Here is a 59,540-nt window from a genome sequence, read left to right on the forward strand (position 1 = left end):
ACTTTGGTTAAAGTGTCAAGCTGTGGTTCAAGATAGAGAATGCAAATACAGACAATGAGGTGATAAACAAAAATAACCTATGGCAGGTAACACGAATATAACAGAAGTTGGCTGGGAAGGTCCAGGCAAAACAAACTAAGACCATAAATCCAGGAGAGGTCTGATGAACAGAAGTCCAAAAAAACAGAATCCATAACAGAGAATATGAGGATACAGAAGACACGATGAAGGAGAGAACTACAAAATAAAACAAATAAAACCATAAACCCAGTGTTGTAGTCAAGACCATCTAAGCTGAGACTAAGTCAAGAACAAGACCAGAGTGTATCAAGATCGAGACAAGACCAAGACTTTGAAGGGTTAAGACCAAGTCAAGACCAAGACCAGACGATATATAGTCATACTAACATGTAGCTAATATTTGCCGAATATGCCCACGTCTCCCAGCCTTCACAGTAAGTTCCACAGATTTCCTTACATACATTTCTAAATATAAAATAGTATGTACACTATGGCCTGGCTGAATACTTGACGGTTAATATTAAAGGCGCCCCGATCAAGATTTCTGGGCTCAATCACTGATCACTGGCAGCTATATCAGCCACAGGTCACAGGGTTCACTGTCCCAAAACTAACTAGTTCAGATTCATTTCTTTTTTCTATGACCTGCTTCATAAAATACTGAGTTTGATTTGTTGGAGGAACATTGCAGCTGTTGGCTCGTGGTATTGTGGTTAAACCTCGACCTGAACTTTTCTTCTGTGCCATGTGGGTGTTTGCTCTTTAACAACTTTTTGAACTCTTACTCAGCCACTCTCACCGCCATTTGTTTGACTCCCTTCAGCGATGTGCCAACGTCGGTTCACCATAAAGGAAACTTTTGTTCCATCTGAAGTGTAAAAGTATTTTCAGTGAATTATGATTGTTGGGAAAGGTTAGACATTATTGGGTGATTAATGGGTGATAACTAGTCATATCCCCACAAAACAAATAGTTTTGAGATAAAATCCTGAGTCCTCTTTGTCCAAGGCCAAGAAAAGACTTCTGAGACGAGACTAAGACTTTCAAAATGTGGCCTGATCATGAGTACTACAACACTGCATGAACCTAAAACCATGACATAAGGTTTGGTTAGCTTTAGGCACAAAAGCATGTTGTTAGAGTAAGTTCATGAATTGTCACATATACTCTAAATAATCACGAAAGTGAAATGTTACAAATGTATGTGGACTATATTATTGTTTTATTTATAGAAAATATAATGGCTAATTTTTATGGAAGCTGGCTTATTTATTTTTAAATGTTATCTTATCTCAACAAGGTAATCAGCCCATGTAGTTCAATAAATAATTGGAGAAAACAAAAGTATACAACATAGCAATCTTGCTGATATTATTAACTACAACTACAAATGAGATATGGATTAGCTGGATGACATGACATGAGCTCAAATGTCCTGATTTAAGAAGTGTTGGTGTGTAGTGAGGGCATTTCTCCAGCTGGTGGTTGAGCAGTGCCCCATCAGCGTGCATGAAAACAAGGCTTTGAGAGGATTGATTGTCATATTGGACATTATTGGGCGTGTTAATTATTGGTATGGGTCCTGTAGCAGTCACAGCCAACATCGGCTATTCTCGTCAACTCAAACGACTGTATGCTTTATCCACCTGGACATTTTAAATAGGCAGAGGGTCCAGACTAACTCCTTATCAGAGGGAGCTATCATTGTTGCCAAAGATATGCAGAGTTGCTGGTATAAATATGAGGGAAACAAATATAGTTGATCGGTCAATGCTAGAGATAGAAAGAATGTGTGAGATGTACAATAGATGGCATGTTTCTCAAGCAGGCTAGTGCTAATTGTGCAAATCTTTAATCAAGGTTAGCACAGCTCAGTCAGCAGCCTGCAGGTGGGCGGAGGGGCTGGAGAACAGGCGATGCTGGTGCAGGGTAGCAATAGCACTGACAGAGCAAAGTGGGAGATGGAAAATTTCTGCAGCTTGAATAATTAGATAAATCGTGTGTTTGGATTTGGATGATTGTAGAGTGTGAGGCATGTTTTATGTGTATATGGAGTGCAGCTCGAACTCAATGCCTGCAAGCGTCGCTCCATTAAATCTAGTGTATGTAAACAAGGATAAGGGTTTTAAAATTGCAACCATGGCCGTTCCCAGAACAGAGAGCAATCATGAACTGTAATTTCAACATCAGCTGTTATTATATGTAGTTATATTGTTTTCATATAATTTCATTTAGTGTATTTAACTGCAATATCCTACTCTTTATTAGAAATTCTTCAAGAAACAGGCAGAAACACTGCTCGGGGACAAATCCTGGAGCCCATCCTAGCAGAATAATAACAGCCCTGTCTGCCAAGGTAAGCAAACACTGATATAATTAGGCTGGTTTGCGCGAATCTGAGCTAAAACTATTTGACTGACACTTTAAACAGAGTTTATTAGAGCATTCAGAGACATGACTTGTAAACGCTGTGTCTATGACTTACAACGCAATAAACCAGAAGACAAAGAGCCCATTTGTTAATACCATTTATTTTGCTCTTTAAAACACTTTGACATGTTTAGCGTTTGCTTACATGAACACTGCAGATGATTTTCACATCGCAATCTGCACATAATTCACTGAACACAGCAAAAATTAGAGTGTTGAAATTTCAGGGTTACTCGTTTCAGAGTTGATTTCAACTCCCAAAGTGTAATTTTAACACTTTCTGATTTAAATGGTGTCCAGTGTTGGGGTTATTTGACAGAGCTGATCAGGTTGCCCTCACCAGTGTTAACCTGGTGTTCAACTCTAATCAACTCTACAGAGACAGAATTAAGCTCCGCCTCCGCCCGCACCCTTCATTTCTTTGGTTGGAAACAGGCACAAGGCAGCGCCATTTTCTCCTCTAACACAGTAAGTGCAATTAGGTTCAAACTTACTCAAACAAATATTAATTGTGAGAGAGATTAGATTAGTTAACAGTGAACAAGTGTCCTAATCATCTCCCCTTACACTGCTCACCTGAGCCCTCTCCACACCTCTCTCCTGCAGCTGATGCACCACACCCCTCCACAAGGCCATATTGTGAAATCGATGAATCGTGCAACCCTACGAGATCTATTTAACGATTATACAGCGGTGGATAACTGTATTTTCCATGAGCAGTGACTGTGTGTGTGTGTGCTGACTTAAAAAGCACATCTTGCTATCTTTTTCAGCCACCTAATGTCCAAGTTATATACAAGGATGCAACAGGGATAGAAGTTGATGCAGAAATATTTAGCGACCTCGTTGGAAAAGGTAAGAAGTTGATGCAGAAATATTTAGCGACCTCGTTGGAAAAGGTAATGTGTATAAAGGTAGTAAAATGATGCTCTTTACAGCCAATAGAATAAAATCATTAATGTTTTTTTTATTATTCCTTTAGAATTTTCAGAGTCGTCCCTGTCTTCTGCTTCTGAGACGTCTGATTCAAGCTTCAGCTCAAGTTCATAAACTATAATCATGGATAAGGTCTCTTGCAAGAGACAAAGACTTACAAGACTGACTCCACTTATATCCACATAGAAACTTGATACCGAAGCATCATTTGATGATCCATTACCCATCTTCCATCAGAAAAATTTCCCCCTTATTACATATGTGGTCCATGAGGTTTGAAGCCAAACACGTGTTTAAAGATTCTTTTAAAAATGTCAAAACCATAACCAAATCACTTGCTATCAGATAGAATTAGATAGCACTTGCCTATCACAGGGAAAAGGTGTTTTCTCAGCTACTTGAGTTAAAAGTTAAAGCTGATGGTGTAAAGTACAGAGTTGGACTTGTTGTCTGCAGTGCAATGGAAGAAGAAATGCCGATCATGGGTCAAATAAGTGATATATTTTTAGTTGAAAAACGCGTTTATTTTTTTACAAACAAGCTATTCACAGAGAATTTTGATGACCATCATCATGCATTCAGAGTATTACAAAGTGAGGAAAGGTGTATATTGAAAATATCTAAGGTTAAAATCTTATAAAAATGATTTGATATTCAAAGTTCATACAATGTTTCAGATAAAAGTATGTATATTATACCTTCAGTCATGCGACTTCATTTTATTTTTTTAGTGTTGATACCTTGACACTTTTGGAAGTGAAATTAACACTTCCCAAATAGTAAAAATGTAACTCAGTGTTATTTGTCTAATCCCTTAGTGTTACTTTTACTCTGTTTTGGGAGTTAAAGAAGTAACTCTGGCATAGTGTTAAAAGTTTAACTATTTTGAAAGTGTTAATTTGACTCTGGAAAGTGTGGAGCTATATAAACCCTCACTCTGTGGGACTTTTTGACTTTTTGCTGTGAATGTGTGTATTTGTGGGGGAATTTTCTGTTCTAGCATGCGGTTACACAGGGTCAAGCATACCTCTAGAGGTGTTATGAGAGACATTGCTTTCTTCTCCTTGAGATACAGAGCTGCTGTATGTTTGTGTTTAGGACAGGCGCCATTGTGATTGGTACTATGGCAACTAAAGTCAGAGAATAGGGCTGTCACTACAGAGACAAAGCCTCTACAGGGTCAGACAACAACGTCGGACCCCTAAGGGTATACTGTAGATGCACTGAGTATGAACATTTACAGACATAGTGTGTGTCATTGTCCAGTTGATTGTTGGTGGTAAGTTACTGAAATACTTTGGGATCAGTGACAGCATCACGGTGGGCTTACTGTGGAGAAACATTCAGGACTGCCCGGATGCTGTGGACCAAATATGTGAGAAATGAAGTGAGCAGACCTGCATCTATTAATCTCTATTGTTGTTGAGTCATGAATGTGGAGAGAAAGTATAGAAGTGTAAACCTACCATTTACCATGCTTCATCATTTCAATGGCATCATTGATCTGGTCCAAAGGCATGGTGTGAGTGATGAACTCATCCAACTTCAACTTCTTGTCCAGGTAGGCTTTGACCATCGGAGGCACACCATTCTTACCCTTAAAGCCTAAACCACAAAATAAGTCTTATCCAGAATGCAACTGGCTAGAGAACTGCAGAACATAAGCCCACAGGCCTTCAATTACCAGTTGGTGGTAATGGTCATATTTGTCTCACCTCCAAATATAGAGCCCTTCCATGTGCGTCCACAGATGAGCTGAACGGGTCGAACAGAAACGTCATGCATGTCCGTCCAGCCAACAATCACAGCGACACCCCAACCTGGCACACAAGACTCCAAAGCACTGCGCTGGAAAGAGAAACACCACAAAGTCTGATCTGGACCAGGTGAGGAAATGCTGGAACACTTGGCTCTTTTTCAATAACTACTGTTTGAAGACCACAAGTGAACCCAGTTGAGCTGCTGTTTTAATATTAAGGTAACACATCTTCATTTTTGAATCAGATTAAATGAAATCTCCCTACCATGACTTCGACATTCCCGACACATTCCAGGGAGAAGTCCACTCCTCCATTGGTCATCTCAGACAGCACTTCGCTGATGGGTTTATTGTGATCCTTGGGGTTCACAAAGTCAGTTGCGCCAAACACCTTGGCTTTCTCAAACTTCTCTGGATTGATGTCAACAGCGATGATCTTCTTGGCTCCTGCAGCCTTGCAGCCCATGACTGCAGCCAAACCCACAGCTCCCATTCCAAACACAGCACATGTGGAGCCCGGTTCCACCTAATGTAAAATAGACTCTTCAGGCTGGACTTCTTAATGCTGCATACAGTAATAATCAATAGAAAGGCTTTGTGTCCCATAATGAGTTGCTTCAGTAATAATAATGATGTAAGTCAAACATACACACCTTAGTTTGTTCTTTAATAATGTATATTATGAAAATATCCTCAGATGACACATTTGTGTTTAAAAGGTGCAGCATGATGGACCATGCCATTAAATAAAACTGCATATATTTACCATGGGTTTGTGTCACTGCACAAAGCTGTTTTCTTTTGTGAAAGTGAATGATATTTGGCTTCACTCAAGATAAGTAATCTTGCATTTCTAACCACAGAACTATATGCAGTGCAAGTATTAGCCTTCAACAATATATGCTGGACCATCCCCAACAATCAAACATACACACCTTTGCAGTATTGACTGCTGCTCCATATCCAGTGCAGACACCACACCCAAGGAGACAGACTTTGTCAAGAGGGGCAGCAGGGTCGATCTTAGCCACAGCGAACTTTTTAACCACAGTGTACTGAGAGAAGGTGCTGGTTCCTGTAAACTGCAGCACCTTCTTGCCCTTACAGGTAAACCTGGATTCTGTTGGTGCCATCATACGGGGATCAGAAGTGGACCTGAAATTACATTTTTTTTTTATGTGACAAACCTGAAGCAAAGTTCGAGTGCTACAGCATACAAACATATAAACTATCTATCCTCTGTCAGTGTGGCATGTTTAGGTGCCAACACTGTCTAACAACACCAGAGACATGTTAAATATGTTCAAATATGTCCAATAAAACTTTAAACGTATCCAAGAGGACAGACAAAAGGACTGAAGTAAAATGTTGGGGATAAAGAGCAAATGGAGTGGTGATTAGTGCTTATTGTTCTCACCATGCTTTCTCACACTGGTTGGTCCTTGGGCTCTTACAGAAGCGACATTCTCCACACTGGGAGAAGAACACAGGGATAACCTTGTCTCCTGAAAGACAGTCAAATGTGCATTCAGTCAAATGCTGGACTGATGATATGCAACCCATAGCTTTGCAGCATGGCTTTGCTTGCTAGTGTGCTCCTCCACAAGGAAAACTACTGTACATTTTATTTTAACAGTTCATTGCAGTTAGTATATTAGGTAGCACTTCATTTGGGTAATCTGCCTACAGAGTCTACAAAATATTTGTTTCAGCTGCTTGGTAAATGCTTAACATAACAGATGATTTCTAAAATTTGTGCAGTTCACTAACCTGGCTGAAATTCAGTGACTCCAGGCCCGATGCTTTCTACGATCCCGGCTGCCTCATGGCCAAGCACGGTTGGGAAGCCGGCTTCATACATATTTTCCAAAAGGTGGTATAGGTCTGTATGGCACACTGCGGTCGCCACAATCTGCACCAAAGACAGTATCCAAACAATAAAAACATGAAGACGATGTGGTGAGGAAGATGAGACTAATAAGAGTTCACTCACTAATAAGGGTTCGGCAGTAATAGCTACAGTACACATTATATTGACAGCAGTGAGACAAGACCTTGACTTAGAGGGGTCGAGACCAAGTCAAAACAAAGACTAGACAGTATATAACCTACTTAGGTAGCTAACAAGTAGCCAATATTCACCATATCTCTTTGGGTGGGGTCTATGCCTCGCCTTGTGTGTATGTGTGTGTTCTGATTGTGGACTCTCACCTTCATGCGGATCTCATTGGCTTGGGGTGGGGCTACCTCAATCTCTTCAATCACCAGTGGCTTGTTGGGCTCCCAGGCCACTGCTGCCTTGCACTTGATGACCTAGAAGACAGTCACACCACGACCCAGCGTGAGGTATGACAAATACTACTGCCACTGTGATGGGAAGGGTTTCCATGAAAGGGGTTAAATAAAAAGCCTTGGCTTTCTTCTCTCTCAAATAGAAATAATGCCAATTGGATAGTTGCCAAGAGGACACAAGAACCTTTCACCTCTGTCAAGCAAATAAAGCAACAGCAAGATATGAAGAGTATAAATTAACTAGAGATCAAACATGTCCATCTTCTCTTCCTTTCATGAATTGTTGTTGTATGACCATAGTAATTTTTCACACAGAACTTACATTAAATGTATTATTGGCAAAAGATAGACACTGCCACTTCCTTTATCCACACTATGTGTGTCTTAGGATAAAGAAATAGAAGTTCTCCGTCTGTTTGCCTAGTGAAGAAAACAACTTTCCACAAGGACTTTCCACTTGAGCTGGTCTTCAAACCTTGAGGTGAAGATGTTTGCATCTTTCTTTAAGTCGATCGTCGTGTTTGCATACCATTCACTGCCTCAGTATTGAACCTTTGAATTGTTATGCTTTTCATCTGGTCAACTGAATTACACAGGCCTAGCTGAAGAGGTTAGTGTAAGTCAGCTTCATTTTATTCAACATTCAGCAACCACACCAGAAGGAGTGTATTGTCAATTTGGACCCTGGAGATTCACTTGCTTTCTCTGGGTGTAACAAAGTTGTGTCTGATCTGCACAGAATGTATAAGAGTATAAACGCCACAGCTTTCGTTGAGTTCATGTCAAGTTAATTGCTTTACATCACTGTTGCCACTGAGTTAAGGTTAATCTTTATCTTTATGTCTTTGAAACAGAAGGCAGCTATCGGCTTGACATTACACCCCTACACACTCCAGCCACTGAATTTAGCTTTGCATACAAGACAGAAGTGCAGTCAAAAGCTAAACAGTTTCATTGTTTCCTTTCATTATCATGTACAGAACTCAAACTAATAAGTTTGAAGACCACTTTCTAGGTTAATAAAAACGTCATACTAATTTGATTTGTTGAACTCTACATACCTTACCAGCTGTGGCCATTTTTGCTGCAAAGATAGAGTAAACAAGCGAGAGAGGAGTTAAGAGAGGAATGCAGAAGTGGGGAGGAGGCAAAGGATCCTGGACTTTAACTCTCTTGCAGCAATACATTACAGTTCGGTAGAGACTTGAAATCAGTTCCTTGAATTTCTAGTGATCCAAATAGGTAACAGATGTGGAGAACAAACAACCACCACTTGGTAAAATCATTTTCAAATCACTACCGGAGTTTCATTAGCCTTGAGCCTTATTTAAATTGAAGTTGGACAGGCTTTAAAAGAAAGGTTTGACATTTTGGCAAATACACTTATTCCTTTTCTGACTGACTTACATCCCTACTATGTACATTAAACATTGGAACTGGAAACATTGGGAAAGCTGCCTGTTTGCCTGTCCTTTTTCGGTAGGTTTGCTTGCTTTGATGTGCCAGCCATGAGTAAACATTAAGTATTATATAACCTGTTGTGGAGGGGGCAAGGTGCATCAGCTGTAGGGAAGAGATGTGAGGATAGCTTAGGAGAGCAGCGCCAGGTGATTAGCACCTGAACCCAGTTAACTAATCATTCTCCCCTTTAACAGTAGTGTGCTGGACCAGGTGAGCGACTGGAAAAGAACACACACCCAGATAACAGCAAGAAGGGAGACAAAGAAGCCTGGAGTGTTAGCGTGTTTTACCTGCCGTACCAAGAATATTTATATGTATAATAAGACTCAGATGCAGCACCTGTATAGCCGCCATCCTTTGGGTCCAGTATCCAAATCTTATAATACATCCATGGTGTGGACTCGTAACCAGGTAACAGCTCATGCAACAAACATCTTGGTTACTTGATATAAAAGAATGAATACATTTGAAATGAATGCATTATTAAATGAGTTGAGTACATTTCTTTAACATAGTACTCATACTAGTAATTTAGCATGCTATACCCACATGTGCCTACATAACTCAATCACAGAGGCCTAACTCCACAACAAGGACTAGAAATATAACGTGCCGGCAGCATGGGCTGTTTGCGGTCTGTTAATTATTACATTAGTAATTATATTTAAATATGCTTAGGAAGATTGTAGCCTACTAGGGCATGGGTTAGCACCGTGTAACAGCTATAAATAGGCTACATTCTGACTTGAAATTACCTACAGGATTTCAAAGTCAAATCCGAGTAGCAGTTATAGATTTCACAATTTGATATTGCTACCATAGCTTTTTGTGTCCTTTGTGCTCTGATCATGTTGTGGATATCCCATTTTTTTAAATAACTACTGAAAGTAAATGACACAACTTGTGCTATTCTCAGGGGGCAAATTATTATAAAATCACATTGTCACATCTCAGCAGCAGTGATGTACAAGACTTGTGATAAAACCCAGAGGGACACCAGAGCACTACCCACATTACCATAACAAAGGACTTCAAACTGTATCTTAAGTCAAGGCTTGCTATTTTCCAGTATTCATGAGATCAAAACCATTGTTGCATCTTTTCAAAGGGCAGAGTTTGAGTTATATATTTATCCACTCTCAGCTTCTTTCTTATGTACTTTACGGCTCCACCAGTTTAAAAACACTGTCACCACTCTTGTACCCTGAGAAAAGTGTGAATGAGCTCATTTATTTCATAGAGAGAAGTAGTGGTGTGCAGGTGGCCTGCTCCTTGAGCTTGAAGCTTCTCTCTTTGTGTGTGGGTGTCAGGCAGGAAAACTGTAATCATAGTTAATCAACTACGCTTTTTGTGTAACTCAACTCCAGCATGCTGCCAGATCGTAGGTTCTGCTACCCAGTAAGTCTTGTTCAGCAAAAAAAAAAAAGAAATGGTGGGCGTGCCAGCTTGGAAAGAGAACATAGAGAAAGGAAGAATAGTAACCAGGTGAGAAATTGTTGGAAAAAATACCATGCAGTGCAGTGAAGACAAATATCTGTAATACCAGAACAAAAGCTCAAAGGTACTCAATGCCATCTGTAATCTTGCTACTACTGTTTTACTTCTGTTGTGCTTTGTGCAACACCTTCTATTAGTAATATCTCCATTAAAATGTATAGGTATAGTTATCATTATTATTGCTGCTGTGCATTTGCCTACCAACCTTCCTTCCTTCCTTCCTCTCTTTAACTTCAGATGGCCACCCACCATGAGTTGGGTTCTGTTTGAGATTTCTCCCTCTTGAAGGAAGTTCAAGTTACTTGTGAATAATATTATAAAGATAAGGTTTTTGGTGTATACACACCTGAAGAGAAATGTGTATTACATTTAATAGCCACCATCTTTGGGTCAAGTATCCAGATCTTATAAATACTGTTCATCCATGACCAAGAGGTAACTGGTCATGGATGGTATGGATGAGTGCTCATTGCTCATGGAACAAATATTTTGGTTACTTCATCTCAAATATAACAATTTTTTTTTCAAATAATTGTATTTATAAATGAACTGAGTGGTTATTTCTTTAACAATGTACTTATGTTAGCAGGTTAGTGTAGAACAGGTAGCACCAAGAGAAAAAATCCTGAATGGAACCAGTTCAAGAACCAGAGCAAAATTTGGTGGGAAGTCACTGTTAGTGTCAGTGGGACAGATTCCTGTGGTAACAGTCTGAATTAAACCACTGTCACCTGATCCGTGTGGTATCCATTTAACTACTAAGGATGGATAGGGGGGATTCAAGCACAGCCTCTTTTGCATTACTGCAGAGCTAAGGGCCATCATAAAAACAAAAAATATAAAATCTCTTTTGGTTGAACACAAAACAAGACAGAGCAGATATGTGTGCTGTACCAATTTAATTTCAGTTGATCATGATAAAGAACACGATAACATGACACAGACATTGTTGTAGACACTTTTAGTGACATGCCACACAACAAAACCAGAACACCAAGTTGCAGATCCCATCTGCTTATGTGAATCCTCCAGATGATTCTCAGAATCTGCACATAAGTGTTGATTGTTCCAGGTCAGTCATGTATACTGTGCATAATTTGATAGATATTTTCATTATGTGCCTTGCATTGTGTGTATGAATGTTGATTCAGTACAACATAACTCCAAGTTGTTCAATGATTTTGGCATCTTTGAAAGCAACCCTGAGCTTATTGTGGAGAAACACTCAGGACTGTCCGGATGCTGTGGAACAAAAACAACAGAAATTAGAGGACTTGCACTCACAAATCTGTGAAACTAGTTAGTGAATCCTGAATGGTGGAGACAGTATAAGAGTGTAAATATACCATTTGCCATGCTTCATGAGTTCAATGGCATCATTGACCTGGTCCAAAGTCATGTTATGAGTGATGAACTCATCCAGCTTCACCTTCTTGTTCAGGTAGGCTGTGACCATCTCAGGCACCCCATCCTTACTCTTGAATCCTGAATGAAGAGATCACAAACATAAATAACAATACAATTCTCTTTTAATAATAGTTGTTGAATGATTACAGAGGTCTAGACTTATGGTTAATGTCACAGCACAGGTAGTACTATTAATGCTTTTAGGCTACTTCCTTTTTCACTAAACATCAAGAAAGTAATGCAGGCCTTAACAGACATTGGCTGAACAGCTAATTGCAAATAGGACTTGGGTGCCTTTCCCAGTCCAACACAGAGTTAACTCATATGCCGCTCTAAAGCTAATTAGTCATATTACCTAAGAAAACCTGAAACAAATAAAAACATTGTTTCATTATCCGAAACCCAGGTGAGCTCGACCCACATGTCCTCCGTCACTCAACTGTGACAAGTCCTGTCCAGCCCTTTTCTTGTGTTCAGTTGTGCATTGAGCTTGGTTGGCTTCAAGAGAATCACCCTCTTGACACTGACAACCAATCAAAAATTGCAAATGACAACCTGTGACTGTGACAGTTACAGTGATGTCACTAGTTAATAGGGATGGTCCTGCACTATAACTGTCTCACCTCCAAACAGGGAACCCTTCCATGTGCGGCCAGCAATAAGCTGAATGGGTCGGGCACTAAAGTCATACATGTCGGTCCAGCCTACCAGCACGCTGACACCCCAGCCTTTAATAGAAGACTCCAAGGCACTCCGCTAGACAGGGAAACAATGCAAAGTCAATGGGTTTGCAACTTGGTTGGTTGGTGCTTTAATATATAGATAACACTTCTTGGGAAAGAATCATACACAAAATGCACCATCTTGAAGCAAATCATGTCAAACTTTAATGCAAACCTCTATCTGCCTTACCATGACTGCTACATTTCCAACACATTCCAGGGAGAAGTCCACTCCTCCATTGGTCATCTCAGACAGCACTTCGCTGATGGGTTTATTGTGATCCTTGGGGTTCACAAAGTCAGTTGCGCCAAACACCTTGGCTTTCTCAAACTTCTCTGGATTGATGTCAACAGCGATGATCTTCTTGGCTCCTGCAGCCTTGCAGCCCATGACTGCAGCCAAACCCACAGCTCCCATTCCAAACACAGCACATGTGGAGCCCGGTTCCACCTAATGTAAAATAGACTCTTCAGGCTGGACTTCTTAATGCTGCATACAGTAATAATCAATAGAAAGGCTTTGTGTCCCATAATGAGTTGCTTCAGTAATAATAATGATGTAAGTCAAACATACACACCTTAGTTTGTTCTTTAATAATGTATATTATGAAAATATCCTCAGATGACACATTTGTGTTTAAAAGGTGCAGCATGATGGACCATGCCATTAAATAAAACTGCATATATTTACCATGGGTTTGTGTCACTGCACAAAGCTGTTTTCTTTTGTGAAAGTGAATGATATTTGGCTTCACTCAAGATAAGTAATCTTGCATTTCTAACCACAGAACTATATGCAGTGCAAATATTAGCCTTCAACAATATATGCTGGACCATCCCCAACAATCAAACATACACACCTTTGCAGTATTGACTGCTGCTCCATATCCAGTGCAGACACCACACCCAAGGAGACAGACTTTGTCAAGAGGGGCAGCAGGGTCGATCTTAGCCACAGCCATCTGGTGAACCACAGTGTACTGAGAGAAGGTGCTGGTTCCCATAAAGTGCAGCAACTTCTTGCCCTTACAGGTAAACCTGGATTCTGCTGCAGCCATCGCAGCAGCATTATCAGCGGCCCTGACCGTAGAATTTATTAAAATAAATAATTAATTTCAATTAGAGAGTGCAACAAATATTTGTTAACAGGAGCATTAAGAATTATTATGAAAAAAGAAATCAAATCAAGACATAGGGCATAAAATTGCACCCTCCAATGGGAATGTAACCTTATGAACACTGAAAATTTGAGATGAGAAAGAAAAAGATGAGCTCACCATCCGTTCTCACATTGGTTGGTCTTAGGACTCTTACAGAAGCGACATTCTTTACACTGAGAGATGAACAGAGGAATCACCTTATCTCCTGAAATTCAGAAGTTTGGTAAGTTACAAAATAGCATTCCATTTTCCATAACAATACAACTATAACAATACATAGAGACAAACAACCATTTTAGGATCGCATTCACACCTATGGGCAATTTAGAGTCACCAATTATCCATGTAGACTCGGGGAGAACACGCAAACACCACACAGAATGGCCCCAACCAGGGTTCCAACCAGAAACCTTCTTGCTGTGAGATGACAGTGCCAACCACCACTGTGCTTCCCCAAGTTACAAAACATATGGCACAAATACAAATGAAACTGATGTAATCTTTAACTGACCTGGTTGAAATTCAGTGACTCCAGGCCCGACGCTTTCTACAATGCCAGCTCCCTCATGGCCAAGGACTGCTGGGAAGCCGTCTTTATGCATACCCTCAAACAGATGATAAAGATCCGTGTGGCACACCCCGGTTGCCACAATCTGCACCAAAGACAACAACCACACGATGAAAACACTGATGCTTGTTTCTAACAGTTGGGTATTGTGCTTTCTTTAAAGTTGCATTGGCAAATGACAATGCACTAAACCCTTTCCCTGAACAGCAATTTACATTTACTTTTATGGGTAACATAAAGTTTATGGGTGTTTAACAAAAAGTTGCATACTTCAGTAACATTTTTCAGTACTACACTCATTCACTAACCCTTAGTAAGACATCTTTGTGTATGTACTGCACATGTGTAAGTCTTGAAAAATGGAGGGCTCTCACCTTAATGCGGATCTCATTGGCCTGTGGTGGGGCTACCTCAATCTCCTCAATCACCAGAGGCTTGTTGGGCTCCCATGCCACTGCTGCCTTGCACTTGATGACCTACAGGACAGTCACACCACATGAAGTTTCACATTACTTGGTGCTTCTACAGTTAAAATATATTCACAGGGGCTTCCGGAAAGGTGCCATTGTAGTTTAATGAAACTGTTCGACCATCCACTGAAGGACCCTAGCAAAACTGTGAGTATATTGTTGCATTTTACTATGTAACGAGGATTGGGAGTAAAAGTAACGAGGATTGGGAAAGATTTAAAGGACTGAAATGAGTGATTTCCATGTCTCTGATACAGCCACACAACTCCCATCACAACAGTTTACAGTCCATACAAACATAACTTTTATAGGAACATTATAATTTAATGTGTGGTTAGGAAGTTTAGTGAGTAAACAGTTGATAAATTAGGTGGTTTGAAATGAAGGTCTTGGTCATTTCTTTTTTATTCCATGTGGAATTAACAGTGAATTCTTGGACTTCCACCATTATCTTTTTTGGCCTGCTACCACCACATCTCTGCCAATATCCACATTTGTGCAACTGTGTGCCAAGTGAAAACAAGACATACGATATTTCTCTGCAGCAGGAGGAACATAATGAGAAAGAGATTATCTTACTTTATTATTATACAGCAGTATTATGCAGTAAAAATAATCATTCTAAGCTGATTTGAGCATACTAACATTAAAACACAGTCAGGCAACAGTTTGATGTATATAAAAATGCACTTAAATTTGATTATGATCACTTAAGAATTGTACTGTACTTTTCAATCAAAATGTATTATTTATTGCTTTGTTTTCTGATAAGTTTTACTACCTCCTATGCATGCCCTGAAAAATTATTTTACTAAATGAAAACTAAATTAAGACATCTTGGGCTTAAGAGTACTCCCATATTGAATTATGCACCTACCTTTCCAGCTGTGGCCATTTTTGCAGCAAAGATGAGCGTCGGAAAACTTGGGTGAGTTGGTGAGTTGAGAAAGGAGGGTTGCAGGATCGGAGAGTGAAGAGCGGAGAACTTGAGGTTTAAATACTGCTGCATGCAAGAATAATCAGTAATGTTACATAACACTCGGATGGGAGGTGAAAAAAAAGCAGAGCAACAGATGTGGAGGCTGGGTGGAGCTGGGCTGGCGCAAACATAAATCATATCCTCATCTTTTGACAATCATCAAGTGGTGAGAATACTTACCTTTAGCCTGGAACATGCAGCCTTTGTCTCAGTCTTTGCTGAAAAAAAGAGTTGCAACACTTCCAACCGACTCAACTCAACAGAGTGAGCTCTTTCTTTATCCCGAATTCAAGTTTTTTCAGTTTCTTCTATTGTTTTATTATGCAGTTACTGCTGGCTGTACAACAAATTGTCCTTTGGGGAAGGAAGGAAGTAATGTTAGTTCCATTCATTAGTTTAAGCAATGAACGTGTGAAGTTTTTGGATGTCAAAAAATCTTATGTTGCCAGCTTGAGTTAATGTTTAACGTAAGATAATAATAGCTAGTGTGCCTAAGTGGACCTAACTATACCATTAATCACCTTAATGTATTGTGTAACTGTTAACACAGTAATGAGCCAGGAATGTCTGGGTGCTCAAACAAGCCGCCTGTAACAGCACTTACCGAAGTGGCCACGCTGTTAATTGTGCATAACTAATTTTAACATGTGAGTTAAATATAAGAACAAGAATATGAACAGATTAAATAACTATAGAGCCCAATAAATGTTCTTGTGCCAGACTCTACACATGTTTATTTCTGCTGTGAAGTACATTACATTTTTACATTTAATGAGGGTGCTTATGGAGATTGACTTGTTCTGTAGTCAGCCTCAAGTGGACATTTGAGGAACTGCAGCTTTTGGCTTCACTTCACAGCCATAACCATTTCTCTCAGATATTGTTCATAAATCTGTCTGAATCTGTGATAGTGAGCACTTCTCCTTTGCTGAGATAATCCATCCCACCTCACAGGTGTGGCATATCAAGATGCTGATTATACAGCATGACTATTGCACAGGTGTGCCTTAGGCTGGCCACAATAAAAGGCCACTCTAAAATGTTCAGTTTTATCACAGCACAATGTTACAGATATTGCAAGTTTTGAGGGAGTGTGCAATTGGCATGCTGACAGCAGGAATGTCCACCAGAGCTGTTGCCCATGAATTGAATGTTCATTTCTCTACCATAAGCCGTCTCCAAAGGCATTTCAGAGAATTTGGCAGTACATCCAACCGGCCTCACAACCGCAGACCACGTGTAACCACACCAGCCCAGGACCTCCACATCCAGCATGTTCACCTCCAAGATCGTCTGAGACCAGCCACTCGGACAGCTGCTGCAACAATTGATTTGCATAACCAAAGAATTTCTGCACAAACTGTCAGAAACCGTCTCAGGGAAGCTCATCTGCATACTCGCCATCCTCATGGGGGTCTCGACCTGACTCCAGTTCGTCGTCGTAACCGACTTGAGTGGGCAAATGCTCACATTCAATGGTGTCTGGCATGTTGGAGAGGTGTTCTCTTCACGGATGAATCCCGGTTTTCACTGTTCAGGGCAGACAGTGTGTGTGGGTGAGCGGTTTTCTGATGTCAATGTTGTGGATCGAGTGGCCCGTGGTGGCGGTGGAGTTATGGTAGGGGCACTCGTATGTTCTGGACAATGAACACAGGTGCATTTTATTGATGGCATTGTGAATGCACAGAGAAACCGTGACAAGATCCTGAGGCCCATTGTTGTGCCATTCATCCACGACCATCACCTCATGTTGTAGCATGATAATGCATGGCCCCATGTTGCAAGGATCTGTACACAATTCCTGGAAGCTGAAAACATCCCAGTTCTTGCATCGCCAGCATACTCACCGGCAACTTCGCACAGCCATTGAAGAGGAGTGGACCAACATTCCACAGGCCACAATCAACAACCTGATCAACTCTATGGAAAGAAGATGAGTTGCACTGCGTGAGGCAAATAGTGGTCACACCAGATACTGACTGGTTTTCTGACCTCCACAGACCGCACCAGTAAAACAAAACTGAACATTTAGGAATGGCCTTTTATTGTGGCCAGCCTAAGGCACAGCTGTGCAATGATCATGCTGTCTAATCAGCATCTTGATATGCCACACTGTGAGGTGGGATGGATTATGGAGAAATGTATATAGAAAATGTTTGATCTTCAGCTAATGAAAACTGGGAGCAAAAACAAAAGTGTTGCATTTATATTTTTGTTCAGTGTATAAAAAAGTGCCTATGAGGTGAAACATCGATTTTAAATTGTCATTCAATATGCCCTTAGAGGGCTGAGTCAACAATGATGGTGTATAGCACCCACAATGCACTGCATTTATGCATTTGGTGCAGTGTTTAGGTGGTAGTAGTGTACACAAAACTATAATTATTTCATTTATTCACTAGGGATTCACCGATGCACATTAATCAACATTTCAGTGTATACATTAATGTAAATGTGCCAGTTAATGAACTAATTTTCAGCTGTATGAAAATTACTGAAGAAATTGCCTTTCGGTTTCTCATTAAAATGAGTCTGCAGGTTGTTTTTGATTGTTTGTAAAAAAGCAGTATATCTCTACAACTGGAGCTTGATCCATAATTGTTTGGACTGAAAGGGTACAAGTGCCTTTCATTTAGTTACCCCACTCACTTTCCCTCTGCTCTCTAAGTGGCATCCATGTGATGGATGTTGTTGCGTCATACAAAGGGCTAAAGGCTGAGCGTAAGTGGTATTACTAATGCAACAGTGCTCGTCTGAATGGTAGGCAGGTAGACGAGAGAAGGCAGTATGGGAGGTCTGAGCAGCTGCATTCAAGGAATTAAAGACGAGTCTTCACAAAATTGAAGGCAATTTAAAATATTTGTTTTTATTGTTTTAATGACCTACTGATACTTTTGACAGGGGTGACAATTTACATATTATTCATTTGCTGATATGTTGCAAATAGTGCATGTTTTATGATCAAATGCATGGCAATTAGTCAACACAGAAAACACACCCGGTGCTAATTATAAGTATCGAAGACAAAGTAGTAAAAGAAGTCAAACAAGGCTGTAAAAATGAACGAGTCATAACATTTACTGTGGTCAGAACTCTTTAGAAAATCATTTGCTTCAAAAGGCACTATATCAGAAAATAATTATCTCTGATGTGTGGTAACTTGCACTCAACCACTGAAATGATTGCCTCTATTATTGGCACACTCGAGCACTTTAAGCTGCCAGTAATAGTGATAACCATAGTTCCCAGGTTACCCTATAGTAAACAAAATATTCTCAGTAGCTCCTTTTCAATGAAACAATATAAACTTTGTACAAAATGTTGGGACCGTCTTTCATCTTACGCCAACAAAGCTCTTTTTCTGCCGTTGTGCATCTCGTAATTAATATTGTTGGGGGAACATACTGTAGTTTTCATGGATGGAACATCCAGGATTACATTTGGTTATTGTTCAACTAACAAAGATATCATTTACATCGAGAATAGCATCATCGAGACATTGAGGACATTTGGTGTTGGGGCAAAAATATTCTCTTTAAATGCCTGGTTTTTAATCATTCGCTGACTTTCTTGTGTGCAAACGTATATATATGTGTGTATATATATATATATAGACATTCTGTATCTATGAATAACATTGTAGCTTGTAGCTCATGGACAATAATTTTCAAGATTCAGGTTTTGAGACCTTTTCTACAGTAAATCAAGGATCAAAAACATCTTTCATCTACAGTTACAGACAAACATTAATATAAAAGAAAGAAAAAAATAAACTCCCTGGAGCCCACACGTTAACTTTCTCTGGAAAGAATTTTTAAGACAATATTCAAAAAAAGAAAAAAAAAAAAGAAAAAGTCACATCTAGCAGAACAGTGTATATCATTGAGCACCACTGGTTGTGGCGCAGAGCAGCTTCGATGGCTAATTCTTACTCTACATGCATTAGTATGAGGAAGGAGTCGTTACACAATACTCGTCAGTGTCCATACATGCAAGACTGAATGTATGTATGTATGCATGTGGGATTTTACAGCTGCCCTTATTTGGGAGCGTTGTCCCAAAGCTCAGTAGCACAAAGTAAAAATTAACCGAGAATTCTTAAGACAAGGTGTGTACATGGAAAGAAAGAGTGAGGTGAAAGTGCAGTAACGCACACTTAAATACCCGAAAGCATGCGAGCACACAATCTTGTTCCCAGTCAAGCTGATTAAAGTTGTTAAAGACTTTAGATCACTGCACAGAGATAGCACTTGGTTTTACAAGTCATTAAAACAATGTTATCACACACAAAGCAATGAGGTTATTATTAATAGGCGCCCAAGAGACGGGCTGGAAATGTATAATGATATTACAAACATCCAGACTAGTTTAGTCTTCATAGTTTATGTTCTCCTTTTCTGCCTAGAGACATGAGTATCTAAATATAATTTTACACTTCTTGAATTGACCCAACTGATCCTCTAGACAGCTTTTTAACCAGACTTCATATCGACTGTCACAACTTAGACCTTGAAACTTGATTGATGAGGTCGTTTGTGATACGTTGAACTGTACAAACACGCATGAAGCAAATGCATTGAAGCACGCCAGTGATGGTGACATGTCACGTACTGTGGCTGTAAGAACAAGAAGCCTGACAAATCCACATGTAACAGACTTTGGGAATTGAAAATCGACCCATTCAAGGTTTTAAAAGACATTTCTGAATTATAATCTTGCTTTCTTAAGTTATAGTCATGAAAACTGATGTTGTTGACAGCTGATAGATACAGTGGGATTTAATTAAGATATAATTCAGTGGAATTTAATCATATGCTTAACTTATGTCACAGGAAAAATAAATAGCTAAATATTATACAGTATTGCAACGTCAATGTAGATGCGACAAAAAATATCCAAATGGATTATTCGATTAGTCAACAAACGATACGATTTAGTTTGGAACTAACTGATTTGTGAGTTTTTCCACTACAGATTGTGTTTTTCTTCTAGGTACAGACATGCCTGAAAGGTTGGATGGATTCTACCGATGCCATGATATCAACCTCTGATTGTTGGAGCTATGCAGCGTTGGGGTTTTCTTCTGTGTGTCGGCTGTTTACACAAACGATACCACGGCTAAAGACATTTTCTCACTAGCACTTTGGATCCATTACCATTATGGCACGGTTGTACTAACCTGGAGCTGGTGTTAGTTGTTAAATAAAGTTCTCAAGCTGTAATTCATGAAAAATGGCATGTTATTAAAAAGCTACTTATGGTAGGTAAATGAGCGTAATGTAGAAAGCAGGCAGACATCCCAAAAACTGAAATTTAAAAAGGAATAGTGTGACATCTTGGGTTTTGATTTCAGTTTAGATGAGAAAAATGGATACCACTCTCGTGTCTGTTGTGAAATAAAGCCAAATCAATATTATTTTTTATCATTTATTCACCCTGTGCTTTTGCTATTTAAGAGGTGTAGTGCTGAGCTTCCTGAATGAGGCTTTCTTTGTGTCAAGTGAAGTCAGATATCCAAGGTTGTACAATGTAATTGTATAACAACAAACAAGCAGAGTTATGTCAGTGTATGAAGAATAAAAAAATAATAATAATTTGTAGTTTTCTGAATAGTTACGAGCGGTCTGTAGCTTCATATTGAAGTTTTTAAATAATTATTTCCACAATATTTTTTCCCAAAATATCAAACTGTCTTTGCATTGTTCAGGGTAAAGATCTGCTCTTCAACACCATCTCACTCTGTAGCGCTTCTGCCATGCTTAATTCTGATGTTAAACTTCAGTTGGTTTAGAAATGGGTGGTCAAGCTCAAGGAGGAGTACGGCCTCTTGGTGCCATTAGATCTACCCTAACATACAAAAATCAAACTATATGCCGCCTTGCCGCACACTGCCACCAAAAAGTCTCAAAAGAATGTCAGGTGAGGGTTATAATGTTTAGGCTAACTAGTGCAATGGCAGAAGTCAAGTCCAGATAACATAAACAGACAGTCAGGGATGAAATTTGGTGACTCGCGTGGTCTTGTGAAAACAATGGAAAAACCGGCGCTTTCTGTATTTGGCCTATGACAATAGTCACAGATCTGATCCTAATGGATAATGTCTTTCTCTTTTTTTATTTTTTATTTTATATTTAAAAGTAATCTATTTTTTTACCGCATTAAAGTTCAATTCAGATCCATATTATGAAAGACAATCTGAGCAGCTCACAATTTCAGAGACATTTAGAAAGTTGACATTTGTCCACTTTACATACACAACCACAAGGCTTAACACGAGGAATGCTACAAGCACTGCAGACATACACACGTACAAATCAACCAAAAAAAAAAAAATCTTAAGACACAAAGTGAAACAAAAAGTAATAAAAGTATGCAGGAAAAAAGCAGAGGTGCCATTTGTCTGTTCACCACACGTTCAGCATGTTTAGGTAAGGCAAAGTAGAATTAGATGATAGTTTTAAGTGTTTTTCCTTTTGTTTGGGGGGGGGTTAGGGTTACATTATGGCAAGCTAGTGACAACGGGGGCACCTGTGCACGTCTCTGTCCTTGTGGAAGACTTGTGATCCATCTTCTTGACCTGGTCTGTATTTTCTGGGGTTGTTCAGGTTCATGCCCACTTCAGGCGACGAGTGGTTCATCAGTCGTCAATGTCCTCATACATGTTATCGTCAAAGGGTCGCGCCATAGACGGCTGTATTCTGTGTCGGGAATACTTGAGCTGAAGAAGGTCTCCTACCTCACTGATGACACTCAGCGCCTGTGGAGACAAGAAAAAAGAAAAAGCTGTCAATATGTGGCGCAGGGAGTTTTTTTTCATGTAAACACGGCCCTGGAAGATTAAATCAAACGTACGCCGAGACATAAAACACTGACTTTAATTCTACCAATTCTTTCCAATTTTTCATTCCTATTACTCGGGTGAGCGGTGTCAGCAGAATAATATCTTGTTGTTGGAGCACAGGAGGCGATGAGTTTGTACATACGTCCTCTAATGTAATTAAAACTTTTTTAGTAGTTATATAGTCAAATAATTACACATTTCTGAAGGCAACGTGATAAATTGGCCAGATTAGAATGGAGGAATGAATGAATCAAAACTAAAAAACTAACTAAAAATCTGTTTTAGTTTTAACTAGGGCTGTCAATCGATTAAAAAAAATTAACTAATCGCAAAAAATTCTGTAATTAATCGCGATTAATCGTGATTAATCTATCAATAATCAATAATCTATCAATGTCCGCCATATTGGATGTGGCAGATCTGCCCGTAAAATAATACAAGCAGGGCCGGTTTTAGCTATGGGCAATGTGGGCGATCGCCCAGGGCGCAGTCTCCGTGAGGGCTTTAAGTTAATGCCTCTTATACACCCATTCACATACACACTAATATATCTGGGAAACAAAGCTCTACTTTGCCACATCCAAAATGGCGGCCGCCACCGGAAGTAAACAAAACCGCATTAATTGCGTTAATTTTTTTTTTAACGCGTTAATTCTTTAAAATTAATCGACAAAATTAACGCGTTAATTTTGACAGCACTAGTTTTAACTTAAAGCTGCGTTTTTAATTATTTCCGCAAACTGTGCTCTCAACATTTTAAAAAAAAAAAAGCTATGGTGAGTGTGTTAGTAAAAAGTTTAGGTGACGCGACATTATCCATTTGGAGTTGCATTTTACAAATGTTAGTCGAACGTTCGCTCTCATCTTTTAGCTGCTAAATTTGATGCTGCTATGCTCACAGCTGGTCTCCAACTGTCAGTCTGATGTTTGGTGCTACAGGTTAGCTCACTGTTGGTTTTTAGACCATTGTATTTTAGCCCACTAGGTCTGAAAACAAGGTTAATAAGAGCGGTGTAAAAGTGTGGGCCAGAAAACTAAAACAATCAGCTCTTTAGAGCTTTTTAGCAATTAAACTGAGGGGAAATGCGGTCAGCGCTCAATCATTTTACATGTACTCAAAGATTTTAGTGCAGCTTTGACCTGATGTGTCTTTATATATGTAGTAAATGCATCTATTTATCTCTACTCTCATCTTTTCATTCACTTTGTGTGCATGAGTCCTTTTGTTGCCATGGCAGTGTGCCTGAATGGCATCATTGGAGCACTTTGGCCACAGAGTGCCCAGACAAAGTCTTCTCCGTGTATTCCATGTTGATTAGTGTGATATAACATTTGCTTAAGGCTTCGGGGTCGAGATATCAATGAAAGGTCCTCGGAAGGACAGTGATACAATCATTTAAGCTTCTGTGTGTCTGTGTGGGCGTGTTTGAATGAGAAGGGGTGGGGGGGGGGACTGAGAAAGCTCACCAGCAGATAAAAGAATCGTACAAATCGACATGACACATCAAAGTACGAGAGAATGATACAGAGAAGAAGGCCTAACAAAGAGAGATTTGAACAACATGGCAGATAAAAGCACTACAGCACTCCCACTCCCTGTCTTTGCTTTAGTTTTTTTTTTTTTTTTTTTTTTTTTGATGGGCGAGAAGAAGAATAGGTATGGATAACATGCCCCCGCTACAGCAGCATTTCCTGGAGACGGGGTATTCATCTGAGCCAACTGAGCCACAAGAACACCCCAATTAGACAGGAGATGGTTCACCCGCTGCATGAAATGATCTACATTTAAAAGACTGATGTTTAAGACGAGCAGGCAGGTCTGAGCTCAGCATAGTAGAAGAGCCCTTGTTGACAGGAGTGGGCGGCTTTCTGATGCGTTGCCAAGAGCAATCAATGCCGCACTTACGCAGAGCAACATGATGAGTAAAGAGGTGAGGTCTGAACTCTAAACCCAGGGAATATACTGTATGTTGACCTTCAGGGTGATCCGACTGACACTTTACTGTAGTTTTTGAGTGGAGTCACAGCAACTGAACTTTTGTTGATACTCCCAAAAGAGTGACAGACTCATCTTTTTAGTGGCATCGGCTGCAGGGATGTTAAATGTTAGGCATGTCAGTGTGTTTGAATCAACTCAAACATATGTCCAGAAGCAGACATTTTGGGGTCACGGGAGATCGCACCTGTGTCCTTCCAATTACACACTTTCCCCCCCGTTAGACTGCCCTTCTTTACTTCATGGCTTAGTTGCAAACAACCTAGAGGTCATTACACCAACTTGGTAACAGGAGGGCTCTACTTTTTAAAAAACAAACATCAGCCTCAGCTGGCACCAGCCTGCACCACTGAGATAAGCCTGCCAGTGATGGAATATTAGCAACTTTTTCTTTTTCCTTTTTAAAAATCTACGGTGCTAACAAGCTATGCCCTTGCCAAAGACTTGATTTGTGCACACGTCTTTGTCAATAAATCATACCCCTCTGGAACTATATTCAACCAAAGCACCAGCGAGTGTAGCTCAGTGAAGCCTGGAGACTGAGAAATTTGACTAATTCTAACAACCCGAAGTGTTTTTCACTGAACAATTATGGCTTCAGCTAGACCCTTCTCCTGTGTGGGCAGAGCACGGTGAGATCTGGCTACGCAAGACTAGTCAACACATCAATACACTTGCAGTCTAAGAAAGGTACTAGAAAAACAAAACGGGCTTTGCACACTGAATACAAGGTGGTGAGTTTGTAGCAGCTGGAGAAGATTGTAGGTTAGCACTAGTTTATTGTCTGTCTAAAGAAAATGATAAATTACCCTGTTGATTTGTTGAATTTATAAAATTTATCAAATTAAAGTCCTTGTAAAGTAAGAATAAATGTGTTCTGAATTTGTCAGACCAAAGAATAACCTGTTGATATTTTTAAACATTCAAATTTGGCTGGGTGGTTAATAACAAGTTTATTAAACATTCAAATTTGGCTGGGTGGTTAATAACAAGTTTATGAAATTATGTGTCAAAATCTGGTAAAAATGAGTACTCTCAGCTCCAGGACTGTGGGGGCGTGTCTGCTGAATGCGCTGAAGCCACGCCCACTCATGGGAGCAGTCAAGAAGCAATTTTGAAGCGACCAAAACGTGTCAGATGAGTTCAGAAAATGACATGACTAACTTTGAAACACTCTGAGAGAGATGAATTAAACTCTATCTCTCTGCTAGAGGTGCAAGGGTATGCTCAGGATGGCCTCAGTGTGTCATCGAGCCACCCTTTAGGACCGCCTACAAAATCCTGGACTGAAAAACTGTTTTAACCTCTAACACCACATTTCAGTAATATATCGTCACATGTTTTCACCAACTATTTTCCCAACATGTTTAATGTATTTTGAAAGAATCGTCTTTACACCGACTTAGGCAGTGTCCTGTTCTGCCAAACGTTTAAAATAAAAAAAGCAATTTTAAAGTGACAAATCTCGTTTCTTACCCTGTCGAGCATCTCTTTTGTGTGGGCGGCTGAGATGCAGAAGCGTGCGCGCGACTCAATGATGGGTGTAGCCGGGAATCCCACGACAACCACGCCGATGTCCCTCTTCAACATCTCCCTGCCGAACGCTCTGGTGGGACAAAGATGAGGAGACAAAAAAAAATTACACAAGATATAGGTTGTATAAGGAAAGTCCACCAAAAGTATCAGCATGTATCAAATCATCAAATTCTCCTCTCAAAAGATTAGGTAGTTTAAATAAAACACCACATTTAAAGCAATCATTGTGGCTTTTATACACTTAAAGTTTGAGACAAATAAATTAACCATGATACTGTCAGAGCGATAAACGAACATCATCTGATATCAATAATAGTATTCACCACACTGTATTGATTTAAATACTCCAGCAGTTAGAGGAGCTCCAGTCTCACCCTATCTTGGCAGGCATGTAAAGCATCATGGGTACAACGGGTGAGTCTTCGTTGCCGTAGATGATGAAGCCCATTTCTCGAAGCCTCTTGCGGAAATACACTGTGTTCTCTGCCAGCTGTCGCACACGGTCACAGCCTTGGGATGATAAGAAATATGAGCCGACAGCAGTTGACCACGCTTCTGTCAAGTGTTTGCAAAGGATGTATTTTTAATGATCATCTAGTTTATTTACAGTGCGCTGAGCATGTTGGTCATTTAGACAGGAACATGGTACACATCATGTCATGTTATTAATGTATAGTTTGTGGATATTTATAGAGCTGTACTGAATGTTCCTCTGTCACAAAAACTCTCTCGTTCCAAACATGTTTGTTCTTTATTAGATTTGAGGTTGGAAAATAAATTATTTAGAGTTACTGTAAGTTTATGATGCTTTGAAAAACAGAAAAAAGAAGGTTGATGAGCAGCTGAATACATTCTTGAGCGAGTGTGAAACAATATCCGACTGTTGCAGCATCCAGGCACCACGGGGAGCAAGTTTTTAGTTTTTCTGTAATGTTTTCCTCCCACAGGAGATCAGGAGATTCACTGTGTTCTTTGAAATGCTAGGCTTGCATCAAACACAAGACTCTGTTTGTTCGTTGACACATTTGCTTCACAGCTTGTCAGAAAAAAAATAACACATGCAGATTGTTGCAGAGACACAGGTCTGTGTGTTTTTCTGACCGTTTAATTAGGTGACTGTGCCAGCAACAGAAATGAGAACAAAAACAAAACGAAGGCAAAAATCGTACCCAAATGAGATTCATCTTTTCTAGCTCATATTAACTTCACAGCCATAAAAATAATGAAAAATTGCTGTACAGGAAGAAAAAGGGAGGTCTGGACCAACTAAAGAAAGTGGAGGACAGATATAGATTACCATATTTTGAACTCATGCAGCTTCAGTGCTCTTTCAGAGCGGCTATGCTGCCGAGTCTGTCCTTGATTTTGTGAGTGTGCACTGACACCTGGTGACAACTGAAGGCAATTACAACAAATCAAAGAGGAGCAGCGGAGCAGTTGTCATGGTCGTCACTCTTAATGAATCACATCAAACACCTTCATAGCTAAAGACTTCAAATTAACTCTTTGTTGGCGTCAGCCGCTTCATCCATCTGAAGCGTGACACGTCTGATCTACTGTGTGACAAGTCATAATAAATAAATCCTTCAGTGCTACAGTTTGAGTCTGTACACATTGTGCTGAATACATTTCCTTCCTCACAGAACAATTACAATGCCACATTTTGAAGCCTGCATTGTTTACTTGCTAGCAGTCTTCTTCCCTTCCTTTTGTTGGTGCATTGCTGCCACCTGCAGCAGAAAAGTGGCAAATCCTTTGCAGCGCCGTTTATCGTGTTATCATGCACACAGGTGCATCAGAAAAACAAATCAGCCTCTAGGTTTCCACAGAGTTCCTTTAATACTGTTGTAAAACTCACCGATAGTTGTGCCATCCTCTCCCATAATGCACTTCATAGAAGTGATGATTTGCTCCACCACAGGAGGAGACATGGAGGTGGCGTAGACCGCACTGTGGGAATGGGAGCGCAGGTACTCAATAAGCTCCTAAACACAGCAGATACACAGGAGATGTAAGAAGATATGCATGAGGAGATTTAATCACTCTACAGTATCTACAGTCATGGAGAGATCGGGACTCTTTGTAACTGATATAAACTGAACTAATATGCAGTAAAGTTGAGAAGAAAACACCTTAATTCTGATTAAAAACTGATTTAAAACTTGACATTTACATTTTATTGTAAGCTACATCCTGTGACTTCAAGACACATTCAAAACAGAGATCACAGAGAGAATGCAGCTTCATTCCTTTTAAACATTGTCACGCGTCTGCCCGAGACTCGTCTTTGTTTAGGATTCTCAACAGTCTCCGTCTTTTCATGCACTTCACGGAGACAGAAAGTTGTTTATGTCTTTCTGTCTGCGGTTCTGTAAACCTGTCATGTAGTTTTGATAAGGTCGATGGCATCGCAGTGATGCGTCAGGTGGAACAGGGCTAATATGTCAGGAATGCAGCGTACATGCACTGCAAGGCTGTATGTCCACATAGCTGAGGTTAGTTTTTAAAATCACACTTAAAACTTTGTCACCTGACACTGCGTGAACTCTGATTTCTGATCAGTGACTCCTGACAATAAAAAGGGGATTCCCCTTTTCTGGTAGGAAACGAGGACAAAATACACTTGAGGACCGAGCTCTTCAGAGAGTATCTTCTCTCCTAACACTACCAACAACTAGTAGTCTAAACTTGATATGGATATATGCAAAACTAAAACGCCACTTAAATAAACCTACAGTCCTCCACCCTCACCCTTTTCCCTGCGATGTATCCCCCGGCAGCACCGAAGCTCTTGGTAAATGTGCCCATCATGACGTCCACATCACGGGGGTCAAGGCCAAAGTAATCGACCACGCCTCTCCCCCTCGGCCCCAGGGCCCCTATGCTGTGGGCCTCGTCTAGGTAAAGGTAGGCCCGGTAGCGCTTCTTCAGGGCAATCACTTCTGGCAGGCGGACTATACTGCCCTCCATGCTGCAGGGAGGAAAAGTGAAAGTACAAGTTATTAGAACAAGTGTCAAGAAAACATCCTAATGTTTTCATGTTCATTTTTTTCCCTTGACAACCCAGGAAATATGATCTCAAGGGAGTACTAGCTGTTCCCCACTTAAGGTCTATGTACCAAACTGCTGGGACCTGTCAACTGCTGAACAGACTTTATCTGACTGACAACTGGAAGTCTCAAATATTCTAATAACAGGTATGTCAGCTTGTAAAAATAATGTCAGAGGACACATCAAGGTGTGCAATTTGCTTGCGTGTGTTGTAGCTGCAGATCAGTGCAGCTTCTTGAAGCACCCTGTCTGGGAGAATAAAGTAACTTGTCAAAGTTGCTCACTGTGTGTTTAACCAGTAAAAGCCAACCAAGCACTGAATCAGCTCTGTCAACCTGCAATCCAGTCCCAGGAGGGTTGATACTGCTGAACCTACGGGAACCACACAAGCCATTAAAAGACGATAAGTGCTGCTCCTGGAAGCTTTTTTTTTCCCTTGCATGTGTTTGTGGAAGACTCCTACTGACATACATGCTTTGCCCAATTTTAAAGCTAATACAGAGAACTACCTGGAGTGTTATTCACATTTTAAGTCTGTCACACAATTTGATGAAACCACCGCTTGTGCAATAAAGGCAGCGTTCATATTGAGACTAGGAAGGAAATCTAGGGGATTTTAAAATTAGTAACTCCCATTGTTCAACTGCTTTTCCACCCATTTTTATTGTGTTCTGGACCAACTCCAAGCTGAGAAGCCCATTAAAAGCCTTACTGTGTCCTCAAAGTTTTATTCAAACATCTGTCTAATTAAGCAGGTGAATAAGCTACCTGTAAATGCCCTCTACCACTATGAGGATCTTCTTCCACGGCCTGTGAGTCCTGGGCTGCCCGTGAACTATGGCTTCTCTCAGCAGTTTCTCAAGGCTCTGCATGTCTGACAGGAAAGATCAAGAGAGTGTTACAGTAAAAATGAAAGTTGTCAATAGCGGTGGCAGAAAAAAAAGAAAACACACAGAAACTCATTAGAGGAAAGTAAGACAGTTTCAATGCAACCACCAAAGACACATTAGCGACAGTTCAACTGTTCAGTGACTCACTAGGCTGTAACAGGCGACGTAAGAGACATTGAACAAGAAAACTGACTCAGAACCAGTTGCTTGACCTTTTCTACTTCTAAGTTGTGAGCTGATAAGTTTCGGATAGTTAGTTGGCAGCTAGTAGGTGTGAAAAGCTTGTTTGCCAACCATTAGCTGCTAATCACACAGACATGGGTAATTGGCATCAAGCAGAAAGCTTATTACATCAGCATTATCAGTATTGGACAATAGAAAACTCAGCTAGATTATCCACTAAATATTACACAAACTAATCCAACCTGGTTATTGTCAACAAACAATGCTAATATATGGGTTTAGCAGGAGCCAAGTGTGGCTAGTTAGCCACATGGCTATTAAAAAATACTATAACTACAAACACAAATAAAATACAGCTAACTACAAACACAAATTATTACATATTATATTTTTTTTGTTTCTTATATTCTATAAAAACAAGAAGTGTTATGAGCCACACTCCTATAGCTACTTGTTTATACTTATACTAGCTAGCATTAGCACCTAGCACAGAAACATTTACTGTATGAACATAATGAAGTTTGTGTTAAAGTAGATGCAGTGTACTGAATGCCAATATGGCTTTTTAACCAGCAGACATTTTGAAACAACGTAACATTAACAAAAGCTATTCTGTTCCATTCAAAAGATCCAGAGAGCCCTGACAGGGCATGACGGTGCACAATAGACCCTGAAACCTGAGCAGCTAAATGGAATTTAGTGATCATTCGTTTTATTGTTTAACACCTGTGCTTTTCCTACTGTGAAAAGTCTTCAATAAAAAAGGGCTATTACTTAAAAATAAAAGCAAAAAAAAATCACACGGTAGCTCTTTTTTATTTAAATCTTGTGTGTACATGTTGGCTGGCATCTAAAATGAAACACATATATATGCTTTGGTCAGGCTATTAAAAATATATAATTATTATTGATTATTAATTACGATACACCTGAGACCAAATGCAGAACTAACTCTTCAGTAGTGGGTGTAATGCATGTCTTCTGCTGCATGAATGACAGTGATGAGATCAAATAAACACACAGCGGTGACATGCAGCATATGGAGGGATAAGTGAGAAAATAATTATCACTCCAAGTACGTTATACAATACGCAAGTGATTTAATAAGTCATGATAAAAGTAATAAAAGCTTTTGAGGCGATGAATGAAGACAAACTATTAAATTGGGGAGACCTAAGAATCTGATAAATTGACCCATAAATGCAGGAGGAGACTTATACTCTTACTTATAGGTGGACCTATTTGCGATCACACACTTACTGTTGTGTTTGAAGACTCTGATGGTGGACCCGGAGAGTCTGGCTCCCAGGACCAGAGAGGCATGGTTCAGTTCATCACTCAGAATCAGACAGCCCTGCAGGACACCAGACGCATGAATCATTTATACATCTTAAAGTTCATCTTATTTGTTTTTTATCTATCTGGGAAAAACACAAGGGCCTATTTAAAAATCAGTTTAGTAGAGATTTGACTGGCTGGTGGGTCTGAGAGAGTGGGTGGAGCATCATTTTATGTTTATATGTAATGATCTGTGCTGAGATAATTACACTGAAAATGCTGCTTTATTGATTGCATTGTTTGCTATTTGAGATAATCCACTGAACAAACCCTCCTCTGCATCTAAGAGGCAAATAGTGTACTTTTCTGCTCCACTATTTGACGATTTGAGTTTATATTTTTATGATACACTCAAAGATTAAACCTTCTTTGAGAAAATGCTCTTACTTAAGCTAAATTAACTATTTAAAACCTTTGGGTTAACTAAATTCATTCCACCATGGATCATTTGAGAGGAACAAAATTATTTAAAGCAGCAGTCTCACAGGCTGGTTTCCTCTTACCAGTATGTACCTGTAAAACAATATCAGCAGCGTCATGACAAAACAGACTGGTCTGAGCTCTTACTATTTTTCACTCCAACAGGCGGTCGAGCCACCGGTTGCCTAGGCCAACAGGAAGCGCACCCTCCTGATATGAGGGTGGTTTCACGTTTCTGTGTTTTTGGTGCTGCTGTTGACCTGTGATAGTGCGATGTTATGGAACACCTTTGTGAAAACTAAACATGCTCTGCGCTGTGCAAACAAAAGGGCCGGACAGAGAACGTATTTCATCGACGGCAAATATATACATGAGAGCAGACACTAATACAAAGTTAACATTAACATAAAGGGAGTAAGTAACAGTGGGACCGAGGTAAACAGAGAGACAAAGGACAAAAGAGCAAAGAAAGTGCTGTGCAACAAAGGAATCTGACTTGGAGAGGATAGCAGTGGAGTTGAGAAATGTTTCCTGGCACTATCGGGAAACATTTATCACCTGTGATCTTACCTTGCCAGTCAGTGCTGGTATGTTCATGGAGTTGGTTGCAAACCCCATCCCAAAAGCCATGGCTGACTCTACACCCAGGAACTTAGCCACTAGTTTCTCCATGTCCTCATGTCTGTCCAGGTTACCTGAGGTGAAGATAAACAGAAGATCTCATTTAACACATATCAGAACTTGCTTACGTAGATCACGGGATAAAAACGAAAGGGAACAGTTCAACTGCTTGCATATCTGTGCATTCGGAATTACTATTTCTTGGGATGATGCAGTGACTTAGTCTCAAAACATGTAGTAGCTGGTAGATTTTAAAAATAAATAAATAAATAAAAATAAATTATAGTGAGCTAGGCTAGCTGTTTCCCCTTGCTTCCAGTTTTTATGCTAAGCTAAGCTAAGAGCTTACCACAGCTTCATAACTCTTAATAACGCGAATATGCACAGTTGACAAAATGTTTAACTACACCATTATTACTGCTTCTGCAGCAAGACTTACGAAACTCAAACAAGACTCATCACTCATGGAGCCTCCCAGTCTGTCACCGCTAGATAAATGTGTACATACTGTGCAGTGTTTGCTTGGATTAACTTATTTCATTTGGAACTGAGACATCTTAGAGCACACAATCCGCACTCTTTATGAAAATGTGGGTTGATGTTCTCCCCGTGTGTTCTACTCTATCTGTGAAATCTGCTCACCATATGATCGGTTTCACTTCCTCCAGCGCAATCTGCATCTTATCAGACTTGCTCTGCAGAATGGCTTAAGCAACAGATATCTAAAGTAAACAGTGACACACTGTTTTCGGATCTTCTCCATTGTCCTGAAATGGCAACCAAACGGATAGTTTGATGCTTATTGAGATAACACTATTTGTTGTAGTGAATCATCAGTGGATGCTGTTGGCATTTTTACTTTGGATATTTGAATTGTTTTGTTTTTTCCCTTTTGTTTGAATCTGGCTTTTTTGTAATCTTTACTTGAAAAAGTGGGCTATTGTTCTCCGGGATAAAGGACTAGTTCAACACTTTGAGAAGCTGTCTTACATCCTGAGGGTTAGATAAGATCAAAACCACTCCCATGTTTAGATGAGGCGGATTCATCTAGCCTGGCTAACAGGTTACAGAAGCCACCTACAAGCACCCCCACAGCTCACTCATTACTGTAACATATTGTATCTCATTTGTTTAATATGTGACAATATGTTCTGAATAGGAATATATCCCAAAGCTATTGTCTTTAGGGTTTCACTCAAACTTTGTGATATTTGCATTGCACACATATCATGTCATACACATGTCACCAGGTATCAAATTCCTGGCCCCTTTTGGAGGGAGAAACAGAAAAAAACGCTGAAAAAGCTGCTGTTGTGTAGCAGGTTGTGAAACAAAGAAACACACACATATCCAGTTCCCATGCTTCCTAGAAAGGAAACGGATCCCCTAAACGAGAGCAGTAAGACTCCAGAAAACAGTCATTCTTCATGACAGCAGTGTAAAGTCCTTCTTCATAAAAAGAAATATGAACTGGCTTCTGTCATCTAAATGATGCCGAACAGACGCTCGAGACAACTATTTGAATAATCAAGGCTTTCACACTGAGCTTTGAGACACATAAGATGTATGAATATTCACTGTCCGTGTGGTAAATGAAAAATCACACTGGTGTATTGCAGGCGTTTCAAAATTTATCTGCGATGTCATTCTGACTAGTCAAGAGCTGTGAGTTAACTCGAGATATGTGTAATCATATTACATTACTGTGCACTGCTTTACAAGTAGTCAAAATAATACGTAATGTTAACTCCGGATAGCCAAACTTGCAAAACTGCTTGCCGAACGAGTGGTAGTTACAACTGATGGATAGCTAGATTAAGTGAGGGGTAGCTGGAGTAAAGTGGCAGCAGAAGTAAACATGGGTGTCGGCTCCGACTAATTCTCAGCCCAGATCATACAGTTGCTTATTAATAGACCGGGCATTTACAGACAACTCCTAATGCTACCTGGTGATTCAAATATGTGCTGACGTCTGGACACTGTGTTGGGTCATTGATCCACTTGAACGGGGGTTGGGGGATGTACGTGTCACTGCACCACTAAACAAACTAGTCTTTGATGCTTTGTCTGCTGTGGTGAGTGTTCAGTGATAGCAGAGTTAATGGTGTGTGTCTGTGTTTCGGTGCGTTATTTGTACCAATTTCCTGCCTGGTGCTTGCAACTCCGACGCCGTACTTGATGGTGACCTCGGCTGCAGAGTCAGCACACGGGCCGAAGTTCTCAGCGAAGCCGAGGTAATTATACGAGCCCAAGTTAATCACATCCCGCACTACCCGACCTGTGTACCTGGAAGACAGAGAAAGAGAGAGAGAGAGAGAGAGAGGATAATCAGACAGAGGAAACAATCAATGAGAGGAAGCTAATGTTTTTGCAAGCTTATTGGTACGCTTAATAATAATAATAATAATAATAATAATAATAATAATAATAATAATAACGACCAGTAGAGCTGATTAAAAACTAGATTGAAGGGGACATCATCAAAGTCCTATTAGCTTTTTTAGTCTTTCTGATCTCCAGTAGCATCTGCCATAATGTTTAACACAGCGCACCCTTCTCTCGCTGGTACTCCGTGTTCTCTGATTTTCTTTCTGCTCTCTTTGTCGCAGTGTGGGATGTCTGACTTCACACACCTCACTGCCCCTCCACTGAAACACCTCCACTACAGCTGTCCCTCCAAACACCAGCAAGGAGTCAAGATGACAAATGCAGAGTTGGAGTGATGAGAAAATTCAGACAGAGGGGTGGGAGGAGGGGGGTTCATAGCACAGCCTGAACCACGATTATAAAACTACATATGAGAGAGGCGGAAGGGAAAAGTTTGAATTAATGTATGATCTGATTACGGTCACAGTCAGTCACATATGAAGAGAGAACAAAATAGATATGGTTCACATTAATCTGCTGAGTCATGCGTTTATGATTTGCTGCAAATGTGGTTCAAATCTACGCCGATGAGATCAGCGTCCACGTTTTACTGTTTAGACTTTATGTGCGATCTGTACTGTGTTTGAGCCGTTTCTCATACATTATAATAATAAGAACCAATTGAATTCTGTGTGACGGAAAGTCACAGGTTCAGTTCAGTTGCTGGGCGTGCAACACTAGTAATATCGTCCTTCTTAATAATATTGCTGCTTTTAATGGTTTATGTCATTGCAAATTAAAAATCTTTGACTATTTGTTGAACAAAACAAGAGATTTCGAGATGTGATGGGCATTTTCCACTCCTTTTAGATATGTTAAATACAAACAGGTTTGTTTTTGGTACATTAAATACACAGTCTTTATCAAGGTTATGATAAAATTCATTCATTTTAATTCAGGCCGCCTCAGGTTTTACAGCCACAGCAACGCCTGAACTCATGTTTAAATGAGTTCCACACAGTAAGATATACATATTGTAAATTTGGGAAACAGAGAGCGCTGGTATTGAGTTGGTATTCGGTATCGGACGATATCCTGAGATGAGGAAGTCCGATCAGTATCAAGGGAGAGAAGTTGTATCGGTGAATGTCTAAATTACTCAATAATGGAAATTAGACTGGAAACAACTTGTTCAACCTCTGACTGAAGACCAAAAATTAACTGATTCATTTTGAGAAATTATTAGTCACAACAATTAATGACAAATGACAGCGTTAGTGGCAGCTCCTCATTTGTTTTTGCTTATTTAAATTTCCAAACACCCCATAGATACAGAGTCCATACAACTTAACATGAAAGTCATTCATCAACTAGCAAGTGTTATTATAGACTGTTAATGTTTCTGCTACTATTTTTCTAAAGTGAAATGTGTCACTATGCTTGGTATTCATAAAGTAGCAGATAAGAGTGTTAGCACAGTTTGTACTAATCCTTGACTGGGGCATTACTGTGTTTAAAAAATAAAAAAAAAAGGAGGTATTTCTCTCTCACTCAAAAGTCCAGTTGTAGTCGTGGGACGCTCGCTCCATCAGATCCACTTTGGCCCCCGGTACGCTGCATATGGGCCTGTTCCAGTTGTCTCTTATACGCATGTAGAGGTTTCTGGTGTAAAAATTCTCAAAATCCTGGTAGAGGGGCACAAAGTCCTACACATGGATAAACAGAGAGAGAGAGAGAGTACAGAGGGGTTATCTGAGTGGCAGGAATTTCACTTTATTTTACCCAGTACTACATGCCATTCATACTCTTGGAAAGCTTAGCTGGAAGGAAATCAACCTCTAGAAATAAGATCTTTAACATTTAGTTTTCCTTGGTTCTTGGAGGAAACATCCGTGGGATATCCTCGTGGGTGATTTAATCACTTCCCCGCGTCTATCCCACTAGCTTCCTTTCCTCAACAAAACCAAATACTTAAAAACAATGGGCTTCACTATCAAATGTTACATAATAGGTTGAAAACAATGTCGGAGTGGTCAAGGACGTGGTTCAAATATGCTGATAACTCCACCATTAAGCAGCGAGCTGACAAAAATGCATTCTTAAGAGCACTGAACTGTGAAGAACACCATGACACCTTAGGAGGGAATATGTAAAATGATACATTAAGCTCTGTGAGTTTGCATTTGATTCTTGAATCCTTTCTGAATTTCAGCATAAGCACGTTTGCTTAATGCCTCCCTAGCACTAAGCTTGAAGGAACACTGAACTGAAGATTATAGCTTCTAGCGTTGGGTAGCTTTATGGTGTGCCAGTATCACTTTGGTTCTGTCTGGTTAACAAAGCAACGAGTGGAACAAGTGTGTTTTTCCACTCGTTATCGCCGCCGTTTCTACATGACAACAAGGCAAGCGTTCGGTCGCCGGGCAACACGTCATTAGAGCTCAGTCTAGTAAATCAGTCCCATTCGACACCTGAAACACATCTGGTCTTCTTTTCCTTGCTCACGGCATCATCACTATGCAACCTAAACAATCATAACATTCCAGTCATTATACTGTGGTGCAGACAAAGTATGCTGACTGCACAATGCATGTGTCTGCTGTCGGAAATCATAACAACATGTTGCTCAACTGTCATCTTCGTAGGGGAACTGTCTCAGTCCGTGTGAACAGACAAATACAAACCTGTTCGGCTCATCCAGACTTGCCCCCTTACTGTTCTACATTTATTGCTGCTTTCTTTTTTGTTTGCTTAGTTGCATATTTTTCTTCTTCTTGAGAATGCCTGGGTAAACCCAGACGATCTTGCAAAACCACGCCCATGTTTCGTCTCTGGCTCTCTCTCACCTTCTGTTCCTCCTTCTCCCTGGCGATGTGACACCTCTCGATCTTCCAGTGACGGAGAAAGTCGCGGAGGTAGCCGAAGATGGTGAGGATGCCGTAGCCCATGTAGGTGAGCACCGCCACCAGCATGGGCGTCTCCTCGAAAGACTCGATGAAGGGCCGGCTGTACAGGCTGTCATGGTGTGATGCTGCATGGACCTGGGCAACGTGGGAAAAGAGGATCTACTGAACTGAAACATCATAAAAACCAAAATACTATCATTCAAATGTTGGAATTAAGAGAAGATACTTGAAGCTATTGCTCGGTTGTGCTGGCACAGATCAGAAGAAAAACTTTCACAGTCAGTTTTCATGAAGTTTTCTCGGAAACAGTACCATGTCTCAGTGTATGACTATTTCTTTATATTCAGAATATAACATTCTGTTTGTGTGTTGAACCATGGAAAAAGGTCTGGCTGGAATATGACAAATTATAGAGCTGAAAAGCTCAATGATTGAAGTTTTTTAAAACATAAACTTAAAAGTTTAAAGATTGATGATTAACATATGAAAAACAGATTACTTGCAGCCTTAGTTTATGCGATACATTCTGGGATGTAAACCACAATACTCTTTAATAAAACACAAGTGGCGTGACTATGGATTTCTGGGTCTGAATGAGTCACATTAAGGCCTCTTAGCTGCCTTTTGTGGTCCCGATTCTGCGTGGGACTTTTTGAATAAGTGGACACTGTTGAATAAAAACATTTGGACTTTCTTTGAACATCTTAGGCGTGGAATGCATTATGAAGAATGGCACAATAATAATCATTCAATCATTGTATATACCACTGGGTAGCTTCATCTGTAGTAATGCATCAGAATTCAGCTTTGAGCCGTAAAAAGAAAAGTACTCAGAAATGTATAAAAAGTATAAAATAGCACGAGATGGAGAAAGTCAAGTACAAGCACTTTAAAGCTAAGTTAAGTACAGCACTTGTTTGTTTTTCTCTGCTATGTTAACAAAAAGGTGGAAGAAAACCAAGTGTACACAACTATTTAGAAAAAAAGCTCAGTTTATCTTTTGTTAACAATAGCTGAGATTTCCATGCCTCGCTTAAAACTGACTAATGTGCAGCCAAATTGGCCAAGTGGGAGGAAGATAACAAAACCAACACAGTATTAAGCTCAGGTCCGGCCGTACACTAACTTGTACAGTTAGTGACAACAGTGTGTGACACAGGCAAGGGAGGGGAAGATTTTTGACTGCCAAATAAGGGAAGGGCTGGTTGTGTTGAAGTAAAGCTGTGCCCTTGGAGCCAAAGTTATCTACAATCCAATAATAAACCATCATAAAGAAGCGTGTCTGTTCCCTCTGTCCTCATAAGTGGAAGTGAAGAAACTTACTACTAACCGACATTGTGCAATTTCACCTTCCCATCATTCCCGTCTCTGTACTCATGACTATTAGGAAGTACATGTGACCGGTCATGCCTCTCTCTCTCTCTCTCTCCCTCTCTTTCTCACTCTCTCTCAAATACCTTACAGCCCAGCAGCTCTGACACACGCATGAACCGTGAATCAGCTGAGGTTCAGTCAACAGGCAGTCTGTTTCTCAGCAGATCCAATCCAGTTTACCGAAACGTCACCTGAAGAAACAGACTGGAACCAATATCCTGTTCAAGTTTAGGTTAACCCACCTAGTAAGTTGACAGTTATTAGCATTTTATCATGAACAAACTTTGAAAAAGTTACACATCCGACACACAAGAAACCAATCGGGACAAAAGATTATAAAAAAAATGTTCCTACGGCTTCAACAACGCGAAAAGCAGACTCAAATTCAGAAAAAAACACTCACGGCACATCCATGAGTCTAACACAAGCTCCTGAGTGAGGACGCCAAGTTCCATGAGTCTAACACAAGCTCCTGAGTGAGGACGCCAAGTCAGAAGGGACCTGTTAATTGGCACAGTTAGGTGCACCCGAGTGTGGAAATTTCATTAGCCTCTTAGGGAGGGAGGGAGGGGGGACGAAAAAAGCTGTTTCACAACATGAGTGCAATCACAATGGACAGCTCTGAACTGAACAGGTGCGCCGGTTCAGTGTCTGCCTTATCAGTGACACATCAGAGTTTCAGTCCAAGTTAATAAAAAAAAAGATCAGATGAGACATCTGACATCAGAATGACGTGATATAATAATATGATATGACCTATAAACTTCCTGCTATATTCCAGGTAGAGAGCTGTTACTCGCCCTCGGTTTGTTGGGTGTGTTTATCATGAGATACTTTATGACTCAAAGTGTTTTAGAAATATAAATAAATCCAGTTTGTGCCTAAACAATCTGACAAAAATAGAATAAGCCAGACCCCTTCTTCAATAATACACACTTTTCAGCAAACAGTGGCAGAATTCAGTGCAATGTCAACTTTGAGAGTTTGTCACTCACCTTTTTTTTTCCTCCCCCCCAAACAACCTCATTCCTGTAAAAACCACCAAGGGCGGTAGGGTACAGCATAAACCCATTCATAAAGTTGAGGTTTTTTAATGGACTCATGTGCTGTTTGGTACAAATATGATTGAGCCGAACTGAAGAGCGTCTCTTGATTATTCAGAAAATGTTAAATCGAGTTCAGAGGGAGTGTGTGACATGCCCCAAAAAAACAGAAAACTCTTTAAACTGGAATATTTCTAATGAAGTTTGGTGTTTACTCTGTAGAGGAATGATCCAGAGAATCAAGAGCTCGGTAACAATAAACAGTCGGACGACCAGCAGCAGCACTAAGTCAACACACACACACACACACACTGTTATCGTGTCCTATCCCAATAACACACACTTTAAGTGTATTAGTGTAAATGACAAGCGTCTCCGGGTTGTTTCCGGGTCCACGCAGTGGATGCTTCCCCCGCTTCACCAGCCTCTCCTCCCCGTCCCATCCCGGGCCTCACCTCCTCCTCCTCGGGGTGGCAGTGGTGTTTGGACTGGCGCTCATGGCAGCGGTGGAGGCTCTTCAATAAGCCGTTTCTCTCCGGTTTAAGTCCGTTCTTCACCCGCTGACACACGTCCCCGTTGGCTGGCTTGGTCGCGGGGCTTTCGGTCATTGCTGGCCAACGATTGTGGAGCCGCGACGGTAACTTGCATGTAGGAACACGGTGCCTGCCTGCGGTGCAAGGCGGTGACAGTATCCGAGCTGGGGGAACGGTTACAAAACACACTACAAAAAAAAAAAAAGCTCTCACACACACTCGCACACACACACATACAACGGCCACACACTCATGACACACACACACTCCCCGTGAAACCTGAAAATCCAGAAGCTGGATACCGGAAATCAACGCCCATAAATAATAACGGCACCCGCAGGAGGGGGCGGGGCCACGCGCTTCACATATGCCAAAGGGCGTGGCTTCGCGTGCAGGAACTTGATTCACACTCGAGTGGGAACCAACATTTTGCAACCTTCATGGCACTTTGAGAAAGAAAGATTAATCTAATAATGACACTAAGGAAACATTTAGGCTGACATACAAGTTATAAGAATCAAGATAAGTGAGCATTAAAAGGGCATAACATGCTGTAATATAGTTCTGTAATGCATTAGAATAAAGTCCACATTTTCATCTCAGAAATGTTATCTTCTTGTTAAAATCCATAGTTTTGTCATTTGCTTAAAATCCAGTTGATTTTACCACACGATGAGACATACAAACTTATATAAAACTAACAAAACTAACAACTACTCTGTGCTCCTTTACACCTTTCTCAGCTTATGTCCTCCTCTGTAAGTCGCTTTGGATAAAAGTGTCTGCTAAATGCAATGTAATGTAATGTAATGCAATATAAAGATGTCTATATCTACTACTGTCTATATCTAATATTTAGGTCAAATTAAAGCCTTTAGTAAAAACTTTAGTGGATCTAAGACAAACGGCTACATATTAAGAGTAATATTCACGTAACATTTCAAAAATATCATATATCATATGGCTAGAGGAGGCGAGAAACTTTTTCACCACATGACGTATGAAATATAATTACTTGTCCTTAATTGAGCTAATTTATAAATGAATTGACATGCAAAGATTTATGTCCGCATGTGTTGTATTTATATCAATTATATGAAAAGGTATTAACAAATAAACCCTTTTCACGGCAGCCATTTTGACGTAAACACAGGTGTCACCAGTGATACTAATTAAGGTTCAGTTCCATTCAGGTCAAACAGAGTCAGGGCGCTGCTGTGGTGCATGTTGACTCACCAGAAAGTCTCTGCTGTAATAAATAGAATGGGACCTTAATTAGTATGATTGGAAACACCTGTGTTTACCCTACAATTAATGTCAAGATGGCTGCCGTGATAAAGGTCTGTTGTAGCTGTAGGTTTTAAGATATTGCTGTGGGACAGAAAGGTGATTAAAAGTCTAACCAGAAAGGTTTTATGCAAAGCAAATGTAATGTCTGTCTCTCCGAATCACACATTTTTATTGAGGTTCTGTCTAGACTCAGCTCTTTGCAGACACACACTAAAGCAAATTCTATTTGAATCAGAAGTTATACACCTTTATAATGAAAAACAAACAAACCATGTCCATGATTTTTACACTGCAGTTACAGAATTAGGCTTAATTTTCTAGAAATCACAGTTTGGCAGTTCCCTCTAGTGGTTTCAGGTTGCAGTGGCATCAAAATGTGCATATTTCCACTAAAACTAAAAACTACAGAGGAAGGAGGGACAAACACAAAACTGGAACTAAATACCGAGTGTGTAGTTGGACTGAAGACCTGCAAACTCTTTGGCTCCATAGCTCATGATGAAGGGCCATGATGGGAATAGTGGATTTAAGTACCCAGGGCCTCATCATCGAGAGGGACATCCACAAATTTGAAATCTGAAGTTTTTATCAGCATTTTTGAATTACCATCACAACACTATCAATGTTGACTAAGTAAGCTAAAATATAATCAGTTTACTACCGTTTCGATCAGTTTCATGATTGTATGCACAACCATTACTGAAGCAAACAAACCTAAATTCAATAGCTTGGACTGAATTGTTATTTAACCTCCATGCAGTAAGTCTTTTGTGTTTTGGGTATAATAACAACCTAAAAAACTGTGTAAATGATGTTTTAAAACCTCATAGTTAAAGGTTCACAGAATAATTATGCTATATGAGAGTAAATATGAAACAGAAACAATAAAGGTGGTAAACAGTTCTGGGTTTGGTTATGAATAATTTTTTCTTTTTCATTTCTGAACATCGTGTGTGCAGAAAACCAAAGAAATATGTGTTGCTTTGTTTGCTTACATGTGGTTGCACAGCACTTTGGAAACATATAGCTGCAGACTGAATGCATACTCTGTCAGGACAGAGTTTCAAAATGATTTAATCTATTGTTATTTTTTGAAATACTGGCCTGCTCTGATCCCTTTGTGGCTTTGTTAAGTGACACACACATAACCAGTCTGACAACTTATGTCCAAAATGTTTATTTGTCTGTGCAGAATATGTATCAATATCATTATTACAGAGCTGGCACATGTATCTTATGATTTTCTATATTGAGTTTATTGTAGTTGCCATTGTTACATACCATCCCATCCTTAAGAATCCAGAGTCCAGATTCTCCTGTATTTGAAACACCACAGGTTTGACTCTCACCTGAGGAACTATAGCGATTACTGCAGTGAATCCGTATCACATATCAAGTCGACTGCTTTACAACAGAAAACATCAGCAACAGGTAAGAAACAGACAAAATACATTGAATCACTCTTTTGCATGGCTGTTTTCATGGCTGTTATCGTGCATGATGGTGAATATCTGCCTCAATTTCTGTCAACATACACACTGAAGCCCAATTTGGCTAAACTGGTGTTTTTCCTGACTTGTATACTAGACCTACATAATGAGACGTGCTGTGCTTCTCTACTTCCTTGTCATCTTGAGTGAAAACCTTGCAGCAAGCAACAAACCCCGCAGGACTGTTTTCTTCCAAGGTAAGGCTTTTAATGTCGTAAATCGAGACGGTGTCACTACATAAACAGCTGCCTGTTCAGAATCTCAACGTAATACCACACTATGTCAGTCTATGTACACTGAACTGTATTAATACTGTATGGATGAAGCAGCCTTAACTCTCTGCTCCTGGTTCAGATGTGGACTTGAAACTGTTCAAAGAGTCTGGCTTTGACAGTTTGAGCTCTTTGATGATAAGAGACGACTTTGGTCAGCTCGTCGTTGGAGCCAGAGCGAAAGTGGTCACCCTTAGCTTGGATGACATCTCCAAAAAGACCAGTGAGGTAAGGCTGACTGTGCTCAGTACTCAACATGCTGAAAAAAGGAGCTGGTTCTGAATGAAAATGAATATATACAGGGAATAGGTCTTGATGAAGAAAGACATAGAGTCACAGGTTTCTTACTGCATAATCACAAGATCTTGGTCATAACTAATTCTCTTTTCTTCCAGGCCAATTGGACTGTCAGTCCAGCAGACAAAGCCCTCTGTATAATGAAGGGCAAGGACACTGAGGTATAGTGAGAAGTGAATTATTAGTGAATATCATCAGCTCTGAGTGACTTCAAACACAGTTTAGAGTATGAAGTTTCATTAATTTTAACCACTTTTGTTCCTCAAACAGGAATGTGATAATTTCATCCGCACACTACACACAATTGGGGACGGTAAAATGCTCGTGTGTGGGACAAACGCTTTCAACCCCTCATGTGACAATATGGTAAGTAACTATTTAGGTTTCAATGCTTTATTTCAGCTGCTGTATGCTGTGCAACAAAAAAAAAAAAAAAAGCAATTTCAATGAATATGGAAAAATCAGGTACAGAAAAGATGTGTAACATTGTTATGCCGAGTGGAAAATAATGTTTTTATAATTGCATAGCTTTGTGAAATTTACTTTCTTGCTGCGAGTTAGATGAGAAAGTTGATACCTTTCCCATATCTATCTGTTATATATGTAGCCAGAGCCAACTCAGTTAGTTTAGCTGAGCACAAAGCCATGGAGAAAATATTTTATAATTTTGTTTTTCCATGTATTAAAAGGCATAACATGTTAATTGGTGAGCTTTAGAGGTGCTGGCGGGTGGATTGTGTTCGTGTTGGAAAGAGCCAGACTTGCTGTTTCCACATCTGTAGTCTTTGTGCTAAGCTCAGCTAACACTCTTAGCAAAGCTTGATAAATAATATCATATTTATCATACACACATCAGAGTGGTTTTTTTATCCAACTCACAGCAAGAAAGTGATGTAACTGTATTCTCCAAACAGTTAAATAATACATTGAGTCTAACAAACATGAGTTTCTCCTTCAGAATTTCACAAATGGAAAAATCTCCCTAGAAGGAAAGATAGAAGTGGGTAGAGGGAAAGTTCCTTTTGAGCCTTACCAACGTTTTGCTTCCCTTATGGATGGTGAGTATACAACTCTTTACAGATTTCTTAGCACTTTATAGCTGTTTTCTCATCGCTACTCTGAACAGATAAATATGTAGCTGTCAAAACTTGATGGTCAGCGAAAACCAAGCCTGGTTTGTAGTTCTGACAACAATAATGACACGATTGGTTCCTTTTCACTTGGCAGGAAACACTTTGTACTCTGCCGCCTCCTCCAACTTTCTGGGCACAGAGCTGGTGTTTCAGAGACATGGACTGAACCCACTCAAGACTGAAATGAAACGCTCCTGGTTTAACGGTAAGCTGCTTTTAAATAAGTACTTGCAAAATAACAAAAGATCCAATATATGGTGCAGTTAACCATTTCATGAGACACATTCAAGAATACTGAAAGTTCTTAATGGTTTGCTTTCAGAGCCTACCATGATTTCCATAAGCCTCGTTGAAGTGAGCAAAAACAGCAAGGACGGTGAAGACGACAATCTATTCTTGTTTTTCACTGAGAATGCTGTAGAGGAACGTCGTGACAACATCCAGGTGTCAAGGATTGCCCGTGTGTGTAAGGTATGTCTATCACAGTGGTTCTTAACCTGGGTTCAATCGAACCCTAGGGGTTCGGTGAGTCGGTCTCAGGGGTTCGGTGGAGCCTCTGCCCTGGAATTTTTTATACCATTTGTTACAACATATCTTTGTGAGCAATCGTTTTTGAGGATGCTGGACATAAAAACTAAGAAAAGGAACAGACTTTGCTGTGAAAATGACATGAGACTGGCACTTGCCAAGGTGAAGCCACGCATATCTGAACTGGTCTCTCAAAGGCAACAGCAGAAGTTCATGCACTGTGTTGGTTTTGTTATTTGAACAAGGTGATGTTAATGCACGGTTCATTTTGTGCACCAGTAAAAAAATCATATTTTATTTTTCACTAAAGAAGGGTTCGGTGAATGAGCATATGAAACTGGTGGGGTTCGGTACCTCCAACAAGGTTAAGAACCACTGGTCTATCAGATCTGCAAATACAGAAGCTTAACAAAGCTGTACATGTAAATTAAGTTTATGTCACTTAATGTGTCTGTTGTTTTAGAGTGACCTCGGGGGCAAAAGGACCCTGCAGAAGAAGTGGACTTCTTTCATGAAGGCCCGTTTGGACTGTCCATTTGGTGATGTTGGCTCACCATCCCTTATCCAGGATGTTTTCCTTCTCCAAGACCAAAATGACTGGACGGATAGCATATTCTACGCCGTATTCACTTCCAACTGGTCAGTTTCACGTTTCACGTTTTGGACTGTACAGTATATACTGTAGCTGATACGTATTAGAAGATAAGGTGTAAGGTTATACGAACTTATACGAACATTAGGAAAAGATAGGAATCAGGAAGTCCTTTCTGTATACGTCACAGGGACTCCTCAAGTGCTTGCAGCCAGTCTGCTGTCTGTGCATACAAGCTGTCAGACATCAGCCAGGTGTTCAGCGGGAGGTTTTTGACTGAGAGGGACACTGGGAGCTGGGAAACTTACACAGGAGTGAAGCCATATCCTCACCCTGGTTCAGCAAGTATCATGCCAAGAACACTTTAAAGAACATTATTAGGAGCCATACTTACTGAAAGAAGCAGATGACTCTGTTTTCCATTGTTCAAATCCCATCTAATGACATGCAATATAATTTCTCTCTGTCTTGTTCTCTAGTGCATTACTGATGAACTGCGGGCCTCAGGTGTGATGACCTCTCTCAACTTCACAGATCAAACCCTGCTGTTTGCGAAGAATCACCCTTTGATGGAGGGAGCGGTCACACCGATAACAGGCAGGCCTCTGCTGGTCCGTGCAGGGCCACGGTTTTCCAAGATTGTCGTGGACCAAGTCACGACACTGGATGGACGACGACATCAAGTCCTGTTTATCGGCACAGGTATGCGACTGGCATGTGCAGACATGAATTTACACCAATAACACAAATGAGGTGTGTTGATATATGAAAGTCTTCCCTCAGACTTTGGTTGGCTGCAGAAGGCAGTGAAGTTTGATGGTGAGGATGGGCGTGTCATTGAGGAGCTGCAGTTGTTTCAAACTCCTCAGCCGGTCAACTTCCTCCAACTCTCCTCCAAAACAGTAAGGCTCAAGTCACAAGTGTATTTTCAGATCCAGTATGGTAAAATGTCATGATTCCTTGTGACCTTTATGAGAGTTTTATATCCTACTTGACATTTAGGGAGTTTCATAGCGCAGCTGTAAACTCTGTTTCTGTAGGGCCAGCTGTACAGTAGCGGCAGTAACTCTGTTGTTCAAGTTAATGTGAGGGATTGCAGTCGCTACACATCATGCGATGACTGCCTTATTGCCAGAGACCCATACTGTGGCTGGGACCAGGTCAGAGACCAATGTTCATCTGTTGTTGGTGCATCACTTGGGTCCATGTGAGTCAAAGTTCTCACGATTCTGAGAAAGTAATTCTGTGTTGAAAGCTTCGTATGAGAGCCATTTCTCTTTTGGCAGGATTCAGAGTTGGAGTGATGGAGACATCCGAATGTGTCCAATCTCTGAGTGTAAGATTTGCATATGCTCATACAGTACACATGCAGTTAGTATGCAATATCCAATCTCCAAAAAAAGGGGAATGACACAGGAGTGAAGTTTTATTATATGAATACCAATGTTTGGTCTAAAGTTCATTGTCATAGTTGAATGAAAAAAAAAAGTTGTCTTATTTCTTCCGCTGAATCTGAAAATTCAACAAACTTGAATGTGCGTGTTCTTGATTTCCTCCTCAGTGAAGAATCCTGCCATCGCCCACCTCACCATCGGGGTTGCTCAGTTACTCCAATGTTCCCCTGAGACGAACCTCCCAATCATCTGGCACTTCTCGGGTAACATCCTCCTTCCCGGTGCTCGACACACTGTACTCGACCAGGGTCTCATCATCAGACCCTCCTATTCTGATTCTGGCCTTTACACCTGCGAGACAGTTGAAATAGTAAAGAGTAAAGTGCACAGGAAGATTGTGGTCCAATACATGGTCCAGGTTCAGGATGTTAACACTGTGGTCAGGAACCTACGGACGGCTGTGATCACCTTGGCTGTTTTTGCCAGCTTGCTCCTATTCTTCAGTGTGATCAGACACCTAAAGGCAAAAGAGCAAAATCACACAGATTGTGGCACTGTGTGAGGCCTTTTCCGTCATTATGACCAGACCATGGATCAACGCTTGGAGGAAGGTCTGGTTCAATGTCACCAGGATCTCATTCCCCCAGAAGGCACACAAACAGCTGCACAGTTACAGAGTGATCCCCTCCTCTTTCACTTCTTTTCATTGTATTGTATTGCATGTTTGTTTCATTAAATGCATACGAATAAAAGTAATATCTCGGGAATGTGATCATTCAGACTGTGTCCTTGGACTTAATCCTTATATTCAGGTTTTAGGAAATGTGTTGATGTACAGGGACTTGAAGAGGACTCATACTGTAAATAGATCTGTCTGCAATACCAAAGACAACAATATCTAAATATTGTTTCTGCAGTTGACTCACACATGCAGCACTTGTATTCCTTTAACTAGACATAATATTTCAAATAAATAATTTGTATTTTACCCCAAATTTGACCACACTTTACTGTATTTTGACATCCTCTTGAAAAATATTAGCATTCTTCTTTCATTGTTTTTGGAGACTTTAACAGAGCCAACATGAAGACGGTTCTCTCGAAATACTACCAACACATCACCTTTCTCACCAGGGGTGAGCAGACACCTGGATCATTGCTACACCCCATTCAGAGACTGCTACAAACCCCTCCCCCACCCAGCTTTTGGAAAAGCAGACCACTCATTCAGAAACTGAAACCGGAATAACCGGTTATTCGGGGCCATCATCAAATGGAACAAAGAAGCTGATGAGGTCTTAAAGGACTGCTTTGCAGACAACAGAAACAGCAACACACACAGACAACAGCAGATGTTTGAGGACACAGCTGATGGTGACGTCAATGAAAACTCAGACTCTGTAGTAGGCTACATAAGTAAGTGCATTGATGATGTGGTCCCTAAAGCCATTGTCTGCACTTACCACAACCAGGGGATCCTGATGCCTACAAAGCAGCCAGGTATAACCTCTGAAAGTCCATCAGGGATGCCAAGAAGAACTACAGGGACAAAGTGGAGTCAGAGTTGAAACAAAACTGCAAAAAAGATGGTCTGAAGGGTAATCATCCAATGATCGACAGGTTTCATACTTTCCTTGGTATCAAAACTGCAAGTTTCACCAGGAAAAGAACACATGAAATGAGGCAATCCCAGTACTGATTCAAAGGTCTAACTGATTGCATGCTCAGCTGTGAATGTTTAGATGAGAAAAACATCAGCTTTGCATTATGTATTGCAAACACAAGCTGAATGTGTGCCACAGCTGCCTGCCAATACACATTCCTTTAGTTGGAATTCAGCGATTCAGAGAAACAGACTTCAGTTTCAGGATATTGTGTTTTGATTCACCGTTTGGCCTCTCCCAAATTGTATAGTATAGCCTCTTTTGTTTGTGTTCTCCTCAGCACTTTATAATAGACCAAGATAAAATCTTTTTTCCCTGCATGACCCTGCTCACATCTTCATATCTATCTATCTAGAAATTTGATATGTTATTTTAAACTCTATGACTGTCCTTTGAACAGACCTGAACTTTTTCACTGTAGTAGGGACCTTTATTTGTTCACTCATGCTTTCAGTGGAAGGGAACACAAACTTATTTTAGATGAGAGATAACTTCTTGGTCATTTGCTCCAACCATTGCCTCTGGGAAAACCTTTTTTTATTTAAAAAAATAATAATTTTCTCCTTCAAACTATGTTTCTTTTGACTTGTTTAACTTCTTGTATTTCATGATCTCCATCAGACTGTAGCATACATGTTTGTTCTGAAATGAAAGCGTCTCATCCTCACATTGTAACAAGACAATGGTTTCAGACAGGGGTAACAAAGCTTCTGTCCTCAAACAAAACCAAGTCACCTGTGCTCTTTTATCTGCCTTTACTCTTCTGCATTTGTTGCATTGCTGGCCAATAAGTAATTGAAATGGGTCACAGAAAGACTTGACAAAACCTGCTTGATGTGGAAGCTGTTTAAATGAACTAACATCTCTTCATGTTTCTTAATAAATAAATAATGCCACTTATCTAAATTATAAGTTGATCATTTTTCATTACTGTTTATTGATTCTTGACGAAAGGGAGCATTAATGATTATCATGCCTCACTGGCAGCATCATCTCATTAATTTTATGGAACCCCAGTATTGAGTTCACCTGTCCAGTTTATTGGGAAACAGGTGTTTCAATAATGCATGTTGGTGTCCCAATCCTTAATCCATCACATACGTACTTAGAAGCCTGTTGTTGCACAACTGATAGCAGGCACAACATGAAGAGTTGATGAAATGTAAAGAAGTGTGTATCCGATAATAAAGCCGACACCAAAGTAGTTTCCAGTGTGTCTAATATTTCAGTTTATCACTGTCCCTTTGCCTAAGTTTTTTCCAATCTATCAACATATGTCTTGTATTTGACATTAGTTTGTGCCATTAACATATTACAGTGATGTTTTACAGCAAGTTTAAATTACTACATTTCTTATTCTGCGTTAAAAATAAAGATTTTTCCAAGGAAGATTATCATGCTCACTAACACTGGGTTTATACATTTTAAATGAGGTCAGTCTGCATGTCCAGTTTAGCTTTTATTCTATAATCCTTTGGCCAATGTCTGTTTGTTTTTTTCCCCGATTTTCCATTCCATGTTGTCAATCAAAAGACTGAAATATAGACAAAATGTTGTAGGAAGGAGCATGTAGGAATTATTAAACCTAGGTAAAGAACATAATTAGAGACAATAGCAAACAGCAACAGGTGTGTGGAGCACACCAAAGGCTACCTGGTGGACAGGTGAGGAATATCAATGAGCCTTTGTAAAACATGTAACCAACATGTTTACACCAGAAGGAAGAGGAAGCAATGTTAAAAACAATGCAACAATATCATCATATGATCATAATAGCAGAACTATAGATTGAACTCTAAATAGTAAGGGGAAACTACAGTTTACAGTTTCAGTGAACTAAAGTGAGGTCTAGGTAATCTTCTTATGGCTAAGAATTATGGGACCTGTAGTTATTGTTCAAATTTGACTAACATGAACAGTCTAAGATGTTAAAGTCTCTTACAGGCTCTGTTCATCATGCCACATGAGAACCACAGTCACACAAGTTGTAGTTACTTCTTAACAGACTAGATGGCAGCATGAGATGTATGTGAAAGCAACACAATAGTTTTTTAAAAAGTGGCCTTGAACTGAGCTCTGTGGTAATGGTATAATTAGATCTCAGGGGAATGAATCAGTTCTCTTACTGTCTGCTGGTTCTCCATTTTTACCCCCCTCTCTCTCTTTACTCTCCTCCCCTGTGGATCTTTCTCTCTGTCCCCCCCCCCCCCCTTTGCCCCTCGTTGTCTTTCCTTCTCCATGTTTCCTAGGCAGAGGTATAACTGGAATAGTTGTTCTTTCCATTTAGCAGAAAATCAACTGACACATCAAAGTTATAGAACATGTGATAATATCTGTATATATATGTATATGTATATATGTGTGTGTGTGTGTGTATTAGTATTTAATATATATATTTATATTATTATTTATAGATATTTATTTTAATATTTAAATTGCTTAACTTAAATAATTGCATTAAAAAACAGAATTTGAATCACATAATTTGAATTTGTATTGTTCAATTTGAATCATTGCATTGAAAAACTGAATCTGAATTGTAATTTGAAATTCAGTAAAGTGATCTCTTATGTCATACAGTCAAAGTCAACAACCACAAACTGTACAATTTATCAGCATCGTTGCTTTCCTCCGTGAGCTGCCACAAGATGGCAGTCACGTATAACTAATAATTAACAGCAAAAGGCAACCTGTAAACCTGAGGCTGTGGCCAAGAAATCTATAATGTGGACAGGCTTTGAAATCCGCTCGATAATTCTGTCCGAGTTGTATCATCTATCAGCAAATTTGTACCTGTATCATGTTATCTTATCAAAGCTTAACATGCTTATGAGTTTATTGCAACAAAACAACTCTACAAGCTGCGAATGGATGTTTTTTTTTTCTTTCTAAGATCTCCAGGGACTATATTTTGCCTTGTCATAGCAGGAAATGTACGGTGTAATAACATTAGCAATATTCAAGAGTCTCAGTGAGGTGTGACAGTGCGCACAATACCAAGACCCCAAAACAGAAGCAGCTAAATGGATTTCAGCCATCATTAATTTTATGATGTACACCTGTGCTTATCATAATAAGGAACATCTTGTCCTTTGGTTACATATCTTGGGCAAGAACTACTCTCCATAAACACACGGGCTAATTGATGGTGAGAAGCAGCTGGGTAGGCAGGTATCCAGATCAGGTGATGTGAGGGAAAACTGGGCTTTAAGGAGGCATCATGCTGCCTGTTCAAAATAATGCTGCAGGTTTATGTCAAACCACCTTTGCTACCCCTAAAAACGATAAATGATACCCTGTCTTGCTGTTGAATTTCCATCCATCCATTAGCTGTATCCTCTTTTCCTCATCAGGGTCACTGCGGAGTGGATAGAGACTAACAACCATTCACATTCATATTCACACCTATGGCCAGTTTAGAGTGACCAGTTAACCTGTTAAGTGTTGAGTGCATGTCTTTGGACTGTCGGAAAAAGCTGTACTCGGAGAGAACCCACAGAAAAGACCCAGTTGAGGTCTGAACTAGGAACATTTTTGCTGTGAGTGAGTGCTAACCACTGCACCACCATGCCACCTGCTGTTGAATTTGTCCTCTATAATTCATGAATGCCTATAGAGTAGCAACATTTTCTCAGTAAATTAGCATGTAGAATGTAAATTTTTTCATGTTTTCTGTGAAACTTCAAGACAAATAGACAGTATATGTATGTTTTCTCTTGAGCCTTTTACTTACCCAAATGTGTCAAATATGTGTTTTTCATCCAGAAAATTAGGTTGCCAACTTGTAAAAAGATGCTGAGCCTTTCTATATGTCGCTGACATTTTCACTTCCGGTGAAAAGAGTCTTGTGTTTGTGAGGAGAAGGACAGTCTCAGTCTGGTGCAGTGACAGGTTTGCGCAGTATTCATCCCTAGTAGGTACAGTTTTTAAAGGAGCACCGAGAAAGATAGCTGATGTGAAATTATTATTATTTTTTTAACCCTAAAGCAGCTCAGTGTGTCTGCAGTTGTACATTCAAGATAAAGCCAGGCTTCAGCCTACAGTTCAGATGTCTGTTCTTCATATATTAATGTCACCTTGTTTGCACTCTGTCTAAAAGTTGATTTCTTTGGACTCTAATTGGGTCTCGAGAGGAATCACACCTCGGCCTTTTAAAACAGTCAAGTCGGCACACAAACCCCCTTTTTTTAAATCAAGCATACTTCAGTCATGCACCCTTTCTGTTCATGTGGCTGCTTTGTGTCTCGTCCTTCCTCTCTGTCCTCCTCCTCCTTTTCTTACTTGCCAGTCACTCTGAATTCCTTTAACTTGCTAATGAGGGCAGACCCATAACGTCCCCCCTCTATCAATGATAGATTACAGTGATAACTTTAATCAATTTTAATAGTCAGAACTTTACTGATTATTAAAAAGCTGATCTCTGCACCTATAGCACCCCAGAGAGCAGACCATTAGCTGTTTAAGACAAAAAATTGAGAGAAATGGGGATGTGGGGACGGTATAAAGTCCTTTTCTATGCATATTTCTCTCCTTTTCCCTCTATAAGGGATGTTACATTAATTATAACCCGGTAAGATCCCATAGGCAGCCCAGCACAACCTCTGCACAGTAAAACCCCCAGAATGACACTCTCTACGGGCATTAAAATGCAAGTATGTCCCTGGACAGTAAAGATCCCCAGTCCCTTCAGAATGACCCCTCTGGATATTCCATCAGTTTTATCCAGTCATGTTGTAGGGCATCCTCTGTATGACCCCTGCATCAGTTAATGTTATGGTCACTAACTACAGTCAGTCAAGTCCCAAGGGCAGCTTCTGTTTGCTTCTGGGGCCTTTGGGATGACCACTGTAGATGCTAAACTAATTCTAATCAGGCATGCCCAAGGCTGGTCTGTTTATCATCATGTCAGGAGAGTGGTTGAATTTACACTTTTTTTTTTATTCAGGTGTGACTGAAGTGTCCAATGTCAGCCTTTAAGTATTAATAACAGGGTACCTACTTGTCACAGGACCTGGAATATTATGGAATTTCAAGAAGCGTATCCAAGACAGTGAAGGTCAGAAACCTGATAATGTCACACGGGAAATCAAATCACTTGGTAGGTTCTGTATTAGTTAGTGATTTTCTTCTAAACAGCATGAGCAGAACAAGAAGAAGATTCTATTTAAATTTAATGTGTATCGTGATCAGATCTGGTAACCTGTCCTAACTGATAGATTTGTATTTTGAGAGAACCAGCATCAGTTTTTATTTTTTAACAGAGCCCCCCTGAGGGGAATGTAAAGGCAGTTGAGTTGTCGCTCTTCACTTTGCTAAGTGAGGGACAGGAAATGTGAGACAGGGGAAGAAAGAGACAGTGACAGTAATGGGGAGGAAGACGAGAAGGGCAGACAGAGATGGGGAGAGGAGGGGAGGCAAAGGGAGGGTGGGGGGGTTTGAAACCTAGAAGGAGAAATGGGGGAAAAAAAAAACGAGTGAAGCAGGCAGACTATCAAACACAGCATACCTGCAGGAACCTTCCCCACGGCAGCCGTGTGTCTGTGTCCATCTGTGTGACTCATTCAAACTAGCTGATAAGCAGAAAATTGTTTTTAAAAGGGGTTGACCACAGGCAGAACACACAGCAGTGAGCTCAAATCTGTTCCCACAAAAGCTGCTTCTTTCATATTACACTGGAACCAGCATGAATTATTTGCTTTTAAGCCAACGACGTGATGATGAGTCTGTTTAATCATCAAATACTCTTGTAATTGTGGTTCTAAAGTAACTTTCTCTGTGCTCTCGATTGGTGAGTCATTTTTCAGGGAGCTTTGGCCCAAAAGTGTTCTTACTGAGTACTTTTAGAGTGATGTGGCAGAGCTGCCACCATTATAATTTAGTCCATCTTGTTGACTGTAGCCATGTGGTTAAAGTAATGACACTCACTTCTGAGTGGGTCTTTTGCCTTGTATCTTTCCTCTGCTCTTCACTCTACGCTCCTCATGCAGTTGTCTGTCATTCAGGAATTCTCTACAAATAAATGTCAGTTAGAGCTGCAACCATTAGTCGATTGACAGAAAAGTAATGACCGACGATATTGATAATTGATTATGGAGATCTCATGCTTTTCTCTGTTCTGACATCATATTAAACTGGGTAAACAAACAAAACAGCAGACAAAATGAGGCATTTAAAGACATAATCCTTTCATTTCATTGATCAAATGATTAATTAATTAATCTGGAAAATAACAGATTAATTGATAATGTAAATAATCATTAGTTGTAGCCCAAGTGTCTGTGGCACAACGTTTCCAGCTGTAGACAATTCACATGTGACGGAAGTGGAAAGGAGATTGCTGTAGCCCCGAGCTAGTAGCTGATATATACACACACACATATACAAGTACAAATCAGCGCAGACAAGAGGAGCGAAATTGACATAAATATAAGTACATACATCCACCCAAAGAGACCTGTGCGTCATTACTGGAGCACTAACTGGGAGAAGTCCAGACTTTTCATAACCAAGTGGACTGTCAGGCCCAGAACAAAGCGGCAGACTCAGAATAGGCAGGTTTGGAAGAAACTTTTATTGTTTCCGAGCTGCTGATACAGTCTACAAAATTACAACAAAAATGGCTACACTGACCAAAACTCTAACTCTAACTAAAACTCTGCTGCTACTCTCTCTGAAAATCACAAACACTAAACTAGAAAGAAAAACGTTTCACCAAAATGGGAAGGAATAAACTAATAAAATTTATCAAACAAGAACACTCACTCTAAAATGAGGAGGAAACAGAACTATCTATATCTATGACCTAATCTCCTAAACTGGCTAGAAACAAAAACGATCCCGGAGGATGAAAAACTTTATCAAAAGGAAAGAAACAATCAAACAGAAAATGATCCCGTAGGACGAAAACAGGCTACAAAAATACTATCTACATTTAAACTTATGGCTATGAAACTTCCGGAGCAAAGAAACGTGGAACAGGCTTGGAGTCAATGGAAAGGCTTGGGTGCGACGACAGAAAGTACAAAGACACTTCAGCACGGGACAAGGGGAAACACAGACTATATATATATATACACACATGAGGAAAATGGGGAACAGGTGGAAACAATCAGGGCGGGGAAGACAATCAGACCGGTGACCTGAAACGAGAGAAGAGTTATCTTTCAAAATAAAACAGGAAATGACACGACATAACAAAAACCCAGCTTGACCTCACCACGGTGTGACATGAACAAGATTATGTCAACCGCAGAGTCCGAAGACGCAAAACTTAAAACGAGCTCTCAAAGCTGGCAGTTCGGTTGACTCTAGTCAAAATAAAACAGCAAAGATCCTCAACCATATTGTCATCCCATGTGTTGGGAATTTGCACATGCTTTTGTCCAGAGAGTGTAAGTGTTATGAAAGCACTCTTAAAGTGGTAAAGTAATTAGTGCTAAAATTGTACTGAATCCTTTGCCTAAGTTTCACTGTATCTAATTATTGTCACCTCATCTTTCCCCTCTCTCACCTCGATTGCACTGGTCCCCCTCCCCGTCACACTTTCTTTCTCTCCTTTTTAAACAGGCGTCCTCCACCACTTTGATCCTGCATTTGCAGCCTTTGTGTTATTCCACTTAAACCAGCGGCTCTCTGAAAACCTGCCTCTTTTTATGTGATAGTCTCAATTCCCCAACGAAAAAAAAAAAAAAAACGGGCGCTCACCTCCCTTCAGCGGGAGGTTGAAAGGTCAACAGTAGCACAGTAGCATCAAACAGCGCCCCGAGAAATGGCAGGGACCCTGTGTTTTTGTCAAGGGCACTCCAGCATGGCAAAATGTGTGCCAGCACTTTAACGGTTGAACTCGGGCTTGCCTGTTGTGAATGACATCTTCTTGTTCACTGCACAAATCAATACTCGCTGCACTTTCTCTCCACGTTTTTTAAAAGGGTCAGTATACCCCCCAAAAAACATTCTTTCTTCTAGTGATATCTAGCCACGTGTGATTATGATTTTGAGATATTTGTCTCTGAGATTTTTCTACTGCATGCTGCTGTAAACAAACTACATGCACGGTGTGGACCTCCACAGACAGAATGACAAGCTGAGACCGATCAACACACTTGTATTATTTAAAAATCTATACCAGAGTCCACAAATGAGACTAATGTTTACCAATAAATGCTAAGTATATAACATAAGCTTGGGCAGTGTTGACACCGCTCTAACTACCGGCTGTCTCCTGCACTGGAAATTGGATGCTCCATCGCTATAGACAGTTTGCAACAAAGAGTTGGTTCGTGTCCAGAATCGCTTCCTGGATGCATTTTATTTACTGCCTGCCTTCTTACTTGAATGTCTGAGATAAATTCACCGTACAGTGCCTTCAAAAATCCACTCGATAAAATGATTAAAGTGTAGTATCTGTGGCATGTATCTTTCCCACATCTCACAATGCATTGTTTTGCTTTGATAGATTACAGTTATGTAACGCTACACGTGTGAGTGATTATATCTTATGATGATGATTCATAGGTTTCCCTAAACTTAATTTAGAGCTCGCCATAGAGTAATTTCTTGAGTTTTATTATGGAGAGAACAGTAGATGATTGGGTTTATTCTCCTCAGAGCCATGATTGATTGATGTTTGCCTGTAATGATCTGCAGCTAAAGTTTTTCTTTTTGCTTTTTAGACTTTAAGAACATTTTGCTAAGAATACCTCTGTACTTTGTATATGTACTTATCCATGGTTAGTACATTACCTACAGCCGACGGCGGTCAGCGTGCCCTTGGTTTGAATAAGCAGACACGGGGACCAGCATGGGAACTGCTGCTGTGGACAAGGCCAGAAGAAAAAACAAAACAGATTTTAACCATAAAAATGGCCCATCTGGTTGTTACTATGGCAAAGCGCAAGGTACAGCATATTACAACATAAACAAACTAAAATAATAAAACAGTTATGATTAACATTGCATTGCACTAGGCCTATATGCAACAGCCTACATAATACAGTTACAGCAACAGCAAAATCAAACAAATGATCAGATTGAAAAAAACAAAAAACTCCTAAATCAGAATCTTTGAAACAGTAATATTGTCTAATTTCTCATACAGGTTCCAGCACGAGATGTTTACGATCAAATATTAATTATGCCATTCTAAACGACTGTTTACATTCGCTAGCTCAACTTAAAAGGTGATACAAACAAACCAGCTCAACGAAAAACATCCACGTTTCTTCTCCGCTTTTCTTCACTTTGTACGGAGCCCCTAAAGGGACATGGGGGGAAAAAAAAAAGTGAAACGTTTCTAGTGAGCACAAAATACTTTCTCGTGAGCACGAGATACTTTCTGGTGCGCACAAGATACTTTCTTGTCCTCATCTTGTGCTTTCCTTTTCGTCTTTCTTCAAACGTAAACTGCATCAGGCTAGCTTTCTTACAGCAATCACTTCATGTGACTCAAGCCAAGCCAGTGCCCACCAGTCAATTAAGCAGCTTACTGATGGTGAAATGAACCTGAACGAAGCTTCAAATTATCGTCAGTTATTGTTGAGGGGTGAAATAAAATATCGAAGATATATATCGTGTATCGCGATATAGCTTAAAAATATCGAGATATTGGTTATAGGCCATATCGTGCAGCCCTAATCTCAACCTAGCAGCAGCGGCAGCAGCAGCCAGGCTATGAGCACCTCTGCGGTCACTACAGAAGGTAACTCTGGTAATAACACACTGCCTACCATGTTAGCGCGATGTGCTGCTTTGTAAAACATGCTAAAACAGTTAACATTAAACGAATGCCTTCTGCATTACATTTAGAAGATGACCATGATGAGGCTGGCTGGCTCAGAGGCTGGCAGCTGTACTAGTACTCGCTCCAGTTCACTACCTCCTCTAGTTGATGCTGATCAAACTTTGTCTCCTTTTTTTCCCAAATGAGAATCGATAAAGAATCGAATCGTTAAGCAGAATCGAAATCGGAATCATAAAAATCTTATCAATTCCCTATTCCTATCTGAGACATGTTGACCTCCTGTCTGCGGGTGATCTCCTCTATATACAACAGGTTAGCGACTGTATGTGTTTTAAAGTCA

At 40.1% G+C, this 59,540-nt stretch overlaps 4 protein-coding genes across 5 annotated transcripts; 1 reads left to right on the forward strand and 3 right to left on the reverse strand.

Moving 5' to 3' along the window:
• Window positions 1–3,370: 3,370 nt before the first annotated feature.
• On the reverse strand, window positions 3,371–8,603 carry LOC109142206 (alcohol dehydrogenase 1). The gene is made up of 9 exons (XM_019275095.2): window positions 8,500–8,603; window positions 7,358–7,459; window positions 6,917–7,058; window positions 6,564–6,651; window positions 6,082–6,301; window positions 5,412–5,672; window positions 5,103–5,235; window positions 4,854–4,992; window positions 3,371–4,747 (listed from the first exon to the last, which is right to left on the reverse strand). Exons 1-9 carry the CDS (start codon window positions 8,515–8,517, stop codon window positions 4,714–4,716), a joined length of 1,137 nt encoding a protein of 378 aa, XP_019130640.1. The 5' UTR covers window positions 8,518–8,603; the 3' UTR covers window positions 3,371–4,713.
• A 2,675-nt stretch (window positions 8,604–11,278) lies between these two features.
• Window positions 11,279–15,745, reverse strand: LOC104929592 (alcohol dehydrogenase 1-like). Its single transcript, XM_027274531.1, has 9 exons — window positions 15,601–15,745; window positions 14,628–14,729; window positions 14,197–14,338; window positions 13,803–13,890; window positions 13,386–13,605; window positions 12,716–12,976; window positions 12,427–12,559; window positions 11,743–11,881; window positions 11,279–11,638 (listed from the first exon to the last, which is right to left on the reverse strand). Exons 1-9 carry the CDS (start codon window positions 15,730–15,732, stop codon window positions 11,605–11,607), a joined length of 1,251 nt encoding a protein of 416 aa, XP_027130332.1. The 5' UTR covers window positions 15,733–15,745; the 3' UTR covers window positions 11,279–11,604.
• Window positions 15,746–18,542: 2,797 nt separating this feature from the next.
• LOC104929594 (serine palmitoyltransferase 2) lies at window positions 18,543–41,099 on the reverse strand. Its single transcript, XM_027274774.1, has 12 exons — window positions 40,724–41,099; window positions 37,792–37,986; window positions 36,497–36,651; window positions 34,716–34,864; window positions 32,528–32,652; window positions 31,460–31,553; window positions 29,895–30,000; window positions 28,827–29,046; window positions 27,934–28,060; window positions 26,450–26,585; window positions 26,016–26,145; window positions 18,543–22,459 (listed from the first exon to the last, which is right to left on the reverse strand). The coding sequence occupies exons 1-12, from the start codon at window positions 40,874–40,876 to the stop codon at window positions 22,340–22,342; spliced, it is 1,710 nt and encodes a 569-aa protein (XP_027130575.1). The 5' UTR covers window positions 40,877–41,099; the 3' UTR covers window positions 18,543–22,339.
• A 2,289-nt stretch (window positions 41,100–43,388) lies between these two features.
• On the forward strand, window positions 43,389–48,559 carry LOC104929596 (semaphorin-4E). Of its 2 annotated transcripts, none has more exons than XM_027274647.1 (15): window positions 43,389–43,522; window positions 43,679–43,778; window positions 43,936–44,081; window positions 44,249–44,311; window positions 44,421–44,516; window positions 45,109–45,208; window positions 45,378–45,488; window positions 45,606–45,754; window positions 46,275–46,450; window positions 46,594–46,748; window positions 46,938–47,105; window positions 47,187–47,305; window positions 47,444–47,610; window positions 47,690–47,739; window positions 47,965–48,559. In XM_027274647.1, exons 2-15 carry the CDS (start codon window positions 43,688–43,690, stop codon window positions 48,357–48,359), a joined length of 1,986 nt encoding a protein of 661 aa, XP_027130448.1. In that variant the 5' UTR covers window positions 43,389–43,522; window positions 43,679–43,687; the 3' UTR covers window positions 48,360–48,559. The 2 variants fall into 2 exon arrangements, with proteins under 2 accessions (XP_027130448.1, XP_010742463.3); XM_010744161.3 differs by having other exon boundaries at window positions 46,594–46,744; window positions 46,883–47,105.
• Window positions 48,560–59,540: the final 10,981 nt, after the last annotated feature.

Source organism: Larimichthys crocea, chromosome XXIV (genome assembly GCF_000972845.2).
Source record: "Larimichthys crocea isolate SSNF chromosome XXIV, L_crocea_2.0, whole genome shotgun sequence".
NCBI classification, from domain to species: domain Eukaryota; kingdom Metazoa; phylum Chordata; class Actinopteri; family Sciaenidae; genus Larimichthys; species Larimichthys crocea.

Coding starts and splice junctions, on each gene's coding strand:
- LOC104929596 (XM_010744161.3), top strand. CDS start 43,688: ATGAGACGTGCTGTGCTTCTCTACTTCCTTGTCATCTTGAGTGAAAAC. Junction 44,517..45,108: donor ACCCCTCATGTGACAATATG/GTAAGTAACTAT, acceptor TTTCTCCTTCAG/AATTTCACAAATGGAAAAAT. Junction 47,611..47,689: donor GGTGCATCACTTGGGTCCAT/GTGAGTCAAAGT, acceptor CTCTTTTGGCAG/GATTCAGAGTTGGAGTGATG.
- LOC109142206 (XM_019275095.2), bottom strand. Junction 6,652..6,916: donor AGTCACTGAATTTCAGCCAG/GTTAGTGAACTG, acceptor ACTGTCTTTCAG/GAGACAAGGTTATCCCTGTG. Junction 4,748..4,853: donor ATGATGAAGCATGGTAAATG/GTAGGTTTACAC, acceptor TTTGGTCCACAG/CATCCGGGCAGTCCTGAATG.
- LOC104929592 (XM_027274531.1), bottom strand. CDS start 15,732: ATGCAGCAGTATTTAAACCTCAAGTTCTCCGCTCTTCACTCTCCGATC. Junction 14,730..15,600: donor AAATGGCCACAGCTGGAAAG/GTAGGTGCATAA, acceptor ACTGTCCTGTAG/GTCATCAAGTGCAAGGCAGC. Junction 12,977..13,385: donor CAGCAGTCAATACTGCAAAG/GTGTGTATGTTT, acceptor ATTTTACATTAG/GTGGAACCGGGCTCCACATG.
- LOC104929594 (XM_027274774.1), bottom strand. CDS start 40,876: ATGACCGAAAGCCCCGCGACCAAGCCAGCCAACGGGGACGTGTGTCAG. Junction 36,652..37,791: donor GGGAGAAGGAGGAACAGAAG/GTGAGAGAGAGC, acceptor ATCCATGTGTAG/GACTTTGTGCCCCTCTACCA. Junction 31,554..32,527: donor TACCAGCACTGACTGGCAAG/GTAAGATCACAG, acceptor GGTGTCCTGCAG/GGCTGTCTGATTCTGAGTGA.